Here is a 72089-nt window from a genome sequence, read left to right as displayed (position 1 = left end):
CGGAGACGTAACTTTCCTGTCAAAGCATTACGGCACACAGCGAACTCTGCAGATGAGCTTTCAGGCACGTACACCAACACATACCTAAGGCTCTAACTCACTAAATAATATTTGCTTCATGTGCCTCCACTTTTTGTGATAAAACCTGAATCACTATTCAACAAACTGATATGCAGCGAAGTCATCAATCTGATTATTAAAGAGGAAATATCTGGAGAAAGAAGGGAGTTAGTAAAACAAACGTGTGATAGGTGCAAAGGATTCACGCTAAATAATTTGAAAATATTTTGTTCTTCAGTCAAAACTTTAAGTGATTCGCCAGAGGCAGCGTGGGTTGTGCAATAATTTTAATGTTTTATTGGCTTTTATGATGATGTCACACATTAAGCGCCGTGCTTCAGGAGTTGCCTCAAAATGTATCCACAGGTTTAAAATCTTAAAATCTTACGACTTAGCCAATCAGAAACTTGGAAAAGTCATGACATCATCATATGGGTTGTTATAAAATATTGAAAAACATAAACCACATTCACAAAAGAGGCGACTGCGACTTATTTATCGCAGGCTGAACGGCCCAATTTAAAACTTTTCACCCCCAGAAAATAAGATTTGAGCCACTTCTGTTTGTTTTACTAAATGAGATATCTACTTGTTTTAAATCGTCTGCAGTCTGAATGGTCATGATGCATTTAGTTAGACTTTTATGTAACTGAGGTGAGACGTGCGTCATAATTCTGCACCAGAAGAATCCAGATGCTGTAAATCCAGATGTAAAATAATGGCTGAAAACTATAATTATGAATAAACTTTAAAATCGATCTATGGACGGAGGCGTCCATTATTACTTCCACGAATGTTGCGCTGGTCGCCTTTTGTCAGCCCTGCATCTTTCTGAGGCGGTGAGGAGACTCTGCCTCCGCTGGGGAAGCATCAACGGCTTCATGTTTCCACCTCTGATCACCTCTCCAGCTGCTTTAAATGAGAGCAGCCGAAACGTCCCGATGTCACATGCGCAGCCGGGCCCTTGCTCGTTATCTGGACACTCAGCCTGCGTTGCGCTGTGGGAGGCTCTTCAGCCCAGATAAGCCTGGTAAGCTCCATTTGAGGTGTCACTTTAAAGCAAACGATGCTGCTGTTGCCTAAAAGCCTTTTAGTAAAACTAACCATGAAGAATCAACAGTCTGAAGATAAATGGTTTTCAACCAGTTCAGATTGTAGATTTTTAAAGGAGCAGCATTTTGTTTCTTTTAAAGGCATTTAGTGTCATTTTAAAGCACAGTAAAGTAATTACATAACTTCAGTGTTTTATGCATATATATATATTAAATAAATAAGCAGCTCTGTAAAAAAAAAAATTAAGAGCCCACTGCACTGAACCCCATTGAAATCCTCCCGGTTATTCCACCAAATACTAATTTCTGAGTTAAAACATTAGTATTGTTGTTTCTAAATGAATATGAACTTGTTTTCTTTGCATTATTTGAGGTCTGAAAGCACTGCATCTGTTTCATTATTTTAGACCATTTCTCATTTTCTGCAGATAAAGACTAAATTTTTGCTTGAAATTTCAGACATGCTGTCAGTAATTCATAGAATAAAGTAACATTGTTCATTTTACTCAAACATATACCTATAAAGAGTAAAATAAGAGAAACTGATCATTTTTAGTGGTCTCTTAATTTTTCCAGAACTGTATATACAAAATATGACTAAAAGAATGTAAGTTAGTGCCTTGAAATTGGGCCTCTGCCTCTTTAAGAAGCCCCTGCTCTTCTGAAACTCCGCCTTCAGGACGTCATCACAACATGGCTCCTCTATTAACCCTTTAAAATGTTTTTACCAGAGTTTCACTGAGGAAGTAGCTTGTAAATTAAGCTCAAATTCAAAAGTCAAACATACTTTATTGATCCCAAAGGAAAATTAAATGTTGTAACTAGAGATGGGAATTGATAGGAATTTATCAATACCATTTCCATTATTGATCTCACTTATCCATTCAATTCCTTATTAGTTTTCATTGAGTTAAAAAACAAACTGTAATCCAAAATATTCACCATGTTGAGTTTGATTCAAACAAAATTTGAAACTTGCTTAAAAATAAAAATCCTTGTCAAATGAACAAGTGCAACTTTCTGCACATCAGCAGCTTTTCCTTCCATCCATCCATTTTCTATCACCCTTGTCCCTAGTGGGGTCGGGAGATGCTGGTGTCTGTCTCCAGCTACGTTCCGGGCGAGAGGCGGGGGTCACCCTGGACAGGTCGCCAGGCTGTCGCAGGGCAACACAGAGACCGGCAGGACAAACAAGCATGCACACACACATTCACACCTAGGGAGAATTTAGAGAGACCAATTAACCTAACAGTCATGTTGTTGGACTGTGGGAGGAAGCCGGAGTTCCCGGAGAGAACCCAGCATGCACAGGGAGAACATGCAAACTCCGGGCAGAAAGACCCCAGGCTAGTTTCTGAGATCATCTTGGTCAGATGTGTGAAAAAGCCAGTGTTTTCTGGTTTTGTGAAGCGTTTTCAGGCTGTATAAAGTCCTTTTCACGCTCCGTGTCCTGAGGCCGCAGTCAGTGCGGCTCTGTGGGCCGCTGGAATGGCTTGTTTGTTGCGCTTGAGAGAAAAATTGGTCTGAGATGTTTCTGCAGTTGTTTATTCTTCCTGGCACTGCTTCAGAAAGTTTGCCTCCCCTGCGGTTGGCAGTGTGTAAATTAATTGATTTATTTGGTTTGTGAAGATTGCATGCATCACATATTTGGAGCAACCAAATCTGCAATTATGTGGTTTCAAATTTCATGTTTGGGTCCGGCTTTGACAGCCTCAGCTATCATCAGTCGAGTCTGGATTTAATGTCTGTTTTAAATAGCATCACCATTAAATATGGCAGAAATCATTCATGAAACGGAGAGCTCAGTTTCTTCCAAAGATTCAGACTTTTTATACATTTTCAAAGTGTTCCTAATCATTGCCTAATTAAAAACCATTTTTAAAGCTGCTTTTACTCTTTTTTTTTTTCTATCAATTGATAACACATTAGGCACAATCTTGTTTGCCCCAAAAACCAGAGGTGGGCAGAGTATCCAAAATTATACTCAAGTAGGAGTAGTAATATTTAAACATATTTTTACTCAATTTAAAGTAAAAGGTAGAAATGAGTCAAATAAAGAAGTATTTAGTAAAAAATCTACTCAAGTAGTGAGTAACTGATCAAATATATTTATTTATTTACATAACTTTATATTTGGGTCCATTTGATTAAGTGGAAATTTTGGTATATTAAAGACAGAAGTGACAATTCAGATAAATAATGAAAAATAAAATCGGGGAATATATATATTTTTTCTAAATCAGTTTCTTTAAATAAAATACGTATAAACCTTTAACAAAAGCTGCAGGTGTGTGTCTGTGTCTGGTGAATTTCTGGTTAAAACATGTTTGTTTTTCATTCAGTGGGTAGAAAATCCAGAAGTTTCACTCAAGTAAGAGCAGAGATACTTCATAATAACATTACTCAGGTAAAATTAAAAAGTACAGCATAGTAACAACACTGCTAAAAGTACATTGTATTCAAAAAAGTTACTCAAGTAAATGTAATTGAGTAGATGCAACTAGTTCCTACCCAACTCTACCAGAAACTAACCAGTAAAACCCAAACATCTAAACTTTTCAAAAGACATGACCAAAGTTTCTACAACGCACAGGAAGACATTTTATTGCTCAAAACGCTTTTTAGAATATAACACTAACGCTTTATTTTCTGAATGTTACCAAACACACCAAAGTGAATCCCTAAAAGAAGGGAAACCTGCACCACAGATGTACAGGTTTTATTTCTCGTGGCTTCGTTGCTCTCAGGTGAGAGCAGCGGCTGATTTTAAGGTCCTGCAGGCTGATGTTGACTTTAGGATGATTTGCTTAATCTTTGTGTCTTACTTTCGATCCCTCTGCAAACACTGACAGTCGTGATCTGAAGCGATTGTCTATCTCAATGAAAAATGTCCCCCTGAGCAGGTCTGTCACAATAATAAATTAATCAATTAATTAATGGGATGATGAATTAAAACAAGATCAATAATTTCCATTTGCTTGATTTATAGTTTATCGGTTTTCTTTCTACCAAAAACTGGATGATAAAAACCTTCAGTCTGGTGTTTTGGTCTCAAGTAGTTCTTTTTTGTAGGATTATTTACACTTAGACGTCATAATTCATTTATTTGTTGTTTTGTTTGTTTACTTTGGATATTTAAAATGTCTTCCAGTTCCAGTGTCAAATGTTCACAAGATTTTAAAGTTTATTGATCTTTGGGAATATATTCTTGCATTATTACACCATTACTATTAAATTACTTGAAAATGGTCTTAAAAGAATAATATCAATCAATCAACCAATCGGGTTTATTTGTGTAGCACATTCCAGCAGTAAGGTGTAATTTTCTGTTTTTACATAATAAAAACTGAAAATTACAAAGTTACAAAATCACAATATTATCATTTATTGCGATAACTTCTGGACTATTTATTGTCCAGATAAATTTATCGTGACAGATCAGAAAGTACTTTTGTGAGCTGAGGCTCATGTTTGTTGTTGGTGTTTTACAGCATCAACATGTTTTTACACTTTGTTATTCTCAAAAATAGGTCTGTCATGATAACAAATTATACTGGACGATAAATTGTCTCAGGTTATTGCGATAAATGATAATATTGTTATTTTGACACGATTGTCAGGTAAGATAATGGAGATAAGGGCACATTCTCAAATATCAACAAACTTTTTTATTGAACATTTAATACTGGAACTGGAAGATGTTTTAAAAATGTAAAACAAACAAAACAACTAATAAAAATAATTATAAACTCTGTAAAGAGCTAGTTGAGACTGAAGCACAAGGCTGAAGACTTTCATCATCCAGTTTTGGTAGAAAGAAAAAACAATAAATCGTGCAAATGGGAATGATTGAGTTTTAATTTATCGTGTGATTAATTGATTTATTGCTCATTGTGACGGGTCTGCTGATGATTCAGTTTTTAAGCTGATCATACGTCGATCCTTGTGCCCAAACCTGAGCAGCTGTCCTGCTGTCTAAACCTTTTGCTGCTTTAATGGTCAAGCTGGTCTGGAAACACAAGCAGCAGCCCAAGGGCAGCCAATGACGGGGAGACGGGCTGAACTTTGTGTGGGCCATCTGTGTGCTATTTGGTCCAGGCCCGGCAGTCACGGCTGCTTAATTCAAAAACTGTCAGCCGGTGTCATTAGGTTCAGCCATTTAAAAGCTTCAGATTTCATTAGCTACAGGAAGAACCACATTACCCACAGGATTAATGTCAGGGTTCGCGGTTCAGAGCCATGCCGCTGGACTGCGTCAGTGCGACTGGGTTGACCATCTCCATTAGGTCCAAACATCATTTTTCAGAGCCAAAACAGCTTATAATCCACATGTGTCAAACTCAAGGTCCAGGGGCCAAATCTGGCCCGCCGTAGCTTTTTATGTGGCCACTAGACTCCAAATTACATCGATAGGTCCCTCCAGTTTTTCATAAATCTGCTAAATTCACACAAAATCAACAAATCTCCTCATTTTTTTCTGATGTTCTCAAAATTGGTCAAAAACATCGAGTTTAAGTGACTGCTGCTTCGGCCTTACTTGATGTGAAGTTATAGTCTGTGATCCATGCAGCGATTAATAAAAAGTAGCATCATCAGACTTTAGCACAAATATCAAAAAATTCTACATTTTTAAATTGACACCACAAAATCTGCAATTTTGATTTAAAAGAAACCCCACAAAAACAATCACAAAACCCTGGAGGAACAGCTATTTATTGATATTTTAATAGTTTAATTGGTTTTATCAATATTTTCTGGCACAACTGGCTCTTTAAGAACATTCAGATTTGATATGCCCTGTTATAATCCCAATCTGCCTTCCTGTTTTTCGGTATTTTAACCCTTTCATGCATAGCGGTCACTGCAGTGGACAACTGTCTAAAGGTCATTTTTTTGTGTTTCTTGTGGATTTTCATGTTACAAATGCACACAGACCACTGAAGTGGACACTAGTGCATCATACAATATACTGCCAACTACTGGCCATCCACTGTAAGTGCAGGAACATTTTCATTAAATCCAATATGGCTGACAGACGAAGAAGCAACTCAGGACTACCCAGTCCCTCCTGGAGGACTCTTACAGGTAAAATATATACATATTGTTACTAATAATACTGCTGATGTATTTCCAAATTACAACTTTGTATTTGGAAAAAATTACAACTGATCACCTAGAAAAAAGTTTTTTATTGAAAGAAACTGATTTAGAAATTTTTTTTTGCCTGATTTTATTTTTTGTTATATGAATTATTGTCATTTTTGTTCTTAAAATACCAAAATTTCCACTTAACTTTATATTTTGGTCCGTCGTCTGATTATAGGATTTTAAAATATTAAATGATTGATAATTTGCTAAGTTACTCAGAACTTGAGTAGACTTTCTAAGTACTTTTTTACTCTTACTTGAGTAAGTTATTTGACGAATACTTTTTATTTTTACCTAAGTAAAAATATGTTGCAGTATTACTACTTTTACTTGAGTATAATTTTTGGTTCTTTATTTGGGGCCAATTTGAGTTTATGATGTCATGATTTTGTTTCGTGCTCCAATTATAACATCATCCCTTTTCTAGACCCTTCTACTATATTCTCTTTTCTTTTATACATGTTTTGTGATTTTAGACAAACCTATCCTGAGCTACAAACCCAAACAGTTTTAAAGTTAAAGCTGGATAAATTATGATATAAATATGTCCTTTAAGCTCCGTCCTGAAATGTTGAGTGAATTACAGCCAGCAGCATTCTTTTTACGCCTCAGAAATCCTAAAAGTCACCCACTGCTTCCTGCAGAAATCACTAAATCATCTTCTGAAGGACTCATGCCATCCACTACTCCACAGCCAAATGTTTTGTTTACACTCTGGAGGTTCACAGTGTTGCATCATCGTGAGTGTTTCATAACAAGCTGCGCTTCGTGGCGTCCTGACGGTGATGTGCGGTGGGCGGCGAGTGTCGTAGAGGTGACGCCGCAGCGAACACGCCAGGATCTGTCGTTTCAGGAAGCCTCGGTCCCACTATCTGGAGGGAAAAGCGCTGAGTCACTTGGTGGAGGAACATTCAGAAAATGATAAGTCAGTGAGGATGAGCCGAGTCATCGCTCTTCCTGCCGCAGGCCTTTCGGAGGCATCGCTTCAGGGAGGGAAAAGTGTCCCGGCTTGCTTCAGCTCAGCAGAGTTTTCCTGCACATGGTTTCAATGTTGTACCAAAAATCTTAGTAAAGGTGATTTATAATGCTTCCTTGAACAGGTGAAGATAGATATGTGGCCTAAACAAATCATGTTCGTTACATTTCTTAATAAAATCATTCTTGGATAATGAGATTTTAGTCTGGTCAGTTATGACTGTTTTGAGCTCCTCTTGTCACTTTAACGCCTGCAGCTAATATAAGTTTAATGCGTTTATATTACCTAATGCAGATTTATCACATTACCTGCTTTGATCGAAGAGCCTCTCTTCCAGAGAAGCTCACTCTATTCAAAGCAACACCTTGTGCGGTCCTGTACTGCGGTCAACAAAGCAGAGTCGCAAAAGTGACTGAAAAGATGAGCGAGGAGAGTAAAAGTGTTGTGATCATCGGTGAGTTTCACTCGTCATGATGTGCCATTATTAATTTGAATAAAACAAAAGTATTGTGTGGCCAAATTACTGCACAGGTTAATTATCCTTCCAATAAACCACAACCAGTTTATAGTTTCTAAACTGACACAAAATGACTTCTGCAAAACCTTTCTGAATATGAAAACCTGATAAACTGAGATTTTGAAACAATAAAACACTTTCTTAAACATTTCTTTAAAATGTGCAATTCTAACATTTCAAGCTTACAAAGTTAAGAATAGGGATTAACAAGAGTGTGGTTAGTCTGATCAAATGTTTTAATTGATTGACAGCACTACGTTAAATTCACCAACTCGCAAGTGAAAATGGCTGCAAACCATACACCTTTGAAAAGCAAAAGTGGAGCCTCCTGCCCAACCAACAAGAATGCAGCAAGTCAACAAAAGACTTGTATTTTCCAGCAGCCATTGTGCACAGTAAAACCAATAAAACCAACTGACCAAAGTGGGTCAACAATCTGAAGGTTTTTGAAACAACTCATTTTCCAAACACCAAAAAATATTAACTTATTGCTGATAAACAGTTGGGTGGTTCTCATTTTAAGAACTTTTTAGGAGCAAATGAAAGTATAAAAATGTGCAAAATGTGAATTTTTCATACTAGATCCTATAAAAACCTGAAACTGTGAGCAGTAGAATGGAGAAGACCTTTGGAGAATGAGCAGCGCTGCGGTTGACATGTTTCCAAGGCCAAAGGCTGTGAATATTATGTTCTCTGCTCTCCTGAGAGGGCAGCGGCTCCAGGCCTGCGAGTTCACAGAGCTTCTGGGTTTCATCACTTTCACATTTATCTTGGTGTCGCTTAAGTGCCTGCATGTCCAGACCCTCGGCGAGCTTTATCAGGTGTGAGAGCGGTCCGAATGTTGGAGACTCTTAATCAGGAAATGATCGCATCCAGCAGTGACTCACGGCGCGGCCTGGCTGTCATACCGTCCGTGTTTTACTGCAGAACCAACCATCTGAAGGCTGAAGTTCATATTCCCACTCCTGGGACTGGAACCTGCTCCGCTGGGATCAGCGGCCCCAGCAGAACCGAGACCGGACCTCATTTTCCAGAGCTTTGACAGATCCAGAGAGACAGAGCAATTTAGATGTTTGAAAGGCTCGCTTTCATCTTCTTACCTTCTCACAAAACCTGCAGACGGTTTCCAGCGTCAGAGGGGTCAGAGGAGCAGCAGCCCGCCGTGTTACTGCTGACTCTGCACTTAATTCAGTTCATGCAATTAGCAGTTTGTCTGTGCTCTCACTTTGGGCTCTGAGATAAGCGCATAATCCCTAAAGTGGGAAGGAGCATTGCTGTTTAAAGCCCTTTATTACTCAAGTGCAGCTCAGCCGATATTCCTGTCACAGCCGAGGATTTCTGACAAACATGCAGCGGATGGAGGACAAAACAGGGCATAGATCACTGAAACATCCTCTAAAACTAACAGAATAAATGACATGTTTCCTTTAATGCAGTGCATATTTAATAGGTCTATTTCAAAAGAAAAGAAGCACATGTTCATATATTGTACAGATTAACAGTTATTTGAGATAATTGGCAGATATTTAAACAATGTAAGTTATTTTTCATGGCAGTGTGACCGGCTTGATTTGAATCTATTCACTCTAAACATATCAGACGAGCCACTTCCATTTCAATCAATCAATCAATCAATCAATCGGTCAGTCAGTCAAGTTTATTTGTTTTACACATTTCATCAACAAGGCAGTGCAGAGTACTTTATTCATAACACAAAAAACTAAGTCAAAGACAACAGTTGAGAAAACCAGTAAATATTACATATGTGGGAATAAAACCAAAACGTATCTTGATTGTTTTCAAAGTTTCTGCGGTCTGAACAGCCATGTCTCATTTTATCCAACTTTTACGTCATAAACCAGAAGGAGACAGACGATGGAAATCTGGACGTAAACGATGGTTGAAGCAAACAGAGCCGACATTCATAAACTTTTTTTTTTTTATTGGCTTCCTTCATCTTGTTAGGATTTTGTGACAATAAAAGCTAATCCATAAACGGCTTTATTACTTCTGTAAACAAAGCGCTGCTGTGTGACGTTCTTCTTCTGCACACGTTGATCAGTTTGTGGTTGTGCGTCGCTCACACAGGTCAAAAAAGTAAAGACAGTATAATTTTAATTTACATTGAGATGCTCCGTTCACTTCCTGAAAAGTAAACTTTTTGGCAACACAAAGTTTCGGTTGGACAGCTGGAATATGCTGTAATATTCAAACATTTAAAGTCTGTTTTCAAAGTAACAATGGCCGACAGGCTTCACATGGGAATGAAACTCAAAAGAGATTCTTTGGGAGATTCTTTGTCTTAAGTTGCACAGTAAAACACTGGTTTAATGCTTTTTTTAATCTACTTAAACATTTAAGACTCCTGATGGACTGGAAACAAGCCGTATTGTTGACAAAAAGAACCTTGACCTTAAAACAACAAAGCTCTGCTCAGCGGGGAAATGATAAATCATTTAAAATAGAAACTGGATGAAGGAAATACACCTTAGAAGAAACAATGCTTGTATTTGTTCTGCTGCCAACAAGTTGAGCTCAGTTCAGTAAAGTGGAAAATTCCTGAGGATGACTCCGCTTGAGGGTGAAGATCTTATTTGGTTTCCCTGAGTGAATCGTTTGGATCTGAACCGAGTCCCAGCAGGTCGGTTTCTACTGCGACCAGCAGAGAGTAAAACGGGAATCCCATTTTAAAAGGCGAAAAGTAAAAGTTTATGGATCCGACTTCCATAAACAGATACTTGTGAAAATGTGCCTGTTCCATTGGCAGATTATTTCACTGAAAACATGGAAAAAAATTGTGTCATAAGTGAAATAATCTGCCAGAAATAATTCGCAAGAGCTTTTTCATCAATATTTAGAAATTATTGACTAAAAACAAGATTGTATTTATTGCTGAAAAGTTCCATATAAGTTAGTTTGGTCTTGATTCAAGTGAACTAAGATATTTGCACCAGAAAACTATTTGGCAACATTTTGTGTTTTGCAGTGATGTTTTGTTTGGTGTCAGTCCTGTTTCATGGATTACCGTTTTCACAGTAATCCATGAAACAGGACGTCATGGATTACCAATTAACATTTTATAAATTCAACTTTAAAAAGTAAGATGGAGTAAAAATGCAAGTTTTATACAGTAATTCTTATGAATATATTTTTTAACATGGTTTTCCCTCCCTATTTATAAATGTACACAATTTAAATGTTGGCTGTTTTTAAAATTGAACTGCTTTACTGCAACAAAAGATTAAATTATTTTTTATCAGTGTTGCCAGTAATTGCATTTGATTTCTCCAAATAAATTAAGAAAATTCACGTCATTAATTTTGTAAGTTATTTGTGCTGAGCTGTTTGTTCATTTCTACAGAGAAAGCTCTCACTAGAGTTTCTCAAAAAGCTAATTTCTTAGATGTATTTATATTAAATTAAGTACAAACAGAAAACAATGGTGCTTCTTCTACGTGCAAAAAGTTAATAATGGTTTGGATTTTTCAGTTTGCAGCAACTGGATCAGAGAAACAACAGCTGAGAAAAGTTTCAGGATTGACTTGTTTGTGATTTTAATAATCTGTAATTTGGAGTAAACTTAAACAAGACAACAGAAAATAGTTCATTTAGCAGAAGTAGGCTTATAGAGTGGATCCTATCTTTAAAGGCAGTTGATGTTAACCTTCTTACTTCAGCTCCCGCTGCAGTTTCAGTGTTGGTTTTCCATTTGTCCTGCTGACAAAAAGGACTAAAAATATACCTGCAGATAGAATATATAAATGCTAAGCAGGCTGAGCTAATCCCCAGAGACCAGATGAGTTTTAAGAAACCTGAAAACTGGACTTAGCTTTATTATTAGGTTGTCTCATGTTCTCAATCAATAAAAAAATCAGTCTGACGACCCCAAAATAGTTTTCCATTTGACATGATGCTGTAAGTCCTGGGTGGAGGGAAGGTCAGCCTGTTTTGCGGCTGAACAAACCATAAAATTCTGTATAACTGGAGATCGGAGGATAAAATTTTGCTTAATAGAAAAGTGGCAATTCTGAAAAAAAACTCACATTTTTAGATTTAAAAAAAGTTTTTGTGCTAAGATGAGGCAGATTTTTGGCAAAACTGCAATAGAAAAACAGTCTTTACATCACACAAGTCATATGATTAACATCCAGATGTTTACTGCTTTTTATTCAGTAGAAACACTGCAATTACAAAACAGTTTGTTTTTTTTTAATTAGTGGGATATCGATTTTTAGCTCACTTTACTCACTCTGTATGTTTGTCTAGAAAGACCGGTTCATTTGGAGAGGTTTGAATTGAACTCTGATGCGGACCAAATGAGCGAACGATGAAAACCTTGGCCTTGGTTTGGTTAAAGTGAACTCTGGTGCTTTTTGAATACAAATACGAACGCCAAGTGAAAGAGAAACCGCTCCAAAAGCAGGAAGTGGACTACAGCACAGGGGTTTCTGGGTAAAAACAACCAAAATAGACCTGTGGGCTACAGGAAGAAATGGTTTGTTTTCTTTCACCAAAAGCAAAAGAGAAATTCTACAACTGCTAAAGTTTGACATTTGTAAAGAAGAATCTTGTGCTTGTGTCTTTTTCACAGATTTTTCTGTTTTTTCATTCAGTAGTTCTGGTGCAACGCCACCACAGGTGAGAACATGAACAAGTTTCTCAATTAGTTTGGATCGTTTTACACAGTGCAATGTGAAACCGAACCACAGCAGCTGAAAAAGTAAGAAATGTTGCAATTTTGGGCCCGAATCAAATCGAGTCCACCAGACTGGTGAAAACAGCCGAAGTGTGCGTTCACACCAGCCCTGTTTAGTCCGATTTAATCAAACTCTAGTTCATTTGTCTAGAAAGTTCGGTTTGGTTGAGGAGGTGTGAAAGCTCAATCGAACTCTGATGCAGATAAAAAAAAAGCAAACTCTGGTCCACCTAAAAACCTCGGTGTCGATGAAAGTGAACTCTGGTGCTATTCGAATGCAAATGTGGATGCAAGTGGACCAGAAACGGCTCCAAAAGCAGGAAGTGGACTACAGTGCTGGGCATTCTGGGTAAATACAACCAAAACAAAGCTGTGTGGTTAGCACCAGTGGGGAAAGTGGCTTGTTGGTTTTTACCAAAGACAGAAGAGAAATCCTACAACTGCAAAGATCTGATGTTACTACTTACTCCATTTTTGTTTATATTTTGTGAAGAAGAAAGTTCCGCCTATGTCTTCTCCTTAGGTTTTGTGTAATTTCCTTCAGTGGTTTTTGATGCAGCGCCCCCACATGCGAGGAGGGGAACAGGTTTTTCACTTAGTTTGGTTCATTTGACACAGCAAACTGCACCAGCTGAAAATGTAACAAATGTTGCAATTTTGGCCTCCAGTTGAACCTAGAAGAAAAGGTGGATTCTGAAACAAATGCATGCCGCACGTTTCAGTATTATTTCCCATTTCCCTAATCTTTATGCAGAAATTTGTGTTGATTTGTCAACTAAAATCTCCTAATGTAAAGTTTAGGTTTTAGTTGTACTGCAAAGTATGAATACTTCTGTAAGTCACAGTATGTAAAGTTGTTGACAGATGAGCCAAAGCTGTTTTTCTTTTCCACAGAAATGAGTCAAATGTTAGTTTTCATCAGGTTGTTTTAACAACTACAGGAAGTAAGTTTAACATTTCACTCATTGGCTACGTGCAGATCTGTTGTTGACGCGCTGCCGGGCCAAGAGTGAGGAGACTCAGATAATACTTCCAGTCTGGTGAAAGTCCTCATCTGTTTGCAACATGCAGCCCAGGAGTCAACATGTCGAGGTGAAGTATTAAACCCCAGCTGTGAAAAAGAAATATTTACCGCCTCTTCAAACAACGAGCTGCTCGCTGTAAACAAAGATCGGGAAACTGGCATCGTTTTGCCACTGAGCACATTGAAGAAGTCCCACATAGTTATTCACTTATTTTTGTACGTGTGTTGTTTTATTGTGTGACTTTGGGTTTCCCTGGACGGGCAACGTCTGACGCCGTTGTCTCTGAGCAGATGGACGTTAAACACGGAGGGATCAGAGAGGCAGCGCTGTGCGCTTTACAAGACGGAAACTGCAGCTGGTTGAATCATCTGTTCTTTCTGCGTCCTCAAACATTAAAACCTCCAGAGACGGATTGTTTCTGAAGTTAATGCAACATCAGGCTAAAACTGAGGAAATGTATCAAACTGTTACAACATCATAGCTTAAAAATGGAAATCTTTAAATCGTTTCTCCAGGATTTAAATTGTTCATTTTTATTCGATAACCCTCACTTAATTTTGAAACAGTGTCACTTTTACTTTATATATAAGAAAATCGGAATAAAATTAGTTTCCTGTCTGCATTTATCTTGTAAAGAAAACAAAAGTTACACAAAAATGATTTAAATAGATTTTATAAATATTGGAAATCAATTTACTTTTGCAATATTATCCATACATACATACATACATAATTTTTTTTGTTAATTTTTAAGTTGAAAGGTCATTTTAGGTTGTTTTTTTTTTAGATTTTTTAAAGTGGGGTTCACTTGAAAGGTTCTGAACGCTCACTATCTTACCTGCAGTCTCTGTTTTACATAGAGAGCTTATGATTCTTAGCAATGGTTCATATACTGAATCTGTAATGCATTTATTACAAGGTTAAACTTTAATTTAAATTTGTCTACATGCATGTATTTAACTGTCTATGCATTTATGTTCATTATGTTGATCCGTTTGCGTTGCAAAGTGCCTTGTACCTTCATAAATGAAGTGAATTGAATGGAACAGAAATACAGAAAATTATTGAACATTTGGTTACACTGATTACAAAGGTTTGGTTGATGTTTCAGGTGATATTTGTAGGAAAAAATAAACAGAATGTTATCAAAAAGTTCAAAAAGGGGGCTTGGATTTTGGGTTTGGTCCCAGCTTCCTTTCACAATAATGCAAAAATACAAAATCTTACCAAGTATTTTTGGCCAAGTTTCTAGTGCAAATATCGTAGCACACTTGAAATAAAAATAAAAACTTACAAGAAACTTTTCAGAAAGATATAGGAGCTTGCTTTAAGTAAGCAATTAATTGATGTTGCTAAAAAATTTATTAGTCCCACTGGCAGATTTACAACAAAACATTTTCCCATCAATCTGCTAGAGGAACTAAAACTTTTAATCAACATTAATATATAATTTAATTAAAACAAGATCCTATATCTTGCTAAAAAGTAAAAGTTACCTGTATGTTATTTATGTATTATTTTAAGTATATAAAGATTTTTGAACAGAAACTAGAACAAAAGAGGTTGATAAGATTTTGTATTTTTGCATTGACGATATTTAATCTCAAGCAGTTTTCTCATCTGAGTCTCTCTGTAAATGAATGCGACTTTAATGTACAAAATACTATAAATTCTATTTTCCATTTAATTTAGTATTTTTCTTACCTTATTGAAGATTGAGATCAAATTTAGTGGTGAATTCAGATATTTACCTGTAAATCTTGAATTAAAACTTCAGTGTTGGATGTTCAGCCACTGATTTGAGGTTCAGGTTAACCGACCAGCTGATAGTCGCTCTCCGTCTGTTATCAGCGCTCCTCTCTCAGGGATGAAAACCTCCTTTCGGCTCGTCACGCATGGCCAACTCCATCACAACAAGACCATCTCTGCAGACATTATTCTCCACCTCTGTGTGTGTGAAAGTAACGTGGCTGACAAGGAAGTGATGGACTAGAAGTGACACATGACCCCTGAAGCAGCGCAGGATTAATTGCCTCAATAGGCCGACCCTCTCTGGGAGGATGTGGACGGGTAATGAGGACTTCCACCAGCCAGCGCGTCCATCTATTTGGCCGTGCAGATCTCCAGATGTGAGGGAAAATGGGACTTTGGTTTCCCGCTGCAGATGCAGATATGATCCCTTCTGAAAATTAGCTCTTGACTTGGTGCTCCCCTGATGATTTGTGTACAAGGAAAAACATCTTTTCTGGGGAAGGGCGCCTTTGGTGGTCTAAGTCGGCTGTGATTCTCAGGTGAGGGCGGCCTCGCTCGATGGCGTGATGGTTTACACAGCGGGGTCTCCGGTCGAGCTCCAGAGGAAGAGTGGAGCGTGGAGAATGTCACTGGGGTATTCTGACATTTTGCCCCACAGGTGATTCTGAAAAGGTTCAAATGGCAACGGAGAAGTGAAAGCGGCAGCTGCGAAAGCGAGTGGAGACATGTCACCCTGCTTCTAACTGCTTAGAGGTGTTAATGTATACAGAGGCGAGTCCACAAACTGGAATGTTACTGAGGTGGTTTAACTTTCAGCAAATTCAAAGGATCTGCTGTTTGTTTAAACTTGTTAAGTGTCAATCACAAGGCTAGAAATGGATAGTTTACACTTAAAAAAACATTATTTTACAGTTTGAGGTCTGCACATGTTTGCATTATTTTCTATTTTGTTTTAAATGTGACCTATTATGCTTTCTTAAACAGGCTTGGATAATTGTATGAGTTATACAAAACATCTTCAATACATGTTTTTTTTTTTTACACAAAATCATTCTTAGATAATGAGATTTTAGTCTGCTCAGTTCTGTCTGGTTCGAGTTTTTTGCAGGTTGAGATGTTTTAGGGGCTCTGTCACTTTAAATCCAAATGAGATGCTGCTGTCCACAAACCCCAATTCAATGTTTACACTCTAATGTCAAACAGATGCGCAATTATACAAATTGAAAAGTAGAGCCTCCTCAACAAGAATGCATAAGTGGTTTCTGGATGGTAAGCCACCAACAAAACATTTATCTTTTCCAGCAGCCATTGCACAGCACATACAGCGGTAAAACCAGCTGACCCAACATTCTGGAGCTCAGCTTGGGTTTCTAGGTTACGGAAAGAGCTCTGCTGGATTTGCTTGGTAACGAGGAGTACCTGCTGATTTGTGACATAACAAAATGTGCTGGAACTCAGTTTGTGTTGCTACGTGATGAGCTGTGCTCCACTGTGGTTGCTAGGTAACAGTGGAGCGTGACTCAACAATTGGGAGACTTTAGAAACGGCTCATTTTCTACACTGTAAAAAAAGTCAGTAAATTTACGGTAAAAAACTGTAAAAAACCAACAGTTTTTGACCGTCGTATCCAAAAACATTGCATTACCGTAGAAATTACATGGAACTACCGTAAGTCGAAACTGCAAAGAAAGTCAGTAAATTTACGGTAAGAAATGGTAAAAGACCAACAGTTTTTGACCGTCGTACCCAAAAACATTGCATTACCGTAGAAATTACATGGAACTACCGTAAGTCGAAACTGCAAAGAAAGGCAGTAAATTTATGGTAAGAAATGGTAAAAGACCAACAGTTTTTGACCGTCGTATCCAAAAACATTGCATTACCGTAGAAATTACATGGAACTACCGTAAGTCAATACACATATATATCATGAATTGTTGACAGTCATGAGCAATAAAAAAAAGGATTGTAAAAATAATAGAAATGGTAAAATCCATAGAAAAATTGTATTCTTTACCAGTAATTAATAATCAATGGTACTAATTTCCCAAATTACAAAGTTTGTTGAAGTTAATCAGCAAAATGTTGCATAGAACTACATTACAATAATTGATTTCTACAAATACATCTTAAAATATATTACTCTCTTCTATTGACTTGTAGTGCAGGGGTTCTCAAAATGTTCTGCTTATAAATCTATATATTGTATTTAGTAAATAGTTATAGGGTGACTCAATCATAAGCATTTTAAAACAATGCAACACAGTTGCTTAGCAAAATAATTGCTTTCATTATTTAATCATTTATTGGGAAATATTAATATATTTATTCATAGTTATTCATTCAAGCTTTCTCTTTTTACTCATAAGGTTCTCCATACCCAGTGGCGCAACTGCACATTATTCAGGTGGATGCTGCGCCCCTATGCGTTGCATACACTGCATACCCACTTTTTGCGCCACTGTCCATATCTTTCAGGGGTCACATCACAATGATTTTCATCTTTCGACTCCCTACCTCGGGAATCCTGTTCTAGTCAACATTTCTAAGATAAATAGAAGCTCTAGTGACCGTTCATTGAACGTGGTCTGATAGGACCAGTAAATGGTAATGAGGGAGGGTGAAGACATGCATCTTGGGTGGTGAGACCTAAACTCGAACCTGTGACTACAGCGTCAAGAACCTTCTCTGTTGTGTGTTACTTCTGAGCCACCGCAAGGGTACTGCATGTTTAGGCTAACAGAGAATCGTTTCTGAGTGACGTCACCCGTACAAGATCGCTCCTCCCCACTCATCTTCATGTGTCCCCATGACATGTTTTATAAACAGAGTAAGGACCATACGCAGTGTTTTGTTCATTCGCCGATTAAATAAAAAGAAATAGAATAATAGCAGCTACAGTGTGTGAAGAGCATTACACTCACTGAGACTTGAGTCCTAGTGTCCATGAAAATGTGTCGTTCAAAACAATCAAATCGTGCGTAAATATTACACCACTAACAGAATTTACATGTACCGTCAATCCTTACATAAACACAGAGTTCTCCATTTTCTGTTGAGTATTTAAGCACAAGCGGGACAGCGGTTGCAATCGATTACCCAAGTTGCTTGATATGTTAACTGCGGTTTAGTTATGATGCAGTCTGACGGTGGGAGGTCTCTTGTCTAAAAAGGTCCGGAATATAATTTACATAAGGACGTAGTTGTCTTTAATACCAAGAACATAGGACAAAAACAGAAGAGATTTAATCTTGACCACGTGCCGACGATCGAACCCAGGTATTCTGAAGGAGAAGTGCAGACAAGCACCAGTGTGCTATTTTCCTTCAACTCGAGTGAAAGATTCAGATCCAACTACTTGGCACATCTCCTGTACATTAGCACCTGACAGGATCCTGTTGGCATTAAAGTGAAGTGCAGCACAAATGTCCTTGTATTAATGACTGGTGTGAGGGCTGAAATTATAGATAAAACGGAAAAAAACTGGTGAAAAACAATAAGATTTGAAAATATAATAGCCCGAGAATTCCAAAACATCTAATTGTAACCCTCTTCATACAATGAGAACGTATCGTTGCCTCGGGGCTGGGGGGGTTGAGCGAGTGAGCATCGCTCCTTCACCCCGCCCCCCAAGACAGCGCTCCTTCCTCTGACGGGGGTGGGGCGCCGATTTATGTTTTCGCGTCCACCTGAAAAATGTGTGGTTGCGCAACTGTGTTTACCCTTATTAACTTCCTTAGAATTTCCACCCCTCCCACTTTCTTAAACGGGGTCTTTTGTGAAGTGCGCATGTTCCAAACGCAAGTTAACAGTGCTGAAAAAAATAATTAAAATATATTTCATTTTATTTTTATTACGAAATGAAATACATATTATTAAAAGTTAAAATAGCACAGCATATTGAAATAACCTATTAAATAAATAAATATATAAGAGATAAATCACGTTTCTGCCACTTCCGGAGCAGAAAACCGCTGCTCTCTGTCGTACTCAAAGGGAATAAGACACCTCTCAGGTTCTGCCCCGTGCCGTTTCCAGGTAAGGACCTGCTCCGATTAAACCCTAATTTACTAATCTACAAAGGAAATGTTTACTTGCAATTTCTGTGGCAATTTGGCTAAAACATTAAGACTTTATTTACTTCATTGTAAGCTACATCGAAATGAGCCGCGATGTTTATTTAAATGCGCTGCTGCTGGTTGCAAAGACACGTTCTTGCGTTATGAAGCGTTGAAGGCTCATTTTTATCGGAAACACAACACCTCTGGTCCTAGTAGCGTCGGAACGGTTGTTACCGACTTTAAATGCTCGTTGGCATTGTGTGACCACCAGTGTCAAACTACTAAGGCTCTAATAGCTCACTTGAAGCATCATATTGTGGAAGGGCGTGTTGTGAATTGTCCTTTCAGAGGATGCAAAAAAGTTTTTCATGTGAAGTCCTCGTTTACTGCCCACATTTCCCGGAAACACAGAGATCTTGCAGATAATATCCATGACTCATACAAATGTTCTGGTTCTCAGTCATTATCTGTTCACAATGATCCAGATAACATCGAGTCGCAAGGAAATGAGATTATTTTACAGACAGCTCCAAATGAAAGTGATAATGATATTACTGAGGATTTCAGTGATCTTTTTTTTAGAAATGTCTCTCTATTTTACTTGAAATTGCAAGGGCAGTTTCTATTACCAGCTTCAACCATCCAGAATATTGTTGAGGAGATACAAAATATACACGAGTTGGGCCAGACATACTGTTTGAGCAAACTTTGGTCACTGCTAAAAAATGAGACACCATTATCAGATGAAGACATCACCAACATTTGTGAGTCTGTCAAGGGATCTGATCTATTCTCTATATGCCATACTGGGCCGATGAGGACAGCACACTCAAGAGTGCAAACCTTCAAAAAAAACTTCAACTATGTTGAGCCTAAGAAAATATTTTTAGGAAGAGATGAAAACAGAACAGATAGGTTTGCCTACTATGTTCCTCTGAGGAAGACTTTGAAATGTTTGTTGGAGTCTGATCTGTGGAAGAAATCAAGGCAGCACACGTCTGAGTCTCCTTCAGACATTTTAAGTGACATTAATGATGGTCAGATATACAAATTCAACAACTTTTTTGTGGAGAATCCATCATGTCTCAAGCTAATACTGTACCAAGATGCATTTGAAGTGGTTAATCCTTTAGGCTCAGCAAAGACGAGACATAAGATATTAGCCGTGTATGTGTCTGTTGCCAACTTGCCACTTCATGTACGGTCTGACACAGACCACATGTCACTGGTTTTATTGTGCAAGGAAAAAGATTTCAAGGAATTTGGGCATTCTAAAGTTCTTTCTGAGTTACTAGAAGACCTGAGGCTGTTGGAGGAAAATGGGATTGTAATGGTTGATGAAACGGTAGTTAAAGGAACTGTATTTTGCATTGCTGGAGATAATCTAGGCTCACATTGCATTGGTGGGTTCTCTGAAAATTTCAGTCGCACACAGCATTTCTGCAGATACTGCTTAATAACCCGATCAGAATTTCAGGGTGAGGACCCAAATGTGTGTGGACCACTCCGCACTATTGAGAGGTACAACTCTGCTCTTGATGAACTCCAGACAGCTGAGGAACCGGACGTAGAAGGTGTAAAGTTCAGGTCAATATTTAATTCTTTGAAATACTTTCATGTCTGTCTTCCAGGTTTACCTCCTTGTCTAGGTCATGACCTCTTTGAGGGAATTGTATCTTATGACCTGGCATTGTACCTGAAATATTTAATTAAGAAAAAGGGATGGTTCACTTACTCCACTTTGAACAGGCGCATTAAACAGTTCAAATATTGTGACTCTGATGCCTCCTCGAAGCCGTGTGAAGTCACTTATAACGCAGCAAAGCTCTCAGGACAGGCTACGCAGAACTGGAACCTTCTAAGGCTGTTGCCCCTCATTATTGGCGACAAAGTACAAGATACAGCAGATGATGTGTGGCAGTTGACTCTCCAGCTGAAAGATACTGTAGAGTTGATATGTGCTCAGAAAATTTCTTTGGCTCAGATTGCATATCTTGACGTTGTTATTCAAGAGTATTTGGAGACAAGAAAAGCGCTTTTCCCACAATGTAATCTAAAACCAAAGCACCATTATTTACGCCACTATCCAGCTCTGATTATAAAATTTGGACCCTTGATTAGACTATGGACAATGCGTTTTGAAAGTAAGCACAGTTATTTCAAGAGGTGTGCTAGACATTTGAAGAATTTCAAAAATCTCTGCCTCACCCTCTCTGAAAGACATCAGATGTTGCAGGCTTATGTTTCAGCAGGCCAAAGCGGTCAGACTATCTTACAGATTAAGTCTGGTTCTCCTTTTTACTCAACATTATACAGTAAATCAATTCAAGATGCAGTTAGGCAGTTTGACTTCACTGAGACCAACACAAATGTCTCATTTGAAATACTCTACAAGGGAACGTCTTACAAAAAAGGCCAATTTCTTGTAACAGGGAGCATGGAGGCAGTGGAGTTTGGTGAACTACAGCTTATATTGATAAATAATGAAACTGTCCATGTTCTGGTCTCGGTGTATATAGCAGAATTCCTTCCCGAGTATCACATGTACTCTGTTAGGAAAGATGATGAAAAGATGCAGTGTCTAAACATCTGTGACTTGATAGATTTCTATCCATTACCATCTTACATAAAGAATGGAAACAAAATGGTTCCACTGAAACACAGTGTGCTGTCACATTAAACCGGGGTTTTGAAAAGTTAAGTCCAGGACCCATTTGCAGCCTTTTGACTGTTTTCCTTTCTTTTATCTTTTGCCAATGACGATAATCCCCTAATGAAACAGTTTTACTAATCCAGCATGACTGATGGAGTCTTTAGTTTTAATTAAGGCAAAATGAATGCAGAAAACATTAACTATTACCACAAAACATTGCCTACACATTTAAAAGTTTAAAGTATCAAAACTTTTTGCATTCTCTTGTGAGGACCACATGTATCCAGCAAGCCCTGCTGCACCCAGATTTACTTTGAATGAATTTATTCAATTTTGGAGACCTTTAAAATGTCCATAGTGGATCACTTTTTCTCAGTTGAGTAAGAAAAACTGATTAGTTTTTCTTTTTAGCCTCTTTTTTTCTATCACTTTTTTTCTTTGGCCCTTCACTTCTTTCAACTTCAATATTTTGCACCTTAGGACAGAAGGTTTGGACACCGCCATACTAATGATGTTTTGGAAGAAGTCTTAGGTTGTTATTTTTGTGTTAACTGGAGTTCTTTAACTGTTTTGTTCTCAGATATGGATGATGACTCCCGAAGCCTCACACGCAGGGTTATTTATGAGGGGTTGGCAGATCTCCCAGTCTCAACTCTACAGACTTTGGAGGACACACTAGAATCTTTGGGGGTGGAGACCAATGAAGATTTTCAGTATATTAATGAAAATGATCTGAGATCTGTACTAACACCAATTCAAGCAAGGAAGTTACTGAAAGCTTCGAAACAAACCAGTAGGTACATTATTACAGAGATATAGCAGCCTATCTTTACCTTTTGTTCATTACTATATACCTTTTATCATATAGCACAGACCAGTGGAATTTCCAGTGAGCCATCTCTGTCGTTGTCATCTCCTTCTACAACCAGCACATCGTCTGCCTCTTCATTTTCTATACATTCCACGCCAGTAGATTGGGTTGACACTTTTCAAATTCCTTGGAACAGGTTTCCAGAGAACTTGATTGAGTGTTTTGAGAATGAGGCAAGGCCGAAACCCCACCTTCGAAGAGAAATGATTCGGATTGTTGTTGCTTCAATGATGGAGGTGTGTGCTTCTCCTCGCAAGCAAGAAACCACAGAAGTGGCGAAAAAATTGATAGCAAAATATCCACTTTCACTCCAAGATATTATTGAAGGTGATATAGTGGGCCCAGGGTATTATTCACTCGTCAAGCAACTACAAAATCGTATAGAAAATTTGAGACGGGTTTCAAAACCAAAAATAAGGAAGCGTAAAAACATGTTAGATGAAGATGGCACAGTCCCACCAGAGCAAAATGCAGCTGTTCAGGACATTTACGGTTGTATAAAGTGGGACATGGAAGTCATGCCAATCCAGGAGACAGCAGAGACACAGAAAGAGAAAAAAGTCAAATTGAAAATGCTAAGTGAAGAAAATAACTTAAATTCGGACGAGATAAGAGATCTTATGCAGAGAACCTACTACACTCAAAGGAAAGAAATAAACCAGGGAAAAGACCTACAAATTATGGTGAAGGAGTGGCCCTTCCTGTTTCAGGAAATTGGTATGACGATCCACTTCCAGGAGCTTACTGGAGTAAATCTACTAGAGACTTTCCATAAAAATCTCGAAAAAAAGGGTAAAAGACTTCTGGACTACTTAAGGACTGTCTCGGCCCACAAAATTAAACGAGTTCTTCAAACTGTCCGAAACCTGGATATTCTGAGAGGACAGGTCCAGGGCTGCTCTAAAGAGTTGAAAGATCTTGTCCTCCTCCTTCTGTCTCATTTCAATGACAAAGAGGAAACCCTCTTCCACTATGTAGATGAGACATGCCTAGCAGGAGAAGTAAAAGTGGACAACTTGCCTGTCACACCATGCTTGATTGTATGTGGTAAGTAAATATGAATATTCACTGAGTAATTTTAAGAAAGAAATATTACACTGGTTAAAGTTTGTATAAGACTAATTGTTTTCTGGAATATTTTTTGTCAGGAACCTCCTGTTATACTTCCAAGAATTTTATGCTTGGCATTGACGGCAATGTTGTGAATGACCAAATACCAACCTTCACATCCGCTATATGTCTAATGTTAGCAAGTTACTTTTGCTTCAACATTCATTATCCGACTCATCTGGCCTCCACACTTGATTTCATTCAGAGGTAATATTCTTTTGTTTTCCTTCCCTCATTTAGATGAAGTCATATTTCATTACAGTGGTTGATTTTCATGTATTGAATAGGTGCTTCCTAAACATCAATCCAGACCGGGGGACAAAAGTTGAAACCAAGAAGAATAAGAAGAACGTGTCAGTGAACCCAAGGGTCCTTACCCTAATCTCTGAAATCGCAGATCATGAATGGAGAGGGACATATTAAAATGGACATAATAGTCCAGCAGAAATGTAAATTCTGATTTCTTACACACCACTTATAGAGCAGAATACAAATTTCACTGCAAGAATATGGTTTGCAATCTGGATGGATAGAATTTACATTTAGTTTTCATATTTCTTAGTTTTAGGATCTATTGAATTTATTTTAACAGGCTTGCTGTATGTTTTGCGGTAATTATAAATGCCTGAATATGTAGACAAGTTCAAGACAACAGCTACTTTTGTTTCCATCATTGTGAGAGGCTGTTCCTTTAGTTCAGTAAAATGAGAGAAGAGTGACTTGTATTATTTATTTTAAAATTGTAGATTCATTTAATTTAGATGCTCCATTAATATCTCAGCCAGGACTGCAACTAATGATTCTTTTGGCTATCAATAAATATGACAATCATTGAAACCCATACAAAATTGCACTGTAAGTCAGTAAATTTACGGTAAAAAATTGTAAAATGCCAGCAGTTACTGACCAGAATATTCACAGCATTATACTGCCGTAGAAAATACATGGCATTATCATAACTGAATAAACATATATCCTAAATAATTGTGACAGTCACGAATGTAGAAAATACAGAAATATAGTGTAAAAATATAAGTAATTGTAAAGTTCTTAAAAAATTGTAATATTGCCAGCAGTTAATTACCCTAAACTTAACAGTAGCAATCAGCCAAAATTACAAATTTTGCTGATGTTTAGATCTACAATGTAAAAGCGTAAACAAGACTGCAAAATAATTTTTTACAAAGAACAGAATGCTGGTGTGATATTTTGGTTTCTTTTTTAATAATGCCTTTAATACACCAAACTGAAATCTCAGCAGTAGACCAGGCATCGATCTGGCGATCCACCGATTGCAAAGCAAACTCCTACAGCCAACGCCACCATCATTTATGAGAGCATTTGATCATTAACATTAAGAGAACTGTATGTTAGCCCCTCTTGCTTGAATGAAGCTGAAGTTGGTTTCCAATTGCTGCTTCCAATTTGGGAAATGGCTAAAGGGCAATTCCACCTAATTTTTCACTGCAATCAGCATCTTTAATTTACTCTAGCTAAAAAACTACAACACCTAGACTCTTCAAATCTGGACTAGATTATTCTCAACTCATATCAGAATATTTAAAACCAAGTGTGGGATTTGTAAAACCTTTATCTGATTTGTGAAACTTCAATAAAGAACAATTCTAGTGTTATCCAAAATCATACAAGTTGTAAAGTCACCCATCATTGAAGTTTCACAAATCCCACACTTGGTTTTGAATATTGTGCTATTAGTAGAGAATAGTCTAGAGCAGGGGTCCCCAAACTTTTTCCTGCGAGGGCCACATAGCTGTTCCTTTCTCTGCTCGGGGGCCGGTCTTAGTTTTTGGAGAAAGATACCTTAGAAACTTATTGTCGGCGGGGGGGGGGGGGGGGGGGCTGTTCTGTCTTTGAAACTGTCGACGGGGGGGGGGGGGGGTTGCTGACTACGACACATTCGCGGTCGCTTTTAGATAGATTTTTACCCAGAATGGAAATGGAAAAAACCGTGAGTGAAACGGTGACTGGGACTGACTAGTATATATTTGAGGGAAAGTTAGTTTAACATCTGCTCAAGAGCCCCCTGGTGGTTGAAGAGAAATCCACAAACCAGAAAATACAATATATGAAAAAATACACTGAATGCTCTCTGGTATGAGGAGGCGGGCCAGATCCGGCATTGCCAGACCAAATGACGCAGGCCGTAGTTTGGGGACCCCTGGTCTAGAGAGTTTTTCATTTTGTAATTGTGATAAATAGTAGGGTTTACAGTAAATGGAGACTGTTATTTGTCATGTAAACAAATAATTATCTAGTTTGCATTGCTGCTTGATCCTTCAGCATCAGCAGCAAGATTCTTTTAACTCTGTTCCTGTAGTGGTGTCCTGAACTCAACACAGTAAAGTCACTGTGCTAACTAAGGTTGCTAACTAGGGTGCTGAGAGCCCAGTAGGCCTGGTCCTTGTCAAGATGCTGCTACTGTCTTTGAAATCAAATTTCTGCTATTTTTGCACGTTCAGGAGGAGAAGGGCAACACATCACAGGTGAGTCCCTTTCACGGTTTCAACTGAAGTTAGCTAACTTTAACCAACTGACAAAGAAATGTGTAGTTTCTGAGCCATGCTGTTTATGTACATGCACTGCAGCTAGATATTTTTACTATATGGAACATTTAATCTTCACAGATGCAACACTTCCATTAATGTTTCTGTAGGAACGGCTGCATAGATTATATTTCTGGTCTACTTCAGACTACATGTGCTTAAAGTTATTGTTAATGGCAGAAGCAACTTTTTCCAAGTTTGGTTCAATAATTAATTTGAATTACTTTGAGTGTGAAATGTTCATGCATGCAAGTTAAATCTCTGAAGAACATGTTAGCTTTTGTTTCAATACTTTGGTAATACTTAGAAGTATAAAGCTTGGCATCAGAGATATTATTTAATATTTTCCTTTGACCTCTTGACTCTCACACCCAAAATACTTGCACTAAAGTCACTGGGTCCATGACAGTTGAAGGATTTGAAGATAAGAGAATTTAAATATTAATATTTTACAGCTTTTCTCAGTTTGGGTGCATCTCTCAGAACAGAATTGAAATTCTTAAAACTACCTGTTCAATCTTCAAATTACTGTGTCACTTCTGCACATCAAAAAAATTAGTTTTGCAAGTTTTGCTTTTGTACATCATGTAGCTGGTTATGTACACTTCTATGCTTTTATAATTGTAATTTGCTTTTATCGTCTTGATCAAAATATGTTAACCCTCCTGTTGTCCTCGGGTCAAAATGACCCGCCACTGTGTTAAACCCCCCCCCCCCCAAACAATCCCCTAAATGTAATTTTTTTAACTTGAGATTTTAAGACTTTTCCTAGATTGGCCCAGACAATAGAAAAAGTTCAGTGTTGCTTTTATTCTCATTTCCATGTAAGCTGTACAAAAAAAGGTACAAAGATGGTCTTCAGGTCAAAATGACCCGTGAGGCAAATGGAGTTGAAATCAAGGTCACAGAGTTATTTACAAACCATAAAATGTTACAAAGTTTTAGTTGTGTCTCAGATCAATCAGTAGCAGAAGTGAGCAGAGAGTGGAAGGCCAATTTTCCGAGCCACAATGCCAGTCAAACTCTTTCACACCTACTCAAGACTGATGCGATTTGATGACCGTGAATCAAGACCAGCAAGACGTATGACAGACAAACTTGCAGCCATAAGAGAGGTATGGGACAAGTGGGTGGAGCGGTTGCCCTACCTCTACAATCCAGAGCCTGATGTAACAGTGGATGAGCAACTGGTTCCATTTAGAGGTAATCTGTTTTCATATTTGTAATAAAAGTGATTTTCACTATTGATTTCTTTGACTGTTTTCTGTGACACTGATACTAATCACTGATGCTAATGTCTTTTGTCCAAAGGTTGTTGTCCTTTCCGGCAGTATATGCCCAGCAAGCCAGCAAAATATGGGATCAAGTCATGGGTGGCTTCTGAATCAAGCTATGCTTGGAAAATGCAAGTCTATACTGGGAAGTCAACCAGTGGATGCCCAGAGAAGAACCAGGGGTTGCGAGTTGTGCTTGATGTGACAGAGGGACTGAGGGGTCACAATGTGACATGTGACAATTTCTTCAACTCTTATGAACTCGGACAGCAGCTCCTGAAGAGGAAGATCACCATGGTTGGTACAGTTCAAAAGAACAAGCCTGAGCTCCCACCTGCACTGCTTGGGTCAAAGGAGAGAGAGGTCTTCTCCTCAAAGTTTGCCTTCACACCCACCACCACTCTAGTTTCCTACCTCCCAAAGAAAAACAAGAATGTAGTTCTTCTGAGCACACTGCACAAAGACGGCGACATTAGTGACCGTGAGGACAGGAAGCCAATCATCATCCTGGAATAAAACCGAAACAAAGGAGGTGTGGACAACCTAGATAAGGTGATTGGAGCATATAGCTGCAGAAGAATGACTGCCCGCTGGCCCCTGGTCATCTTCCACAACATCATTGATGTGTCCTCCTACAATGCCTTTGTGATTTGGAGAGAGATCAACCCAACCTGGATGTCTCATAAGCACAACAAGAAGAGGGTGTTCCTGGAGCAGCTAGGAAAGGCACTTGTAACTCCACTCATTGAAAGAAGGAAGCATGTCCCCCACACAGAAGCCTCAGCAGCAGTTGTGAAAGCTATTCAGAGTGCAGCAGCTCCTGATCAACCTGAGGATCCATCTACCACAGCCACTTCCTCAGCTAAGCCAAGTAAGAGGAAGAGATGTCAGTTCTGCCCTCAGACTGTAAAACACATACTGTGTGCTGCAGGTGTAAGAAATATATCTGCAAAGGCTGTGCACTTGCATACTGCCCTACATGTGCCAATTAGTTGAATGGGTTATGTTATTTTTCATATTTTTGTATTGTACATCCTCTTGTTCACTGGAGAAAAGTAAAAGAAAATTAGTCACTGTGATGAATAAAAATGCATTCGAAACTCATTTTGCACATTTTTTTTCTTAAGCTATAGAAATTCAAGTGGAGAGGGAAAAGTCAAGTATTCACACATTTTGTGGTGAGTGACAATATACAAGATAGAATTTGGTGTTTAAAATTCAATTAAGCTGCTTATATTGGGGGTTTATTGAAGACGGGTCATTTTGACCCGGAGGATAAAGGGTGTATACAGAAAATGAGGACAACAGGACAACAACGTGTCTGTGTTGAATTCTCAACTTCCAAAATAGCATCAGTTCATTGTGTAAGTCTTAACATGCATAAGTCTTAAAGTTGTCATAATGTGAATCATATATTAATTAATTTATATTCTATTATTTTCTAAATCTGTCCTGAATTGGTAAATTGCTCCCAAGTGAGTCCTGAGTTTCTCTAACAGGTCAGTGTATGAACCATTAGCTCAACCAACGATCAACCAGTTTTCTGAAACAGATTGGAGGTGCATCTTGTGAACCATCAGTTGGCAACATTATGCTCTATATAGTCAGAACACAACACAATGTTACATGTCTGAGAACTGATGAACAAGTATCTGGGCAGAGTGAACAGCCAGAGAGAAGAAGAGGAGTGAGGCTGAGGAGGAAATAGTTGGGAGGAAAGCAGAAGAAGAGTCAGAAGAGGCTGAGGACATCTGCCAGTTTCCATCAGTCCAACATCAGGACATGGCTGAGACCCACAACATGATGCTGATGGAGGTCCTCCCACCCTACTGTTCATTCCTTAACCCCACTGAGGAAAAAAGATTCCTCAGTGGAGTTAAGGAACAAAGTGACTATGGAAATTAAAATGTAATGTAATTTCTACAGCACTGTACAGTTTTCCTTGAGGAGATTGTCCTGTGGCTCCTTTTCTACTTTTTTTGTTCTCTGCATTTCTGTCTTTTTCTTTCTGAATCACCATGGCATGGTCCATGAATAAATTATAGCAAAAGCGTAAATCAGTGTTTCTCAATCCTGGTCTTCAGCGTCACCCTGTCCTGCAGGTTTAGGTATTTCCCTTCTGCCACACACCTGAATTGTATCTCTGGATGATTAACAAGCTTCTGCAGTACTTGATTGTCATCCAATCATTTGAATCAGCTGTTCTGGAGTAGAGGCACATCTAAAACATGCAGAGCAGGGGGGCGTTGAGGACCAGGGTTGAGAAACACTGGCGTAAATGATCCTTTTGTAGTCTCTTCTCATGACTAATCGATTTGACTGTCTTATCTGTACATAGAGAGACTATAACTTATTATTTTGAGTCACTGATATGTTAACAGACAGGATTTTAAGAGCTGAACTAAGGATTTTGAAAGCAAACAAATGCTATTTTTCCTGTTTCTACAAATTGTTTTGAGAAATGCGCTTACTGTTTTGTAAATGCCAACAATGACTCGAGAAATGCACCAAAAGTGACTGAGAAAAACTAACCTAGCATAAATTGTCTCAGCTGTATCAATTTGTTTGCCTGTATGAAAAGTGTTCACATTTACAGCTTTGTTTCTGCTAGCTTGCAGGAAATGTAACTTACATAAATGGTTGAAGACAACCTATTGGCCTTCATGAGACTCAGATAAATGGTGAGTATCTATTTCATAAATTGCCTAAAACAGTTATATTTGTTTTTATTTGTTTTTTGTTTGTGTATTTTGTCTGGTTGCAGACCAGAGGATCACACCTGTTGACAACAAACAAAGGTTTAACTACTGAATTTTCAGTCAGAAATGATCACACCACCTGGTTGAAGTACCTGTGTCCATATGCAAGTCAACAAAGGTGAAACAAACATTTAAGCGAATAAGATGTTCATGTAGTGCATCTTTCTAACTTTTTCTTTTTGTTTTCCAGCAGAGAGGAAACACCCGATTGACAACATGCGAGTCTCAATTTCAACCTGTGACTGGGAAGACTACAACCATCCTGAGCAACGTCTGATCTCAGCGACTTGTGACTCTCAACCCAGAACAAGAATCCTTTTATCACCATTTTGTCTTCTACAATATGTTATCTCTTATGTGGACACATACTGTTTGTTTTGTTTTTGTTTTCCAGATCTCAGTAATACCGTGAGGAAACTGGACATAAAATAGAATCAGTTCTTTTTTTAACTTGACTTTTTAAATAGAAATTGTTTCTTTAAGTGGATTACTCGTAATCTGTATTTTTGTTTAATTAGAAATTATTTTCTTTATAACTTTCTGTATAGAAATGCTTGACAAGTTACACTTCCTTGGTTGTTGTACTATAATTTGTATGGTAAAATTCTGGTAGGAACAGAGACCAGTAATTTACCATAAGTTTTTTTTGGGGGGGAGGGTTTACAATAAAATGTCAATATATCATACAGTCTGGATGTGTTTTTCACTCATGTAGATATTATGCCTCAGTCAGCATGACCGTATTTACTACGGCAAAACCACATTTTATTTTTTTTAAAATATTTTAGGAAGTACGGTATTTTACCGTATATTAAAAATACGGTAAAATCCTGCATGTACAAAATACGGTGAAAAACTGGCAGCTGTGGTTGCCAGAATTTTACCGTATATTAAAATTACGGTAAAATCCTGCATTTACAAAATACGGTGACAAACTGGCAGCTGTGGTTGCCAGAATTTTACCGTATATTAAAATTACGGTAAAATCCTGCATTTACAAAATACGGTGACAAACTGGCAGCTGTGGTTGCCAGAATTTTACCGTATATTAAAAATACGGTAAAATCCTGCATTTACAAAATACGGTGACAAACTGGCAGCTGTGGTTGCCAGAATTTTACCGTATTTTAAAAATACGGTAAAATCCTGCATTTAGCAAATACGGTAAAGAACTGGCAGCTGTGGTTGCCAGAATTTTACCGTATTTCAAAAATACGGTAAAATCCTGCATTTAGCAAATACGGTAAAAAACTGGCAGCTGTGGTTGCCAGTTTTTTACCGTATTTTAGAAATACGGTAAAAAACTGGCAGCTTTGGTTGCCAGAATTTTACCGTATTTTAGAAATACGGTAAAAAACTGGCAGTTTTGGTTGCCAGACTTTTACCGTATAAAGACGGTAAACTTCTGGCAACTCAGCTGCCAGTTTTTTACCGTAAAATGAGGCCGTTTTTTTTTACAGTGTAGATACCAAACGACATTAACTTATTCCCAAAAAAACATCTGAGTGTTTTTTTTAAGCACTTTATTACGTTATTTCTAGAAAAAGTTGAGACTCAAATGAACTTATAAAAACACAAATCGTGAATTTTCTCAAGATAATTTGTTTGCTGTGACAGTTTTCTGTATATTTTTGATGGTTGGCGGTTTGGCAGTGGGAAGTCAAAGATCTCATGTAACACATGCTGTCAAGACAGTCAGATTTTAAATAAACTCAACACAAATGGGAGAACCAAAGACAGATTAAAATCAACCAGACCTATCAATAGTAGAGGCTGCAACTGTAATGCTTTAAATATAATTTACAAAAGATTTGGTCAGAGTCGAACATAGAAAAGTAGCTGTCACAGTAAAACCACCCTGAAAACAGAAGACAATCTGATGAGACGGATTTAAGATTCTAGTTAAAGTTTTCTGTCTCTTGTTTGTTTGACTGCTAACTTTGTGTGTCAGTCAAATCCTCCTGTTGGATAAAAAGTAATATATATACTGTCTCTTTGAATTTGAGTTAAAGTTTCAAGGATACAGCAAGAGAAACATTAGAAAAATAATTTCAAAGTAAACTTGAAAATGAGGTAACAGTTCAGCACAGTGAAACTTGAACTCTTCCATATCAGAGTCCTGTACTATGAAAATATAAATAAAAACATAAATCTGTGCTCAATAAGAGATGTGTTTTTATTTGTCTCTCTTTTGTGCTTAAAATGCTCTAAAGTCAAGGCAAAACTTTTCTTTTGCCTATCACTACACTTACGACAGACAAATTATACAAATTAAAGTTCCAAGCAGGGCAATAAATCAATAATAATTAACATGTGATCAATATCAGTAGATAATATGTCAGTTTGTTGAATAATTTCTCTGAAAGAGGAAAGACTTTAGCTGCTCAACCTCTCAAGCAAAGCAGGGTTGGCATAATAAACTAACTCTCTCACTCTTTGGTTGCATGGCAACAAGTTAGTAAATAAAAACCAAGAAGTAAGAAAATAGGCACCCCAACATTATTTTTCAGTTTGTATCTTTTGGTTTCTCGTTGTAATGAGTTCTTTGGTGTTTTCTGTTGGTCCGTGCAATTCCACGCACGACCGCTGGAGGCGCTGTCGCGTTGGTGGTATAAGAAAAACTGACGGAAGCTCAACGTGTGTGTCTCATATTTTCTGTATCACAGGTCAGTAAAAATTTATTTTTATGCATACATATTGATGACCTTTGGGAGTTAAAGAGCTGACTAGAGAGTCATGTTGTCCGGTTTGTGATGAGTATTGTGTAGAAAACGGGACATAGTTCTGGAGGCTGGTTTATGCTAATGCTAGCGGACTTTGTTCCTGTGTATTGAGCTAGCTGAGAAACAGCTGAAGGACTGTTGAATTCATATTGAACTGGTTGGATTTTGTACATTTCAAAACGATTTACAGATAAATTACGCTATTTTAATTGTTTTATCTGCAAAATGGCGTTTCCTTCTCAAAAACCAGCAAAACCATATTGTACGACATTCGTAACTAATGGCTCTCTTTAACAACCACACCAAGAAAAAAAACCTGTGAAAATTTTTTTCTTTGCATTTTTTTTTACCCTAGGGTGACTCATATACACAATCAATTTTTTTTTTTCAACAGACCTTGTGGTTTTTAAAATATTGATCTCTACCAAACAGTTGAGATGTCACTTAATGGTTTAAGTACATGACGTAATAACAATAACAAGTACAGTAGATAAATTAAAATAAAATGCTAATTTATAAAGAAATAAACAACAAAAAATGTTTGGGGCATTGGATACAGTTTATTTCTGTCAAAATGCCACAAAACACTGGTTTTAATTTCAACCAAGGAAAACATTGCGTCAAACAAGGAAATATTGCATTTTTAATCTTCCCATCTTGACTGTATCTGTATTAAAGTGCAACAGCACAAAATTCTCACATTCAATCCACTTCTGATTATAGGTAACAGTGCAAAACATTCATTTTTACATTCAAAAAGGAAAAGAAAATACTGCAGAACAATAGAAACATTTTTTTCTTTTATATCTCAGCACACCTTTTCTGTTTTGGTGCAACAGCATGTATTTTGGGACACAAGTGTCACGTGTCTGGAGGATTGATTGAACTAGTGTTACTTGTTTTCATTTAAACTTTGAAAAAACATGGCAAACACAGAAAAACATTACCAGACATATTAAAACATCACATTTCCAACCTTATCTATGTGTTTGCAAAACAGCGTTCTTTTTGTGCATTAGGTGCACTTTACCTCTGGTGATATAACTTAAAGCATTCCTGGTTTGCATTCAAACAGAGGAAGACATTACATTTCACACTCCCTTTGGACACAGATTGCATCTCCCTCATAAATGAATGTATCGCCGTAACAGCTGGAATCTCCTCCTTGGCATGATGTCAGTGATCAGGTCGAAGCGTGATTCACGGTGCCAGTAGTCCTCCAGTGACGGGAAATTGAAAACACCCATACAAAGAAGGATCGCTAGGAAATGCTCTATCTCTTCAGGACTAGTCTTGATTGGATCCCCCAACTCTTGAGCAGAGTACAAATTGGTGTGATGTGCGATATGTTCAATCATCTCATCAGTGAAGAGCATTTTGAAATACTGGAAGGGTGCGGGCACAGCTTCAGGGGGTTCAAGTCTTGAATTAAGAACCTGGAACTCATCAATGTCTTCCTGCTTCCAGATTCTTCTTGTGCTTTTCTTGGGGCTTGGGGTGTAACTTGGGTCGGCGTTGTCATTTGGCTGCTCCAAGGGAACAGTTTTTAGTGTGTGTTTCCCTTTCCGGCTCCTTTTACGAGGTAGCTGTGTAGAAGATCTGCTTTTTGTGGGAGCCTCCTCTTCATCCAGGGATTCAGAAGAGCTGTCTCCAGTATCATCTGCTTGTGTGGGCTGATAATCAGGATCGTCTACTTGGTCATCATCACTCAGATCACCATCAGATTCTTGAGGATTTTCTGGTACAAGGGTGAGAAGAGTGCGTGGCTTTGCACCATAGAAGGATTTAGTGTCCCTCTAGTGGTGGTTGAAAAGTTAAAATTAGTTAGTAGTTGTAAAAATTATGATTTCCCCACATTTATTCTAAAATTTTACCATATTTGCTAATATCAACTCAGAAAGTCACAAAAATTATTTTGTAAGATAATGATGTTATAATTATTCTTAGTGTATAACACTGTAATAACACTTATTGTTTCATATTTACACCAATAGATGAAAATGACTTTTGATTTTATATCAAAAAAATTAAATGTTAACTACATTAGCTTAATTTGCTACATTTACAATAAAGTGACAAATGAACCGTTTGGTCAAGCGTCTTTTAAAAAAATGATTAGACCTTTAATTTAGCTTTTTAGGTGGTATCAAGTAACATAATTCTGTTTAGTAAGGTCTATAACGCTATCATATGCCAGAAAACTATTCCTACCTTTCAAAGTTTTACCACAACCAGTCGATATTTGTGACAGATCTTTGTGTTTCTGACTTCCTGGTTGGAGGGGGGAAGAAGAAGAATACTATTTAAAGAAATAGTGCCCTCTAGTGGATTTCTTTAGCATATCGTACCTCAACCAAGCGGCAGAGATGGCTCAATCAGGTTAAGCTAAGTTAGGCACTCCTCATATTGAGATATAGAGACCCAAAATGTGCTAAACCATATGGTTGAGTGGGTAGTTAAAGGTTAGTAAAGAGACGCAGCATTAAAGGACCATTACACCTTTTTCAGTTCTGTATTTCTTTGTGTAGCAGATAAAGTATTCTTGCTCTGTAGAACAATACAGTTGTAAGCTAAGATGGTTAAATATTAAAGTATATTTTATCTGTGCAGAACAGAGGTCATGAAGGCTATTAAAATGGCTCAAAGCAAATTCATGTATTTTTATTTGGATTGTTAAAAATACAAAAGATTTGAAAATATGGAGTTTGTTCATTGTACACAAGAAGAATAAATCTTCCTGTTAGATGCTGATGGAAGCTCAACGTGTGTGTCTCATCCTTTCTGTATCACAGCATCACACGTTGAGAGAAGATCATTTTTCTACATTACCCTCAGCCACTCAAGGTTGCAGGGTGACACTGGCACAGCAGCAGTTTAAGTTTCTCCACTGTGCCTCTTCACCGCTTAAAAATAAAAACAACGGCGTGGAGTGAAAAAACAAAATGAGTAGATTCAGAAGAAACTGCGGGTAAAACAGGAAAAGTCACATCACCAGTCTGGCAGTATTTCAGATATTTAAAACAAAAAAAAATTAGTTATAATGATCAATATCGACTAGTGTGAAATCTTTATATCGTTCAGCCCTATAGTTCCAAGCACTTCATTTAAATCTGTATTACTATTGACAAAATATGTATATGATTGAATTAATTTCTAAAATTGATCAATTTTTGAGTTACTTCTGACTTACCATTCAGAAGTAATGGTAAGGAGGATGTGTTTTTTTGTTTCAAGTGTTTGGTGTGCTGTTTACATAAAAAGAAAATGTACTATAGATTGTGAAACAGTGGTAGCCTCTCTTATTCCAGCTCATGCCTATTTATATTCAGTTAAATAAAACTTTTATTTGTCCTTAAGGAGCAGTTTATGCGTACAGCTCAAACACCAACACTAAAAACATCATATTTAAGGGATTCTGCAGGATTTATGTTGTAAACCTTCCCATCCCATATTGTCTAAAGTTTGTCTAACAGCTTGATTTTAATCTTCATTTACAAATGTGATTCTCATGTTGGTATAAGAAGGCTTATTTAATTTCCTGAGTGGGTTCCCTTTAATAATCTCTAATCTACAGAAATTCAGTGCTCTCTAATCCTTGGACCTCTTAACCAGTTAATTGTCTAATTGTTTGAGTCCAGATCCGATGCCCGTCTTCCTCTAAAGCGCTCACATGAGGGCTGGCTCACTGGTCATTAGCCCCATTGTCCTGAACCCAAAACATGCCCAGCAAACAGAACCGCCCGCACTGCTATGACAGCCTCCAGCAGACACACTTATTGTAAAATGGGAGCTTACGTTTGGCTAATGAGGTTCAGCTGTCCAGTCAGTTTCACTCATGTGCATCTCCTAATCTGGAGACGGGTCTGCGAGGATGAGGGGGATTTCAGATAGCAGAGGACTAGCCCAGGATGTCAGCGTTCAGGATGGGTGACAGTGTTATTCTCTGCCATCTGTTTCCCAAGCGGCGGTCCAGGAGGGCTGTGTTGAACACACAGCGCTCCAGGCTACATGACTGGCATTGCAGCATCACATTTACATAACTAAGGGTCAGCCGCAGAGGTCTGGATATGCATATACAAAAACGACTTTCTTACTGAAGGAACGGGCAAAAATCTGGTTCTCATTGTTCATCTAAATGATTAAAATATCTTCCAGAACAAAAGCTGAAATCTTATCTTCCTGCATCAGTACAAGGATTTATTTTCTTTGATATTAAAGGTGACCTGTTATGCAAAATTCACATTTTGCATGTTTCTGTTCTTCCATTTGTGCCTCAGCTGCCTAAAGACAACCCAAGCACTAAAAAAACGTTCAGCTTTTTTTTAGCAATACGTTAATGATTTTTGGTGTCCGGAAAATGAGCCGTTTCAAAAACCTCCCGATTGGTAAGTCACATTACTGTTACCTAGCAACCCCAGCAGAACATAAGCACTAGCAAAACATGTTAAATGTCTTATTTAGCTCAATAAACTTTTATAAAACTTTTAAGGGGCCCTATTATGCAAAAGTCATATTTTGCTAATTTTTATGCTACCATTTAAGTCTGAACTGCTTCTAGTAACAGTTAAGTGTTTTGTTAATATTTTTTGGTGTGTGGATATTAAACCGTTTCAACACCTCCAATTGTTGAATCACTCTTAAGAACCCAACTTAGCAACCCAAGCGGAGCGCCAGGACGTTTAGTCAGCTAAACGGTTTTACAGTTGTATGCACTGTACAATGGCTGCTGGAAAGGCCTAGTGATTTGTTGTTGACTTACCATTCAGAAACTATTTGCTGTATTGTTAAATGTGCAGGAGGCTCTACTTCTGCTTTTCAAGAATGTACAATTGTATAATTGTGGATCTGTTTGTAGCGATTTTCATGTGTAAATGTTGAATTAGGGGAGCGTGGCCAGAAGCAGATTATTTGGATTTATAGTGACATGACGCCCTAAAACATTTCATTCTGAACTGATCAGACTAAAATCTCATTATCTAAGGATGATTTTGTGAAAAAAATATAAAAACATGTTTTGTTTAGCCAATAGACCTATTCTAATCTTTTCAAGAAAGCAATAGGTCATCTTTAAGCTCAAAGTTGAATAACCATCTCAATGCTTGGTGTGGGTGTTTGGTGACGCTGCAGTGGCGTGCATGCTGTATCATTTTCTGTTTTAGTTTTTTACCCAAACAGCAGAGGAATGTTATGAGAGCAGCCGGGGTCTCATCGCTCAGGTCTTCCATGTGAAGACCCCACAAAAGCTCGAATCCGTCTTCCTTGCTGTCTCTGCCGCTGCCCTCAGGAAAAGTGAGGTTGCCGTAAATCACGCTGGCAGCTCCATGTTTCAGAGCGCCACCGCAGTGTCATTTTATAGCTTGTTGTTTCACCCTGAGCTGAGGAGGGAAGAAAGAAAACGTCTTCTGAAATCATTCAGCTTTAAGTGTTGGCATTTACTCAAAGTGGTTGGCCAAAGCGAGGATGAACGTCGACACAGCGCGGTTCAGAGTTCACTGAGGAACCTCAAACCAACCTTTGTCAAACATCTTAACTTTAAGGAATTCAGTTCAGTCTTTTAGATAGATAGATAGCATTTATTGTCATTGAACAGAATTCAACGAAATTTCCATTGCAGCTCCCGTGCAAAAGGTCAAATATATACAGTATAAATAAGCAAACACACAATAATAATAATAACAATATATACAACTAAATTAACTAAAGGCACTCAACCACACCAAAGAAGAAGCAGCAGGTCCAATTATGGCAAAGTACAGATAATGTGACAGTGCAAAGTGCAGAACAATATGGCTGTGTGGGGGTGGGGGATATGTATGTGTGACTGCGAGGTTATGATATGTGTGGGAGGGGGGGACGGCAGGGAGTAATGGCTCTGACTGCTGTGGGGAAGAAACTGTTTCTCAGTCTATTTGTTGTAGTCCGTATATTCCTGTACCGCTTGCCTGATGGCAGCGGCACAAACAGTCTGTGGCCCGGGTGGCTGGGATCCATGGCTAGGGAGTTTACTCTAGAGTTGAGGCTTTGCTGCTTTGCTTAGGGACCTGAACCTGACAAGTTCACATCAGCTGAATGGACAGTGAACTGGTTTGTGTGGCGGCTGAGAGGTTTTAATGAGTTTTGATTAAAACTAGAGAGAAATTTCTAATGTTCAATGAAAGCATCTTGGTTGCCTTATTTATTTATTTATTTTATTTATTTATTTCAATTTTATTTGATCAAATGTTGATTTAATTTCAATGAAGAGGGAAGTAGACTAGACCAGGATGTGAGACCAGTTTTAACAAATATGTAAAAATATAACATATTTCTTAATAAAAGTTACATTTGGCAGCTTTAATAAAATAAATAATTTGAAAGCTGGATTTTGCATTCACTCAACTTAATTTGCTTGGTTATCTTAAACATTTAAATGTAACAACAGCAGAAAAACTGAACAAATTTGTGAAGAGTTTGTGAGGTGACAAAACATGAAAACATTTCACGGCGTATGAATACTTTTGCAAGGCGCTGTATACGCATGACAAATCCCAAAACAGTCAGCTGGTGAACTCTGGGGGGAGAGCGCTGGATTATTTCTCCATGATGCTCTTTGTTTGAAGAGAAGGTGTTGACTGACAGCCGAGCTGCGAGGCCCTGCTCAGCCAGGGTTCAGCGTGGATGCCTGGCTAATGAGGTCGACTACAAGGATTATAATCAGGCTGGGAATATTAGAGTTCTCATGTGTCAGTCAAGATGTGAGCGACGCTGCGGTGCCAGAGCGGGATTTTCAGCTTCATATTTATCATGCATGGATTGTGATAGGATGAACAGAGGAAGGATTTACTCTAAAATGTGCAATTTATCTGCTGGTGGCCATTTTAATCACACAGTAATGATTCTGCAGAAAGTAGATCCAAATGCTTCAGCTGGCAGCTCGCTTTTAGATGAAATGTGTTAATTAGCATCGCGTTTGACCTCATCAAACCACTACGACAGACTATCACTAAGACAATATAAAAAGAATTACAAGAATAAAGTTGTAAGAGAATAAAGTAGTAATATTATAAAAATAAAATAATATTATGAGAGTAATGTCTTAATATTTTAAGAATAAAGTGTAATTTTACAAAGATAAAGTCAGAATATTACGAGAATAAAGTAATAATAAAGCTGTAATGTTACGAGAATAAAGCCGTGATGTTATGATTATTTTTCACGATTATTCATGTTTTCAAACGTAAAAATCAGAATATTTCGCCTTTAGAACATCCTCCTCTTTTGAACTCTCCACCTTCAACACACCATTACAACAATGTTCATTCATTCATTATGCCATTTACAGCATTGTACTGAGAAGTAGTTTGCATGATAAGTTTAGCAGACGTGCAGGTCCACCATGGCTGCTGCCACTAGTCTGGAGGAGCTGTGATGGGGATGGAATCTCCGGTTGAGGCAATTAGCCGCTCTACTGCGCACGTCGCCTTCAAAATCACATTATTTTAACAATTTAAACTACTTATAATTAGACTAGTAAAATAATTTACAACCTGGATCACCTCTTGCCGGTGTAACTCCCACACAAAGCTTTGCGGCATCTGCAGCCATCAGAGGTTTTATTTTTAGCACTTCGTCTCGCATTTTCTCCCGTTCAATCCACTGCATTTATGTTTTAAGGCTTAATTTATCACCTGCCTTGATGGATGCAGCTTCATCTTCATTTTCCCTCTAATCGTCACCAAACTATTAAGAAATGATTGTATTTTATTTGTTCTTTCCACGTTAAATGTAAATTCTGAATTTTGTTTTCTTTTTTAAATAAAAATGTTAGGAAAAACCCTATTCTGGTGTCCTTATTGTTTGTCTTATTTAGAGGGACTCGACATATCTGTTGATCTTACCGTGAGCGTTTGAAGGCCGGCTTGCTTTTTCTGCACATCCTCTGTTTACAAACAAATGATCCTCTATAAAAATAATGGACTCTTTTTACTAACTGATTACTGAAGGCAAATATTTGTACTGGATTTTATTTATGGGTGACATTGAAAAGTGGGTTAGATATTCTTCAAAAAGCAAAATGTTTTCTTCGACCTCAAAATTATGCACTAGTTTTTATTGCCTTTCACATACGATCAATGGTTTATTGATACAAGTTATTACAGTCTTGCATCAGGCTCCTTCCTTCACTGTGAGGCTGAAACAGTTTGTGGTCAGAAGCAGATGTTTGCTTCCTCTCCTCGCCGCAGAGGAACAGCTCTGTGGATTGATTCCTTCGTGATTCCTGTTTGAATTAGAGCGACACTTTTTTGGCAAACTGTAGAAACACCAAACGAGGGGCATAATTGGAAAAGGAAATTGGTCTCTCATCCTAATTTACATGTTTGCGTTGTTGGCGTGGCCTAAAGGAACGAGTTTAAAGTGTGTTATTGTAAGCCTGGGCGCTGAATGGAGAGGTAATTTGGAAACCTCCTGACCACATTCTTTCAGGCTTCATATCCTGGTTCACTGGCAATGCAATTAGCAAACTGAATGATGTTTGCTCCCCTAAGTCATGTTCTATTTTTCTTCTTCTTCACCAAATGGCAACACATACACGCAGTCAATCAAGGAGTGATAAGAATTCACACATGACTGGAAAGATTTTGGCAGGTAATATTTAAAGGGGACTTTTTATGAGCTACTTCTAAAAACAACCCGACTTTAAAAAGAAAACACCCAGCAGGTTTTTTTGGGCAACATGTTAATGTTCTTTTGGTGACTGAAAAACGAGCCGTTTCAAAAACCTCCCAATAGCTGAGTCACGATCAACAGGTATGCGTCATTACCATAGCCTGTCCATTACCTTCTTGTGCAATTTTTGCTCAATACGAATCTCTCCATTTGTGCTTTTTCCCATTGAAGTGGATTTCTCTGCAAAAATTTCAACCAATCAGCGAACAGAAAAAACGTAAATTTTCTGCACTGTTTTAGAATTGTAGTCATAGAACAAGTGGCTGGATTTTACCAGGCTACTGTTACCTAGCAACCACAGCTGAATCCACCCTCTTTGGTCATCTAGCAACCAAAGCGGAGCTCCAGCATGTTTGGTCAGCTGGTTTTACCGCTGTATGAGCTGTACAACGGCTGCTGAAAAAGACAAGTGTTTTGTTGACTTTCCATTCAGAAACCACTTTGCTGCATTCTTGTTGGTTGTGCAGGAGGCTCTACTTCTGCTTTTCAAAGATGTTCTGTTGTAACTGTGCATCAATTTGCAGCCACTTACAAGTCAGAGCGTAAACCTTGAGTTGAGAGGCCATGGCAGGCAGCAGCTTATTTGGATTTAAAGTGATAAGTAGCTCTAAAACAGGAGCTCAAAGTAGCCGAACTGATCAGATTTAATTTTAATTATTTTAGATTGATTTATGTATCCCTGATACCTAAACTAACCTGTTCAAGGAAGCACAACCAGACACCTTTAACAAAGCGTCACCATTTTGACATTTTCAGATGTCAACTAGCCCATCCTCCTCTTTCCTACACCTCACTCTCTGGCTCAGTAGAAGTTTCTTCATTGGTGAAACATTTATTGTAAGCCTTAAATGTTTTATCAGCCCATTTCAGAGGACCCCTGCTGGTTGGAGGAGTAGCTGTATCAATCTGAGTCCGAGCCCCCCACAGCATCTTCCTGGCTAACGCACTGAATTCAGTCATCTATAAGGAGCAGCAGTCTGTATCAAGATTAAACGGATGTTGAAGAAAACGAAGTAAATGCAGAATATGATGGTGTGTGGCAGCGCAGTCGGGTCTCTGGGGTCGGCTGCGCGGCGCAGATCAGCTCTGCCCCGAGGCCACAGAGGGCACGACCCTTCAGGTTTAACACCCCACAGACACCTGGGATTTATTAGGACGCTGCAGCCAGTGGGTTTCACAGGCTGATGCTCATCCGTCTTCAGGGAGAAACGACAGAGTAGTTAGAATCTTGATGTATTTCAGATAGAGTGTGATGGTTCTGTTTGGACCCGTCCAGATCTGATAAATTCACAAAAAATAGATAAACTTCATGGAGCATTTTTCCACCAATAGACAGCTTAGGTGTAGCGCAAACAGAGACGCCACTCTTTGTTTTCTGAAGATACTGATTTGTTTTACTTGAAAATATTTATTTTTACCTGTTGGTATCACTTTAATTTAATCAGTTTACTCTATTTCTACTTGACAACTATTTTCCAACTTTTTTACTTGAAGTGTAAGCCTTCCTTCCACATATGGAAGTGGCAGAGAACAGATTTTTTTTCTGGGGAGGAAAGATCAGAGCTGGACTGTCTAGACAGCCCTGAAAAAGTTGAATATGGGTCACATTTTGCCAAAAGAAGTCTGATATGGTTAGAGAAATAACCATAACTGGATATCGGTCACATTTTTGCAGAAAAAGTCAGATGTGGTTATAAAAAGTTGAATATGGGTCAGATTTTGGTAGAAAATGTCAGATATGGTTAGAGAAATAACCATAACAGGACATGGGTCACTTTCTGGCAGAAAAGGTCGGATATGGGTCACATTTTCCTGGTGTGTGAACGTAGCCTGGGTCGTACCTCAATGGTTCAGTCCAGTTGAAACAGCCTGGCTGCTGTGGTCTGGTTCCTGAAGATGGAGCGTCGGGCCGTCTCTCTCCGTCAGAGGATGTTGGACTGTTATCGCTGTCGCCAACATGGCTTCCCTTATCTGCTGGACACTCGCTCTAATCAAGCTCGTTCCCTGCTTACAGGAAGTTTTTCTCCTAGAGATATGTTTTGTTTAGTTCTTTTTTCCCGTCATATTTGTCTCCGTGAGTCCGTGTGGTGAAACAACATCCTCTGATAGGGAGGAGAGTCTGCTGGAGGTGACGCAGCAAGCTGTGGTACAGTAATGGAGTCATCCATCAACAGGCCCCATTAAAGCATCATGACAAGCCAGCTGGGGCCACTCCACAGTTTAAAGCCTGATGTTTGTTCCTACGGTGCAGCTATTAAAGAAATCTGCTACTTTGTTTACTCTCTTTACTGTTTCACATTATTTTTAGACAGGTAATACTGATTAGAGAATTAATGTTGTTTTTTGGGGGATTTTTTTTATCTTTTTGCTGAAACTGTCATGCAAAAGTTGTTTTTAGTGACTTATTCGGATTAAATTTGATTTGATAGACCAAACAAAAGAAAATCTATCTGGTAAATAAATAGAGTCCACCTGTATTTCATTTAATTTCAGTGTAAATCCAGCCATTGTTTTGAGGTTTTTTATGTATTTGTTTAAACTGTCGTCATGTTGTGACAGTTTCTTATGAGACAGATAATCTGTGAAAAGATCGATGTCCTCCACCTCCTCCCTGAGCTTCTACTGGTACATCTGAAGAAATGTACCGCTCCTGATTAAAAACAACCAATCAGAGCCAGGAGGCGGGTCATAGCGCTGTCAATCAACTTCCTGAATGTCCTGGTATATGTATATATATATATATATATATATATACATATATATATATATATATATATATACATATATATATATATATATATATATATATATATATATATATATATATTGTCAAGAAAATCCGAGCTCATCCCACTTCCCCATGCTGGAGATTTTAGTTTAACAGTAATAATAAATAAAGTTATCTTTAAAATGAATCACTCAAGTGACATCAGGGCCCAGCAGTAGACTTAAGTGTCAATAAAGTTAGTTTAACAGTAATAATAAATAAAGTTATCTTTAAAATGAATCACTCAAGTGACATCTAGGCCCAACAGTAGACTTAAGTGTCAATAAAATAAATCTAGTTGTGTGTGTTGTTTTTGTCTCATGCAAACTTTGCTTTAATTCTACTTTTTTCTATCTAATCATAAGAAATCATAGTCAGTCAGAAAGAGTCATTAAACAGGAAAAGCAGGTTTCCTGGAAAAAGAGGAAGTAAGTTCCAGCCTGCAGATTTATAAAAAATAGCTGAGACTATTCCTTATTTTAAATCATGAAAGTTTAAAGAATGAAATCTAAACATTTTGGTAATTTGATAAGATTCAAAGTAAAATACTTATATTAATATTGGTTTACTTGTAATAATATTTACACGAACATTTGTGGGAACAGTTACAAGAAAAACAAGTAACTGTAACTTTGGCATCAAATAATTAGAATCATGTATTATTCTTGGTTTCTTTTCAGAAAAACATCTGTAATAACTCACATTAAGATTATAATAAGTATAATTAATAAGTTATGGTTATAAAATCATAAATGAATGATAAATCAGAGAAGCTGAAGAAAATAAATGTGATATAAGTTATGGTTATAAAATTATAAATGAATGCTAAAATCAGAGAAGCTAAAGAAAATAAAAGTGATATAAATGTGATTTTGACATTGAACTTGAAATGGTGTAAAAGGTGTAACTGCAATTAAACATCACTGATATGTTGGAGGTAGAGAGTAGGTGAAAGGTGAAAGGCAAGGAACTAACAGGAGAGCAGAGATGATCAACGCCTTATTTAGAGAGTAGGTGAAAGGTTGTGCAGGCAATGGACATAGGAGGTTGAGCAACTCTGAGACATTAGCACAGACATCAGGACATAATGTCTGTAAGACAGTGATGGATATGAAATCATCTGAGCAGTCAGCCAATGAAACAAGCCCAGCAACAGTGCTAGCCAAAGAAACCCTATAAAAGGTGAGTGCAAAAGAGGAACCGTTCGTTGGATCCTCCGGGCAGCTTCGAGCCAAGAGATGGACAAAGAACTCTGCAGCTGAAGAAGAGCCGGGGCCACGGAGCCGAAGACTGTCCGGCCATGGGGACCAACCCGTCAGCCCCACAACCTGTGGCTTCAAATCGCACTTCTCTCATCGGCTGGGTTCAGACCCCAAAGACAAAGATGAAGACAAAGGCAAAGACAAAGAAGAAGAACTGGTGCCTTCCTTCCTGCCAGCACCAAGTCCTGTGTGACCTCACCATCCATGCGGAGAGGAGGCTCATCAGACCTACAGAGATTCCTGCCTTCGCTGATCAACATCTTCCTCCTGCTGCAACACCTTCTTCATCATCAGACCTGCGGAGATCCTGGCCTTCATCGATCGGCGTCTTCCTCCTGCTGCAACACCTTCTTCATCATCAGACCTGCGGAGATCCTGGCCTTCATCGATCGGCGTCTTCCTCCTGCTGCAACACCTTCTTCATCATCAGACCTGCGGAGATCCTGGCCTTCATCGATCGGCGTCTTCCTCCTGCTGCAGCACCTTCTTCGTCGTCGTGCCAGGTCTGGGGTTCGAGGCGCCAGGCTCCGTCCGTCTCTCTCAAAGGTTCCTTTTTTAGTTTTCAGTGTCAGCAGTAGGGAAAGATAGACTAGATGATTGATTTTACTTATTTGATTATTTCTGCTACTGAATTAAGCTGTACTGACCCTTGCAAAAATGCCTTACTAATAAAATATTTAGCATAAAGAAAATCTAAAAGATGTTGTGGACATTCAGTTAATGAGTCACCTTAAAGTTCTTTGATGGTTGTAAAATAGCTGTGATGTTTGATTCTGGAGAGGAAGAGGGGGAAAATGTTTTATAGGTTGCTGGTAGCCCAAATTTAAAACAACATCCTTGGGACTCGCCCGAGTCACTAAAACCTACCTGGTTCAATAACAAATGCAAGTTGTAAAATAAGAGAACGAGCGACCGTTAACAGGTGTGCTCTGTGAAACTAGTTGGCTGTAGGCTGCTCAGTCTGGCTAATTCACAGAGGGAAGAAGGGTGAGACACCTGGATGTAGGCCGTTAAAAATCAGGTGAATCGTTTCTCGAAACCAGCTTAAACAGAGTTTACTTCAGTTCTGGACAGGGTAAATCCCGGCAGATTTAGGAAACTCAATTAACCCGTTAGAAGGAGAGCTGGTAGCACATCTCCCCTCTCAGAAGAGGAAGTAGAGAGTGAGACAGTAGAGACAGAAAGGAGGGGGGGGGTGTTGCGCAACAACAATATGTATATATATATATATATATATAAAGAGAGAGAGAAACAACTTACTGTTACAGGAAAATTGTTTATCCACCATCATCGGTGGATAAACAATGATGACTTCATGACTGGCTATGCTAGCTGCAGCAATGAGAGGAGGGAGAGGATGAGCAGCATCACACAGAGGATGATTGCCAGTGCTAAGACCCACCTCCTGGCTCTGACTGGTTATTTCTAGTTAGCATTAGAAGAAAGCAGAAGAGTTACTTTTTTTTCACAGATTTTCTGTCTCAAAACAAACTGTCACCACATAGTTACAGTTTTAACAAGTATGTAAAAAATGAAACGCGTCATGAACACTACATGAGCAGCTCTAAACATTTGGGTTTTTAGCTCAGTGTTCCTTTAAATCAAGACTGAGGACTGTGAATGGTTTTATAACAAACTGTATAAAACAGATTCTGGTTGCAATAATTTCAAACAAATGTGCACATTTTCTGTGTAATTTACCATAAAAAATGGATCACCTTTTCTGGATTATTTAGTAGTGCATAGTAACCATCAGCAGCACAACACATAGATTAAAATATGGTTTTCAGTCACTGTTTATAACAGCGCGCATTTGAATAGGAAAGGAAATCACATGGATCTTCAGGCATGACAGATAGAGGGTAATTTGGTATGTCTGTGTGTTTATTCTATGTATTTTCTGCATTAATAATAAGACAAACTGCTGTTAATATGAGAGACAATTAACAGGTTCAATGTTAAGCAGGTGTTGTGTCATTTCCCCCCATAACATCCCTTAACAATCTTTTGAAAAGGGAGAATAGTTTCCTCTGTTTACCAAAAGCACCACTTCCTGGTTAGCGACGGTTGAGGTTAAAATAATATTGAGGTTAAAGAACGAGGCTGTAAGTCACACATGGAGTCAAACAGAGCTGTAAAATCACTTAAGGAAGACATAAATTTACAGTAGTCAGCTGCAGGGCTCGTATCGTTTAGCACCGTTGTTTTGTTTCCAGGACAGAGTCAGTCGCCCAAGTGGAGCTTCTGAGGTTAAAAAGAAAGGATTGTATTAGGAAGGGAATCAGTCCCAGTTTTTCCACTGTAGCAGTTCCAGTAGGAAGCCAGGGTTGGTAATGGAGCCACTGGTTTTATGAAAGTCTGGTCCTAGACCTCCATGTTGTTTCATCTCTATATACGTCTCTTCCGATAAATAGTGGATCTTCTGTTGCTTTTATTTTTGTAGAAGTTTGCTTCACATTTTAACAACAAAATCATGTTTTTCGTTGTTTTTAATTTTTATTGTTTATAATGATAAAAGTTGGAGGCGTTGTTAGAACAACTCTATGAGTCAATAGAGCATTTTTATGAAGATTGTAAATGTTTAAAGGGGCAGTATTATCTTCCATTTTTTCACACAATGAAGTAACTATGTTAACTTCAGTTGTTATAAAGATGCTATGGCTATATAAAACATGACTTAAAGAAGTAGCTCATGTAATGAGCTCAGTTGATGCACAGTTTCACCAGGTGTTTGCTAATTGCTGCTGGCTAGTCTGAAGGAGCTGAATAGAAGAGTGATCGGGGAGGACTGCTCTGTGAGGCGGAGGCTCTGAGGAGGAGCTTCGTCTTGAAGGCGGAGCTAGGTCCAGCCAGCCGTTTTCCACAGCTGAATGGTTGCCATGGAGATTAAAGGATTCTCAAACATGCATGAAAGAATCAAAGAAACACTCCGGTTTGTTTTTAATGAAGGAAGAACATTATAACATGAAAGTTAAGCTCCAAAAAGTTGATTTTACATAATGCCGCCCCTTTAAAGTTTTCTTAGGTTTGTTGTGCATTGATTTAATATTTTACCTCTTTGTTTGAAAACTGCTCAGTATTCATGTTCTTTTCAGCATGACTTTATTTACGTCCAGCAAAGCAAAATTCAGTTCGACAAATAATTATCCATTCTCATTAAAGCTTACTTTTTAAAATACAGTTTTATTGATAATATTTTCTTCTGAATTTGATCACATTAGTCGCCTCGTTCAGTGCATGTCAGCAGACAGTCCTGTGTTGAGGCAGAGAAACAAAACCAGCAGTCTGACGCTGAAACGTGCTGCTGGCAGAAGCTGCCTCTTCATGTCCTTGTTGCCGTTGAAAAGGATTGTCGTTTGTTCGCTGCACTTTCAGTCCTCCAAAGATTCACTCATGCTGAGACGGTGCAATTATGTGCAATTTCAGCTCTCAAGCCCATCTCCAGCAATCACCATGACGATATTTAAAATGTATTTGTGTCAGGCAACACAGAAGCCGTAGGTGGTATTATGTTTCTTTCCTGCTGGCTACTTTTTGTTCTGTTGTTGTTTAACCACATTTCAAACAAATTCCTCCCTTCTCAAAAATCCATTTGATTTGTTTGAATTATTCCTTTCTATTGACTTCACCGAAGAATTGCTGAGAATTGGATTGTTTTCTGTTTGAGACAAACATGGAAACCCTGTAATGAGGGGCGCAAGTTATCAATTAATGAAATAACATCAGTTGATCGATCGTATCAATTGACCGGCCATTTTCTTAACAATCTGACTTCTCTTTTATCAAAAGGGTCAAACGTCTCTCCATAAGATAAGGGACACATTTTTTCATATGCAAAATGTTTAAAAAATCATTAAATTTAAATGTTATTTTGCGTCAGCTGTATTACATACTAACAGATTGTGGTTTTCTCACTATTAGTATTTATTATAATAAAACAGTAAGCTGAATAGAAATATAAAATATGAAAAGGATGAAATATGTGAAACTTTAATGTTAACACAGATGTAGTCTTTGTTTCTCTTAAAGGAATATTAAAACTGCAGTGCATTAACTTCACCCTCAAAAGGCATCGACTTTTGTCCATCATGTTACAATTTTTCACCAGCATTCCTCCACTTTTCTGTCGTCACATCCTCGGTTGGTAAAGTTGACATTGCTTTATTGTTGCAAACAAAATGATAATATTTTGTTAATCAGCTTTGTTTTCCTAAAAAAAAGGAGAAAAAAATTAAAATCTGAATGCCTTTTCTTTCTGAAATCACATTCAGAATGAGAATTGTCTCCACAATATTGACATTTTCCCTATTAGCTAATGTAATCAAACTAATTTTAATCTCATAAACCATCATAAATCGATTAATTGTTTACATCTCTATCTTTAACCCTTTGACGGCCGTTACTCCTCCAGTCTGGAGTTTTGATTTTTATTAAGACCAGCTGAAAAAGCCCCATTTGGCCTCCGGTGTATGAATCACTGAACCAGTGATCAGATCCTGCAGATTGTATCGCCTCCATCTGCGGCATGTCGGCAGGCATCCTCCTGCATTCCAGTCCTTTTGTTTGCTGAGACGGGGGAAGGACATGAATGAGTCCTCCGTTGACTAAACATCCTTGGAAAGTCCGCCTCGGCCTCACACCTGCTGGGATCTCAGCCCCATCTCTGCCAAGGATGTGCGGCTCGGAAAAAGCCTCTAGCCGCTCATCGGCTGCGTCGAGGAAACGCTGAGGAATGTCGATGGGAGCATCACCTCTACATCCACATCGACGGCCAAGAATGCAGCTATTGTTTACTGAAAGTGGCTCTTCATCTCTGATATTGAGCACCTGTAGACTTAATATACTTTCAAATTCCATTGTGTTGTTGTTGTTGTCCTCGTTTGGACGAGGATGTGGAGCCAAAGGTCAGACGGCTCTTGTATGAGAGCAGGTAAATGATTAATGATTTATTATTGTTGATTAGAACAATGAGAAAGAATGTGTTTTAAGAGTTTGCCAAGCTAAACATTGAAGCAACATCTGATACAAGTAATATCTGGAAAAATGATTATAAATTTAAACTAACAGAAGGAAAAACAACCTGTAAACGAGAATAACCTCAACCCAACTAAACCTAAGGCCTAAAGTTTTAAATATTTAAAGTTTATGCTTAAAACAATTCATAAAATTTATAAAATGTATGGAGTCAAATAACAAACTAAGAAAAATTTCATATATACCATAAGCAGGTCATGTTTATGCACTCATTGTAAGTGTCATTATTTTGTTGTTTGTTTGAACCATTTTTTGCATTAAATATGCAACTTTTTCAATGCTGTGGAAATTTTATTTGATTTAGTTTATTTTTTTGTCATACGTAATTTTTTTAGATCATAAAACTACTTTTAATTTTAGGGAATGACAACACAAATCAATAAAAAAACGTTTGATTACATTTATCAAAGGAAAAGAAAGTAAACCAAACAAGCCCGGCTCCGTGTGAAAAGTAACTGAGTCTCAATCTAATCCAGGTTATACCGTCCTAGATGGAGGAATTTTGGTTTCACTAGTTTTTGCGAGATGAACATGCCGTATCATGTTAACAACGCTGAATTTCATGTTTTGACTCCTAAACCCTAATTTCAGTTTAAATATGCACTTTGCCTATGAGCATGCGCCTTGGAAATTTAACATGAATTAAATTTTTCACTGACCTTAGCTGGCCTGCCGCCAACATGGTGGTTTCACTGCAGGGTCAACACCAAATTAGCTGAAAGGTGAGATGTACGACCAGGAAGTTCTTCATGATGGTTCACAGAGAGTCTGCAGGGATTCAGAAGTTAATGTGTGTCATTTTTTCTTTTCTTTTTTCTCCATGACCCCAGAACCAAAATGGACCCTGCTGCAGTACATGACCTGTATGAACTCAGGCATCTGACTGATTGATTAGTGCCAAACCTTTGTTTACTCAAGGTGTCCTGCTTATTTTTTCCTCTTTTTTTGAGACTGGATGGTTTACATATTGTCACATCAGAGTTGTATATGAACAGAGTATTGCTTCTAATTCACATTTAACACATTTTTATACTTCCATTTGGGTCTCTGCTGTTTCTAAAAACAGCTTAAAAACACCAAGCCATTTTTGGCAAAAATGTTATGATTTTTGGTGTCTGAAAAATTTACGTTTTCTAAAATCTCCTGATTGTTAAGTCACATTCCAAAGGCACTGTGCTGTTACCTAGCGACCCCAGCTGAGCCCAGCCGATCACCTAGCAACCAAAACTGAGCACCAGCACATTTGATCAGCTGGTTTTACTGTTGGCTACGCTGTACAATGGCGTCTGGAAAAGTTAATTATGCAGGAGGATCCACTTATGCTTTTCAAAGATGCAAGGTTGTGTAATTGCACATCTTTTCGGAGCCATTTTCATGAGCAAGTGGAGACATTGAGTTGGGGGGGCGTGGCCAGCAGCAGATTGTTTGGATTTAAAGTGACAGAGCCATAAAACAGCTCATTCTGAAAGAAGCTCAAAAATAGACAGAACTGACCAAACTAAAATCTCATTATCTACGAATCATTTTGTGCAGAAAAATTTTATAAATGTGCTTTGCGTCGCCCATAGATATATTCTAACCTGTTCCAGGAAACATTATAGGTCTAATACCTTTAAAATTTTGTTCACTTGCTAGTTTGATTTTGTGACTTTAACTAATGATTATGGGAATAATCACAGTTTAAAAGTCTGGAAATAAAATTTTGACCATAAAAACCTGTTGATCTTTATCAGATGTTAGCGATGCTTGTTTAGTGCTTGTGTTTTTGCTTTTGGTATTAAACTATACTGTAGGACCCTTTGGTACCATTATGATCTTGTTTCCATATCTTGAGTCTGTTTTGCTTTTAGTCGGCCTAATTTCAAATTAAAATAAACAATAAAGCTAATAAGAGTCACCATTAATAAAAAAGCTGAATTCAGTTTTGGGCTGTGTTTATAAACACTCTTTATATCACCCACTGTTGTTTATAGGTCCTTTCAGAAACAGTGGGTGTACCTTCTGTTTAAAGCAACGTCTATAAATACAGTTACTATTCGGAAATGCATGTGGGCACTGTAAAAAGCATTCCCAGGCACCAACTGCTGTCTAAAATTAGACTGGTGACATTAAGCAGGCCTGCAACGAAACATTATTTACAGTTTTTACACTTGTCTCAGTCATTAGTCGGCCTGAAGCCAAAAAAACAGCAGAGAGTTCATCGTTTTTCTGTGTTCACTTCCTGCTCTCAAGCTGTATTTTATAAAAACTGATTGTGGAAATATCTCATTCAGTTTTGATCAGTCTATAGTGCAGCTCCATTTTATTACATAGCAAGTAATTGAAGTAAGTTTATCCAACATAATTTATTTATGGTTATGTTTAATTTGAAAAATAATAGACTTAATAAATTAACTTGAATAAACCTAATTCAAGTAAATGTATTTAATTTGCATAATGTATTCTTTTTTTCTCAATGTATTTTTGATTTTGAGATGATCAAATGTTGTCCAGATTTATTAAATGAAAAGCAAAACTGCTATTCGAAAAGTTCAATAAAGAAATAATTACGTTAGATTAAAAAATCCTGAGTAATTATTAAAATAAACAACAGTTCCAGTTGCAGCCCAGGTATAGGAATTCACAGTGATAAACATAATTCAGAAATAACCTTAATAAGACGACCTGAAGTAAGATTAAAGATCAAATAAAGTCAATTTATGACTTTGTTCTCAAATTAATTCAACTTTATTCTCATAATATTACGACTTTATTATTTATTATGTTATGACTTTATTCTCATATTGTTACAACTTCATTCTCAAAATATAAGGATTTTATTCTCATGATTTAATTTTTGTATTATTGCAACTTTATCCTCGTGCGACTTTTTTGTAATGACTTTTCTCATAATGCTATGACTTTATTCTCAAAATATTAAGACTTTACTGTCATATTACTATGACTTTATTCTTGTATTATTTCAACTTTTTCTTAGTATGGCCCTATTACTCCATCATACTTTTAGACTTTCAGTCACCATGTTTCTTTCACCCTGAGACGTCCAGGTTGTGCATCATCAATAAAACAATGTATTGCAGATATTCGGAGCAATGCTACCTTATCAGACCCTCGGGGTTTGACATTTCTAAAGGCTAGTATAACATTTCCTCATGGTGAGAGAGAGCTCTGAAATGTGGGCCAGCTTATTAACTTTAAAATATTGGATAAGGCTGCAGTGTAAGGTAATACCACAGATATAAATAGCATTTGCCATTAGCTGGGTGAAGAAGGTGTTTGAGCAAACAGGCGTTCTGGATGATATGTGGACCGAGGTCAGACAGTGCATGCCGACAACAGCAGCTCCATTTTTCCACTGGACGCTGCTCATCCTGTGAAAGAGCTTATACTCAAGTAAGAGCAGCAACATATTTTTACTCAAGTAAAAGTAAAAAGCATGGCTTTTTTTTAGCCAAATATTTGGTGAAAAGGCCACAAAACATTTTAAATTTAGCAGATTTTGTATTTCCATTTGGGTCTCAACGGTTTCTAAAAACAGCTCAAGTACTTAAAAAAATACACCCAGCTGGTTTTTGGCATTAAGTTAATGTTTTTCTCTGTAAAATGAGCCGTTTCGAAAACTTCCCAATAGTTAAGTCACATTCCACAGGCACTGCGCCGTTTCCTAGCAACCACGGCTCAGCTAGCCCGTTACCTAGCAACCCAATCAGAGTTCCAGTACTTAACCTCCTGAGACCCTGCATCCTCATATGAGGACATTACATTTTTGTAAACACAGATGTAAATAATAACATTGATTGAATGGTCTTATCGTCACACAGATAGACCCAATGTCCTCGTCTGAGGACATTGGGTTTTGAGAAAACCACTTATTGTAGAAAGCTGAAATTTCATTTTTAGGCCAATTGGGTCCTTATGATCCCAAATGACAAGGAGAAATGTATATGCAAAAACAGACCCATTGTCCTCATATGAGGGCATTGGTTTTGACATAGTTCAAGAGCACATAGAAAGCTAAAATTTAATTTCAACTAAAATTAGGTCATACTAATCCCAAATAGTAAGGAGACATAAAAAATGCACATCAAACAAAAGCCCGGGTCTCAGGAGGTTAAGTCAGTTGGTTTTACCGCTATATGCGCTTTACAAAGGAGGGTAAAGGAGCCAAAAGTTGTACTCAAGTAGGAGCAGCACTACTTCAACATGTTTTTACTCAAGTAAAAGTAAGAAGTTCCTTTCCAAAGAATTACTAAAGTAAGAGTAAAAAAGTATTTGGTAAAAAAGACTCAAGAACTGAGCAACTGATCTTAAAATCTGATTTAATGTTTTAGAATGATGTGATCAAAAACACAAAATATAAAGTCAAGCAAATTCTGGTATTTTTAAGACTAAAATAAAATAGAAAAAATACAAATACTTAAAACGTAACACGCCCAGTGGCAGAAGAAACATGGTTCAAAGTAATTTTATATTTTTCTATATTAGACTTCACCAAAAATGAATACTTACAGTGGATAATGTGTACATTTTTAACAGGGTAATGCACAAAGACAATAAGTAGTGCCCACTGTATGCTATTGATCTCCAACTGGCTCAACAAAATAACATTTGAACAACAAAGCTGGTGTAAAAGTTAGAAGTCTCACTTTGACATAAAAACTGTAAGTGCTTCTGTGTCTCATTCAGTTGTGGTTAAAAGGTGTTTGCTCTTCATTTAAATTACTTATACTGGATAAAGTATCCAGGTACTTAACTCAAGTAAGAGTTGTAATTGTTCATAATAATATTACTCAAGTGAAAGTTAAAAGTACAGTGCAGTAAAACTATTCCTAGAAGTATATTTTTTTCCAAAAAGTTACTCAGGTAACTAGCTATGATCCACCTCTGGTCCCATAAAACACTTGCTTTTTATTTTCCCTCCTAGAGAGACTTTAAACAATATGCATTCAGTTTTACATGAACTTTATATAACATGTCAGACTGACAAGTGAAGCTAAATAAATGCTCAACCTGAGTAAAGTTTCTGTGTATGTCAAGGCTTCATACCAGATTCATGGTTTAGGGCTTTATAGGTATATAAAATATCAAATATACACATTATTGGCTGCTTTTGGTTATTCTGAAATAAATAAACAGTTTCCAAGAAAAGTGATTCATGAGTTAGATTTTATTCATACTTTTTGGCACGTTTTCAAACTCCCATTGGTGCACATTATATTTTTAAAACAGCAGCCTGCAGTGTCGTAATGACATTTTTGCATTTTATCGCACAAGCAAAAAATGTGATTATTCTATTCTTTGCTATTATCCTTTTTAATGAATGTGGAATATGTGAATAAAAAACAGCTAATAGGCTTAAATCCTCTTGTGACTGCAGTTTTCTTTCAAAGTTTGCCAGAACCAAACCGCCTAACCAGTCCAAATAATGGTCCAGTTTGACTGGCTGACATGCAGACGTAGTTTTGTTCTGGGTTTCAGAGTCGGCCATGGAGCGAAGGTTTACAAGAGTCACAGGGAAATTTGTGAAGACGAGGAAAAAACTGAGAGGTGCGTACCTTTTCCCAGTTGCTGCCCAGATCCAAGAAGGTTTTAATAGTTTTGAGTGTTTCATTATGGTTTAGTTTTGTTTCTCTATAGCTTTTTGTTTGTCTAATTTAGTTAGTTTCAATTAGTTTTTAGTGTGTTTGCTAGTTTTTATTAGTTAATTCTAGTGAAATATTGTATAGTTGTTGGTTCTAGTTTTTTTTCATACTTTTTAGGTACAGAATTCAAAAAGGTCAAAGTAGTGTATTACGATGTTTACATTGGTTGGGTAATGATCAACAGAAGATACAATTATTCAAAAAATGTTTTCAATTATTTGAACAACCAACTAACTCTGGCGTTTTCTCTCATCTTTTGCTGTCGCCATTTTGCGAACCAGCGTAAGTGCTGCCATAATTTGCTGCCAGCTGACATAAACTGCTTGTGTGTGGAAACAAAATGTTTCACATCAATTCAAAAGATTCATAAAAGCAAAAACAAAGAATATTATATCTAATATTTCAGTATATTTTAGTTAGTTTCATAAACGCATGATAGAGTTCTAATTAGTTATAGTTATTCCCCATTAATTACCATTTTTACTTATTTAAGTTCATGAAAATGTTTGCTCAATTTCAGTTTTTGTTATTTCATTTTTTAGTTAGCTGTAATAACTTTGGTTCCAGGTGGTGGAAAAGCCTTAATATGATGGGTCTACTGGTCAACTTAGGCACCACATTAATCCTTTCAGAAGTCATTGATAAGCTCCTGGATGTGTGAACAAGAGCTGGGCAATACTTCACCTCATTGCCCCTGTTTAATCTATTGCAGACACCTCGTAAGCTTAATGTGCATTTAGGTCTCAGTTTTCTCAATTTTTTGGTTCAGGATGTCAACATAGACATTTGTGATCCTCAGAAAAGGATTTTTGCAGTATGGGTTTTCCTTTTGGAGAAATTTACTCCAAAAATATGTCAAGATTTCTGAAGCTCCTGCTTTTTTTTTTACAGCACCTGACGTGGTTCTTTATTTTTATAATTACACAACATGAATAAATGTAGAGGAAATCAGCTGCAGATGGTTTTGTTCTCCTCAGATTGACTTGCTACAGCTCAGACCAATCTTTGGGAAAATAAGCTGTCATTTTTCTCATTCTTTACTAACCAGAAACACTTGAAATGCAAGTGAAAACATCTGCTCTCTGTAAACTTTGAAATTTAAAGAACAGCATCAGCATGTATTATTTCTAAAAAGAGGGGCATTACTTCACTCCAACACTGAGTAGCGGGAGAAATGGCTCAAAGTCTTTTACAAAAGAGAAATCCTACAACCACTAAAATCGGATCCATTTTTGTTTACATTTTGCAGAGAATGACGTCTTGCTCAGTGTCTTCTGAGGTTTTTCTGTTGTTTCCTTCAGTACTTCATGATCTAGCGCCACCTCAGGCTAGGAGGGGAACAGGTTTTTCAAAATGTTTGGTTAGTTTTACTGGGAACCAAAATTTTAACATTTGTTACATTTTCAGCTGCTGTAGTTCACTTTCACACTCCACTGTGTCAAACAAACCAAACACTTTGAAAAACTTGTTTCCCTCCTCACCTGTGGTGGCGCTGCACCAAGAACCACTGAAGGAAACGACCGAAGGAAACCTCCATAGAAGACACTGAGTGAAACCTCTTTCTTTACAAAATGTAAACAAAAATGGAGTAGTGTCAGATTTTAGCAGTTGTAGGATTTCTCTTTGGTCATAGACCATGAGCCATTTCTCCCGCTAGCGCTAGATTCGTGCATTTGTTCTGGTTGTATTTACACAGAATGCCCTGCGCTATAGTCCACTTCCTGCTTTTGAAATGGTCTCCGGTACGCTTTGCATTCACAAATGCTTTCGAACCACATTAGAGTTCACCCCAACCAAATAGAGACCAAGGTTTTTAGGCAGATCAGAGTTTGCTTTTTCAGTTCGATTGTGCGTTCACACCTCTCCTAAAGAACCGGACTTTCTAGACAAACAAACTAGAGATCGATTAAAGCGGACCAAACAGGCTGGAGTCACATTCAGGTGGACTTTAATTATGTGATTTTCCAAAAGAAACTCTTTACACAAGACTTTATTCAGAGATATCAGACAACATGGTAATGCTCTAGGGTAGATTTAATGGGTTGGTATTCATGCAATGATAATACTTCCCTGCTATAAGAGATTAAATTTGCCAGTGAGAGCTATAAAAATTAACAAAGCCTGAAAGTAAAAAGAAATAAAAAATCAACACAGATTTATTGAAACAAGTTAACCTACACATTAAGCTGTGCAATTTCATCCTCTATTATTACAAAAATACTGATTAGTCCAGACTTTTGCTAATTAGGCTGGACACCGAATGCTTCCTCTGGTTTCTTATTATTCTTTTCCTTCTCTTCTTCCAGCCTGATTTCTTTCATTCACTTGAAACTTTTACATGACTGTCTGTATGGAAAGCATCCAGCTCTAATCAAGCTGCAACATTTGAGCTGCGTGGTGTCTGTTTGGGTGTTTCAGCGTGATCACTCAACCGTCTGTACCGATTATAACAATAGCATTCTTGCACACACAGTAACAGCCTATGCAATCAGTAAAGAACGCATTCCAGAGGGAAATTAATGACACCCGCGATATGAATTGCTAAACAAACAAAGTGACACAATGACAGACTCACAAACATACACGCACACACACAGGACGTCCTAATGTAAAGATGCTGTGTGTCAATAGGAAACAACAGAGCACGAGCTGGAGTGTGTCGTCGTCCCTCAAGGCTCTGCACTCAAACCAGGTGCCTTCCTCTGAGGATTTTCCTGTTTACCGACTTGGACGCCTGCTTGTTTGGGTGCTTTTTTCTGGTCCCTGAAGTCAATATCTTCCTGTGGACCGGGTACCTCCCGCCTGACTTCACCAGTCTTTTCTGGCTCTCCGGACGTCATTAAAAACGCCCAAAATATCAGCCGAGGGAAGTCCGATTGAGTCGGTGCAGCAATGCATTGTTTGGAAACAACGCTGGTTTGAGATTCTGCTATTTCTAGAGCGCCGGAGCGGCCATTAGCAGTGCTCAGCCGTTAGAAGTCCTTATGGTCTGCTAATGCCTTCAATGCCAAACATAACAATGACTTTTCCAAGGACTTCCTTTAAGAATGTTCATTTCCTCCCAGTGGGGTGACAAGTTTATTTTTTCATCCAAACTATGGAGTTTTGACTTTGTGTGGCCCTGTGTGACTAGAATTTCATGAAAGTATAATTTTGATGCAGAATAACTACTTATTATTTATGCACAAATAATTATTTAATTCATAAATAACAAAAAACTATTTCCTTAAAGAGGAAATACACTTTAAATCATTAGTTTTTAGTCCTGAAAATGTTCTTCATGTGATAGAAGGCTAACTTTGTAACTGTCTCTATATGAACTCTGTAGGTTCAGGTCTGAGTCCATCACTACTTCCAGATTTCAGGCCTGATCTCTGGTTTCTAGCTGTAGGAACTGAAGCTGCATGCTGCCCTTTTCTGACTCTTTCCGTATCATCTGTTCTCTTCAGACTCCATCAGACCTTCATCTTGTGAAACCTGCCACTGCAGCTCATCTACTGAACGCTCCCCGGCGTGTTTTCCCTCTCGCCTGCATCTAGTCGGGTTATTCCCTCAGGGCTTTGGAATCTGACACTCGACCAGACAAACGGAGGCGTAACAAGTCTCCCTGCTGAGTGACCAGTAATGCAGCGAGAAGCTGTCGCCTCGCACCAACTGCAGGCTTTTATCATTCTGCAGCTCTTCACCAACACACCTCCACAGCCGCACTGATGATAACAGCAGTCTGAAAACAACAGCTACCTCTGCAAAATATTCAAGACAGGGAAACTTCCTGGAGTAGAACAGCTAGAGGATTTTATTATTTTTATTTATTTATTTGTCTAGTAAAAGTGCTCGATTCGGTTTATCACATTTTTTAATGCTATAATAAAAACTGTAGTGCATTGTGGGGGATTTATTTGTAATAGACCAACAGAAATTACCATATGATTGGTTTGTGAATGGGAAAATTGCATTTAATGAGCAGAAAAATCTTTTCGGATCTTTATCTGTTCACTTTAAACATCTAGAGATTAACTTTTTTTCTTTCAAAATAGCTCAAACTCAGATATTTTATCTTCCATGATTGCCTTTTATACTTCCATTTGTGTCTTGCTTCTAAAAACAGCCCAAGTGCTTGAAAAATCCACCCAGAGGATTTGATTTTGGGAACAAGTATATAAGCCATTTCAAAAACTTCCTGATTCTCAAGTCACATTTGAAGGGCACTGCACCGTTACCTAGCAACCCAAGCAAAGCTCCTAGTACATTTGGTCAGCTGGTTTTACTGCTGTATGCGCTGTACAATGGCTGCTGGAAAAGACAAGTGTTTTGTTGTTGACTTACCATCCAGAAACCACCTCCTGCATGCTTGTTGGTTGTGCAGGAGGCTCTACTTCTGCTTTTCAAAGATCTCCGGTTGTGTAATTGTGCATCTGTTTGCAGCCATTTTTACTTGTGAGTGTAAATGTTGAGTTGGGGGCATGGCCAGCAGCAGATTACTTGGATTTAAAGTGACAGAGACCTAAAACAGCTCATCCTGAGCTGATCAGGCTAAAATCTCATTATTCAAGATTGATTTTGTGTAAAAAATTGAATGAACATGTTTTGTATAGGCCACATAAATATGCTAACCTGTTCAAGGAAGCACAATAGGTCACCTTTAAAATATCTTGAAAGAGTCATTCTTCAGATGCTTTATGAAGCCACTGCGCCTGATCTAGGCAGAGCGTTATTCACACATAAGGTATTCATGAAGCTCCATGTAAAGAAGCACTTTCCATGTGGAAAAACTTGTTATGCACATAAGTCAACCGTGCAACAAAGTTCTGCAAGCTGCCTTTACCATACCCCAAACTTAAAAGTCGATTACATTATTGGAGACAGACTTGATGAATTGCAGCCTCTCACCATTTATCCCCCAGAGCGCCACATGCTGCTGTACTGTAAAATCTGATACCTCTTCATTAATCCGGCTGATTGGAGCACAGCCCAGTAGGACGTGTGCAGTTTGCAAGCTGACTGCACCACTGAACCGTGTGTGGATCTATGCATGTGTACATCTGTTTGGTCACGAGTACATGTGTGCGTTTGCATCTAAACCCGTGTGTGCCTGTGGATGGTGAGTGAAACATTTGCGCCATGGGACTCGAACTCCTCCACCTCCGACTGTGGCGGTGTGTGATCTGAGCCGGCAGCGGAGAAGTCTTGCATCCATCTCACCTGACAGCTGCCGACCTTCCAGTAATCCCAGCATTGCTCGCTATCTCACTCCCTGCTGGCTCACACATGGACAGAAAGCATGCCACCCTCTGCAGCATCAAAGTTAGCCTTGATCATGCAGCCACACTCAGGACTCCTGACATCAGCTACTGGCCGGGGTCTGCAGTCATTCATGCTGCATTCCTGCTTTAATCTGCGGAGTTGCGTCGAATCTTCTCATGATTCAGAGGAGTTGTCGTTTGTCTTGAGTCGGCGGTGAAAGGAGCGACTCCACCGTGATTGTTGTGGGGTCAGATTTCTGCAGGGATTTCCTTTCCCTGAGCGAAAGGCTGCGGCTCTCCTCTGGAGATTTTTCTCTCTTACTGTCAGCAGGTTCATCACCTTGTTACAAATGGACTAACAGGTGAAACCAGATGTTTACAAAAAAAGATCAGAAACTTTTATTCCCACTTAAATCAAACTATGCTTTATTTTTTTGGTTTTGTTTGGATTAATATAATTATTTCTAGTCCCAAATATTCAGAGGCATTTCCAGAGAATGTTTTTATTACATTTTAGAAGTCAATTGCACATACAGTACATTTCCCTAATATTTACATAAACACAGGTTGAGATCAGCGAAACCTGGATTTGTGGAAAGTTCATTCTATGCAGTTGATATTTAGTTTCCCCAAAAATACTACAAAATTTGTGTATCATCTCATATTTGTAATAAAGTTCTGCTGAAGCCTGGTAATGAGACAGAGAACTACTCGATTTAAAATTGATTTTCAATTCAAAATGATTAATCGTAATGATTTTTCCTTCAATCTATAAGTGTGAGAAGATTCTCACAATCTTCTCAAGTCTATTAGCAGAATAACAAATGGAGACAAAGTGTCATTTTTATATTTATTAGGTTTTAAACATTAATTCATCACATTTTGGTGTCAATTTGGTCGTTTTGTTGAAGACATTCGGATAGATTCGGTTTGATTGGAGACCAAAATTGCAACATTTGTTACATTTTCATTTGGTACGATTCACTTTCAAACTGCAGTGTGTCTGATGTTCCAAACTCATTGAAAACCTGTTCCCCTCCTCTCCTGCGGTGGCGCTGCACTAAGAACGACTGAAGGAAACGACACAAAAATCTCAGAAGACACTGAGCACAACTTCCTCCTTCAAGAAATGTAAACAAAAATGAAGTAACGTCAGATTTTAGCGGTTGTAGGATTTCTCTTTTGACCAAAAGACCAGTAGCCATTTCTCTCTCTAGTGATAAACTCTGGCATTAGTTTTAGTTGTATTTACCCAGAATGCCCTGCACTATTGCCTACTTCCTGCTTTGGAGCGGTCTCTGGTCCGGTTGACATCCACATATGCATTCAAACTGTACCAGAATTCACTTCCACTGAACTGAGGCCCGGTTTGTAGTTGGACCAGAGTTCGATTAGCATTCGCATCCTGGTGACTTCTCAGAAACCTAAATCTAACAAAGGACAGTAATAATTTGGGGTCTAGGCGTCATTTTGTGTTAATTAAAGCATGACACTGTTGAATATGATTTGTGGGTCTCTCTGTCTGCTGGTTCAGCTCTGCGGTGTCTGCCAGTGGGCAGCAGGTCGAAGGTCGGCTCTCTAATCATGCTTTTGGCTCTATTTGCCTGATGTTGGTCCGTTTTTCTTTCAGGTTTGGGGAAAAGAAAAATCAGCACCCTGATCTCAATAAGGCCTTTCAGTTTGCTGCTCGGCATCGCCTGGAGTGACTTACAAAAGTTTCACATTTTCTCCCATATTATATCCACACTCCATGTTTACAAGGGAGAGTAGCGTTGTGAGATTGATTCTTCTAAAATATCTTATTATCTCCTTTGTTTTTGTTATTTTCAGTCATTGAATATTTACTAAAAGCCATTGTGACAGTCTTTGTTCCTTTAGTCTTTGTTCCTTTTCCCTGCATGCTTACTCATCCTCATCCAAGATCAGCCCAGAGATGATTGTGTCTTCTCAAATTTAATGATGGTGTTATGCGAATGAGTTGGTGAGCAGGCGTAGGTGTGCAGACCGCAACGTGGGAAGCTGGAGCTGAGAGTAAGAAAGAAGAGATGAGGGGCTGAGGTTTAACTCTCTGTGTGCCGGGATGATTTACTGGAACCAGTGGCAAACATCTGGTTTAGATCCAGAACTTTTTTCACTTTAAAATAACTGGAATAATTACAAAAAATGTGAATGAAGAAGAACCTCATGCAGCTTTTTTGATTTTCATTGGCTCTGCTGATAATAGGACTGAAACAATTCATCAAATCAATTATGAATAATCAAATTTAGTAATCAGTTAATCATTAATATAAAACATGCTATTTGCTTAGAAATCAACACACTCAAGCGCAAAGAAAAGATAAATATATCAAAATAATCATGAATTTGTCCTTCAAGTTCATCTCTACCTTTCACAGCAGAACTGTATTTTCCTTTAAGGAAGTTTTTTGGTCTCTCATAAGGAAACTTGCAGACATGCATGATGATGATGACATTTTCATGCTGAGAATTTGCTGTAAGATCCTCCACATTTTTCTGATTAGACTTAATCAATTCAGTGCTTTCAGATTGTTAATTACAACCTGCTTTGACAGACGTGTTTCCATATTTCAGACAAGCTTCCAAACGTTGGAACCAGACACTTCAGGGATAGAAACCGCCTAGAATAACAATTGCCTGAGTTAGCATGAAATTTAATCCAGGCATCCATGTCAGTTTTAGGACAAATTGTTATGATTTCAATGATCTGTTGTTATTTCATCCTCTATTAGTAAAAATATAATTTTATTCAAAGCCAGTTTCCTGCCAAACATTAAGAAAGCAAATAAAACTTAAATTATCCCTTTTATTTAGACTTCATGAGTAACACAGTAACATCTCAGCCTCTAAGCCCGACGGCTATTGATTTAAATGACCGCCTAAAACAACCCTTAAATTCAGCCGGTAGCAGCTGCTTCACTGTGAGACCCAAAATGAACAAACAGCACTGAGCTGCGCAGATAAGAGTCACTCTGGAGAGTTTTAAAGTAAAACAAGTCATCTTATGTTTGGCTGCAGGCCAGAGTGAGGTATTAAAATCTCCCCAAAATGTGACGTTTTTATTTTTTGCCTAATAAAAACCACAGATCAAGCGATAAATAACTGAATTTCAGCATGAGTCACAGCCAATCGCGTATATTTAATGAAACAGAAATGATGCGCAACAAAATCCTTCATGATGTCAGCCGGTGGAGGAAAGCTGTGTTTTTTCACCAGCTTTGGCCGTGTCACAGCGAAGAACCTCCAGAGAGGAAAAAGGTTGAGAAATAGTTTATAACAGAGATGGAGAACTTAAAACGCTGTTTATCGAAGAAGATTGGGTTTAAAATGAAGACTGTGTGTTTAATTCTGATTAATAAAACTAACATGGTCTGTGACAATTAATCAATTAATCGCATGATAAATTAAAACAATGTCAATCATTTTTATTTGCATGATTTATTGTTTTTCTCTCTTTCTACCAAATATTGGATGACAAAAGTTTTCTTTTGTTATTTTGTTTACAAAGACTTCATAATTCATTTTATTTGTTGTTTCTGTTGTTTTCTTTACTTATTTTGGATATTTAAAATGTCTTCTAGTTCCAGTCTTAAAATTAATTATAAGTTAAAGTTTATTATTATTTGAGAATATTTTCTTGCATTATTATGCCATTTCCAAACTTGAAAATGGTCCAAAACAACAATATCATCGTTCGTTGCAATAACTTGTGGTGCAATTTATCATCCAGCAAAATTTGTTATCATGATATGCCTAGTAAGGACAAATAAAAACTATTTGTTTGCTACTTAAAAATAAATTAAAATGAATCAGAAAAAGTCTGATAGCCTTTAAATTGATGATCTTGTTTTCATTTGAATTTAGAAGCTGAATTGACCCACTTCCGCTCTTTTTGTCAAATCTGATTCTTATTATTTTTTATTTTATTATTTTTTTTGTGGCGTTCACATTTCCAAATATAAGGTGTATGTGATCAAACCGCCTGAAAGTGTCCCGCATGCGCAGTAGAGGGCGCAGAAACGTCACACGTAGAGATCGTGCTCGGTGTTAAAGGAAGTGAACATGGATGCTACCGGTGGAGCGTAGTTTACGGTTTTGAAGTTGTTATCCGACCAGAGCCAGCACTTTAACAACTTAATCCTCATTATCGTCCCCCATCATTGCTGTTTTTCTTCCTGCTTGCTCGTAAGATTAGTGACGTTTGTCGAGTATCAGTGACGTTCAGGTTCGATAAATTCGACCTGGCCGTTCAGGTTCAGGTCGCATTTGAAACTATCCGTCCTGTATTATCCAGACTGTCATGAAAAGATCCGAAACAGGTCGCATTTAGGCTAAAAATAAGAATCAGATTTGGGTCACTTAATAGCTTACAATGTGTGAACGCAGCCTTAGAGTCCTGCTGTGTTTTTAAAATGCAGAAATTTGTCTCTGAAGCATCTGATTTGACGCCCTTTCACCTCTATCTCTCTGGGCAATCTGGTTTCGCTTGGACTCCAGACTGTTGCTTCGTCAACACAATGAGAAGAGATTTTCTTCCTGGCCAAACAAACTGAAATTATGCATTGTGTTGTGAAGAAACGACGGCAGAGACATTATGCACGGCTGGTGCTGAAACGTCCTCATGTCTTCAAGATGTTGGGATGTTTATGATGCAGATGAAAAGAAGTTACAGTTTTCCAACTGTAGCTCTCTGTTTGCAATTATTGCTCATCTCCAATAAAACATGTTTTTGTTGGACAGCTTTGGAACTCACTATAGAATTATTATTATTATTATTATTATGGAAACAGATTTACAGGAACTATACCTAAGAAATGTGATACATGTTTGACTTAATGTTTCTGCAATGGAAACATTAATATGTGTTTGCCTCCATTACAGAGCTCTGCTTTTTGTTTCAAATATTAGTTTCACATCATCAGATAAAGAAGACAACCTGAGTAACATAAAGCAAGAAATGCATAAATAAGGTAAAAAAATAATAAAAGGAATAAAAATTGAGCCAAATGAATTAAACACATAAGAAATAAATATGAAATATTTATTTATTGCATAAATGAATAATATAAATGATAACATAATAATGATGACCTTGCTGCAAGGTGTTTATTTTTTAAACACTTTATTTAATAATAAACTATTATTATAAAATTTTATTTATTTATTTTGATTATTTCACTTAAAACATGAGAAAATGTCTTGTTGTAAGTGAATTAATCTGCCAGTGGAACTAGAGCTGAAACAAAAAATATAAAATTAATATTTTATATAAAAACAAGCTCCTATTTCTTACTGATAAGTTACTTGAAAGTTAGTTTTGTCTTATTTCAAGTGTCCTAATGTATTTGAAATAGAAACTAGACCAAAATTACTTGATAATACTTTATGGTTTTGCACAGCAGAAGTGTAAATAAGCTACAAAGCTGCTGAAGTTCACAGAAAAACTGTTGAAAACCTTCAACAAGGCTTGAAGAATAACAAGCTAAACCACTTTAAAACATGAATGATATCAATTAAACCGTGGGAGTGTTTAAAACTGTTCTGTATGTTTGTCTTCTTCGCTTAACAAATTACGGTTTTAAATTATGAATGTAAATAAAACCACTAAATGGAGTTCACATTTTAAAAGCCCTGGTTTGTAATTGTAACCAGCCTTCATGCAAAGCTGAAAACGTTTTGCTGTTATGAACGTGCCATCATGGGGAAGTGCAGCAGTTTGGAATCAGCTTCCTGGGGTTCGCTGACTTTGTTTGCAGCGGGACAGCAAACAAAGGCCACTCAAAGATTGGAAGTGAGTGACCCCAACTTGGTGGGTTGATGTTTACTTTTTACTGGGACCAACAGCGGCATACAGGACTGCGCCGTGTAAACGTGATCGAAGTCAGAAACCCTTCATGCAACTGCATAACAGGGCAGAACAGCTGCTTATTATTGTAATTTACCATACATTTTTATTGCAAAATCATCTATGGATGCAAGTTACCGATTAAAAGCTGTTTATTGATTAATAATTAATTGAAAAGCAGCCATTTTCTTAAAAACAAGAGTTTTCTCATGAGGATGGCCAACCAGCTTTTGGTTTTTAATTTTAAAAAATCTGTACATTTTAACACTGTTTCCTGTCATGTGTATTAAATACTGACTGAATAAACACAAAATTGTGTTTTTTGCACATTATTATACTTGGACATGTTTTTAAAATACAAAATCGAAACCTAAGTTTCTGAAAATAAAATTAAAAGATGAAAAGAAATAAAATAGGTGAAATATTTTATTCCCCATAAACATACTGAAGTACAGTCTGTGGTCACCCCATCAAGTACATAAAACCCACACAGACCTCTGTGTTGTTATTGGCATCATGTTTTTGTTCTTTGTTATGATCACTTCCGTCTTCGTAGCACATCAGTAATTTTTGGTTGATGAAGTTGACGTTGCTCCATCATTATCGCTCGGTGAAACTTAAGGAGGTTGTCGAGTGTTTATATTTCAAAACACAACTGCAAAAAGAGCATTTTTTTTCCATCCCATAACACCGTTACGGATCCCAACGTTATCATAATGTAATGATAACAGACCGTTTCCGTTGGGATCCCGCCGCCATCTTTGATTCTGTCTCAACGGCTCCGTTCAAGCGGCGCCCTCTGCTGGATGGCGACCTCGGAACTGTCGGAGCAATTTACGCTTTATTTTCATTACTTTTAAATTTGTTAAAATGTATTCTTAGTTTACTTTATATTTTTGGTTGTTTAAACGTTTACTTGTATGCTAATAATTGTTTATTTTATGTATTTTTGTTTCTGTGTTTTTTTAAATTTTCTTTTCTTTTCTTTTCTTAGTTTACGGAGCCCTCTAGGGGACATGGGGATTTTTTTTTCTTTTGCGTTCCCTCGCAAAACTTTTGCGTTCCCTCGCAAAACTTTTGCGTTACCTCGCAACACTGTACTGGTCAGTTATGCAGCATAATTGAATACTGTAAGCCTTTCCTACGGTGGGCGCCGTACTTTATGCTTTAATATAAGGTTATGTGAGGTATTTCCATGAATTTTAGTATCTTTTTGTGAAATATCTGAAGTTTTATATCTTTCCTTAGGATAGAAAGGCACCACAAATACGGTGGCCGACAGGTGCAAATGCGCAGCAAAAGAGAAAACATGCAAACAAAAAAGAAGACACCCCCGAATGAAATGCAGCAAATAAAAAGAGAGACGCAAACACCCCCGAATGAAATGCAGCAAATAAAAAGAGAGACGCAAACACCCCCGAATGAAATGCAGCAAACAAAAAGAGAGACGCAAACACCCCCGAATGAAATGCAGCAAATAAAAAGTGTTGAAAACGGAAGTGCTCCAGACCACTAGGGGGAGTCAAAGAAAATAGTATTCATTTCTATGGGACCAGATGCAAGATTCAGAGAAAGAAATTTGAAAGAAAGTAAAGGTATCTCTCTGAATCTTGCATCTGGAAAGTGTGATTATTGTGAGAAGTCTGAAACAATAGAGCATGTTATTTTAGAGTGTTGTAAGTATGAAGAAGAGAGAAGATGCATGCTGAGAGAGTGTGTAGGTATTAAAGAAAGGTTTAATTTAATAGAATTTTTGAGGAGAGATTTCGGGAGTAGACATATTCAAATAATTATTCGGTATCTTAAAAAAACAAAGCTATTTCATAGGATATGAGTAGAGCAAGTTGGGTGTGAGTGTGTAAAGAATATCAAAGAGGGGTATATAAAGCTATAAGCAAGTTGGATAATATAAGCAGGTGTGTATGTGTGGGGGTATGTTTAATCAGGAGTTAATGGAGGGAAAAGGTAGAAAGTGAAAGTTTATAGACCATCTCGAACCACACTCCATACTGGTAAGTGGCGGTAATGCTACTGTAAGTTTGTTGCCAACCGCCAATAAATACCAAGAAGAAGAAGAAGAAGAATCTTGCATCTGGTCCCATAGAAATGAATACTATTTTCTTTGACTCCCCCTAGTGGTCTGGAGCACTTCCGTTTTCAACACTTTTTATTTGCTGCATTTCATTCGGGGGTGTTTGCGTCTCTCTTTTTGTTTGCTGCATTTCATTCGGGGGTGTTTGCGTCTCTCTTTTTATTTGCTGCATTTCATTCGGGGGTGTTTGCGTCTCTCTTTTTATTTGCTGCATTTCATTCGGGGGTGTCTTCTTTTTTGTTTGCATGTTTTCTCTTTTGCTGCGCATTTGCACCTGTCGGCCACCGTACACAAACCTACGATATAAACAGAAACTTTCCGTAAGTAGGAAAGAAATAAAAACACATTATAATTTGGACTATTTCTGAGTTATTATCGCGGTTAATAAATCATCTGACAGTTTTGATTGTGTTTCTGTTGTGTTCTAGTCTGAATGGTTTAAAGAGCTGCTTTCAGTGCCGCTCCATCTTAGCCTTAACAGACATAAACATGCAGTAATAAATCGATTTTCAATCAGTGTTTTGCACCAAGCAGTTAATAATAATAAACAAGTTTTCACTGAGGCTCTGTAAGAGCCATATGAATGAAATAAGTAATTATTGATATGACAGGAGCAGCGGCTTTGACACTTAGGTGTGTCGACGTGGGAGTGACGTCACCAGGTATGAATGGGAAGGATACTGGCTTTGTGTGTATTAGGAAGCGGTGAGCGGGGTGGTCAGTCCTTGCAAAGTTTGGAGCATAATCATCAAAATGGAATAAATCGATAATTGTGACAGAACAAAGAAAAGGTTTGGAGCTGATTGATACACAGACAGATGAGATTCCCCGAGTTAACCCAGTGCGGCCCTTTACCATCATTAGTTTGTCGTGTTTTTAATAATAAAAACTTGTTAACAGTAAAAACTGCTTGGTGCAAAACACTGATTGAAAATCGATTTATTACTGCATGTTTATGTCTGTTAAGGCTAAGATGGAGCGGCACTGAAAGCAGCTCTTTAAACCATTCAGACTAGAACACAACAGAAACACAATCAAAACTGTCAGATGATTTATTAACCGCGATAATAACTCAGAAATAGTCCAAATTATAATGTGTTTTTATTTCTTTCCTACTTACGGAAAGTTTCTGTTTATATCGTAGGTTTGTGGCGCCTTTCTATCCTAAGGAAAGATATAAAACTTCAGATATTTCACAAAAAGATACTAAAATTCATGGAAATACCTCACATAACCTTATATTAAAGCATAAAGTACGGCGCCCACCGTAGGAAAGGCTTACAGTATTAAATTATGCTGCATAACTGACCAGTACAGTATTGCAAGGTAACGCAAAACTTTTGCGAGGTAACGCAAAATTTTTGCGAGGGAACGCAAAAGTTTTGCGAGGTAACGCAAAAGGTTTTGCGAGGTAACGCAAAAGTTTTGCGAGGTAACGCAAAAGTATTGCGAGGTAACGCAAAAGTATTGCGAGGTAACGCAAAAGTTTTGCGAGGGAACGCAAAAGAAAAAAAATCCCCATGTCCCCTAGAGGGCTCCGTATTAGTTAGACAGGAAGATCTGTGGGTCAATTTTCTGAAGGGACTGGTATAGGACCTGGGGTGATGTTTGTTTGTTTTTTGTTTTTTTGCCAGGGCAGGAGAGGCAGCAGTAGACAATGTATAGTTTGGTCTTTGTTATTTGCTTGTCAAACTGGAAACATAAACTGTAAAAAGCAACCTTTACGGTTTTTGGACATTGGACTTCTTTTGTCTGCGTATGAAGCATCACCACAGTGCAGCAGTAACTTCTTGATTGGACTTTTAATTGGATGTTTTGTTTGACAAACAATCGCCATTACAGGAATATTAATCTATTAAACCATAAATCAATAATTAATTGCTCGTTTCCCTACTATTATCCATCTGCAGGTCATCAAGTCGCTCAGGGTTGGTGCTACAGTTAATCAGATTTATGTCCAGTTCGAAGCAAAAAGACGCCAGCAGCCATTGTGGAAGATTCAGAAATAACATCCACCCTTCAGAGATCTGGAAGAATCAAAACCACAGCAACAATCCCAGAGCTGCAGCAGCAGGAACACCCATGCTGTTCCTCCCTCTTTGTTTACTGCATTTTAATCCTTCGTGATGTTGAAACCATTCAAACAGTGCTGCACTTGTCATCTACTGGATCTGCTGTGGTTTACAGTGGAGCAAAAACAAAACAGACGTCTGGATGTGAGAAGGGTTCCTCCGCTGAT

At 37.8% G+C, this 72089-nt stretch overlaps 2 protein-coding genes and 2 long non-coding RNA genes across 4 annotated transcripts; all 4 read left to right on the top strand.

Annotated features, from left to right (window-relative positions):
• Positions 1–19193: 19193 nt before the first annotated feature.
• LOC111606876 lies at positions 19194–25107 on the top strand. The gene is made up of 5 exons (XM_023328257.1): positions 19194–19264; positions 22521–22733; positions 22809–23858; positions 23960–24128; positions 24209–25107. Exons 2-5 carry the CDS (start codon positions 22523–22525, stop codon positions 24342–24344), a joined length of 1566 nt encoding a protein of 521 aa, XP_023184025.1. The 5' UTR covers positions 19194–19264; positions 22521–22522; the 3' UTR covers positions 24345–25107.
• A 2246-nt stretch (positions 25108–27353) lies between these two features.
• On the top strand, positions 27354–28837 carry LOC111606882 (piggyBac transposable element-derived protein 3-like). The gene is made up of 2 exons (XM_023328273.1): positions 27354–27688; positions 27797–28837. The coding sequence occupies exons 1-2, from the start codon at positions 27496–27498 to the stop codon at positions 28273–28275; spliced, it is 672 nt and encodes a 223-aa protein (XP_023184041.1). The 5' UTR covers positions 27354–27495; the 3' UTR covers positions 28276–28837.
• Positions 28838–30292: 1455 nt separating this feature from the next.
• On the top strand, positions 30293–30891 carry LOC111607096. Its single transcript, XR_002752303.1, has 3 exons — positions 30293–30440; positions 30524–30636; positions 30709–30891. It is a non-coding gene; the product is annotated as an uncharacterized LOC111607096 (long non-coding RNA).
• Positions 30892–46489: 15598 nt separating this feature from the next.
• On the top strand, positions 46490–60755 carry LOC111606934. The gene is made up of 3 exons (XR_002752278.1): positions 46490–46522; positions 56489–56557; positions 60102–60755. It is a non-coding gene; the product is annotated as an uncharacterized LOC111606934 (long non-coding RNA).
• The last annotated feature ends 11334 nt before the right edge of the window (positions 60756–72089 follow it).

Source organism: Xiphophorus maculatus, chromosome 23, assembly GCF_002775205.1.
Source record: "Xiphophorus maculatus strain JP 163 A chromosome 23, X_maculatus-5.0-male, whole genome shotgun sequence".
In the NCBI taxonomy this organism is placed as follows: domain Eukaryota; kingdom Metazoa; phylum Chordata; class Actinopteri; order Cyprinodontiformes; family Poeciliidae; genus Xiphophorus; species Xiphophorus maculatus.
This window is presented reverse-complemented; position numbering and strand designations above follow the sequence as displayed.

Excerpts from the sequence above, each read along its gene's own strand:
- LOC111606876 (XM_023328257.1), top strand. The coding sequence starts at position 22,523 with ATGGATGATGACTCCCGAAGCCTCACACGCAGGGTTATTTATGAGGGG. Across the intron at positions 22,734-22,808 it reads GAAAGCTTCGAAACAAACCA|CACAGACCAGTGGAATTTCC; the intron begins GTAGGTACATTA and ends TTTATCATATAG. Across the intron at positions 24,129-24,208 it reads ACACTTGATTTCATTCAGAG|GTGCTTCCTAAACATCAATC; the intron begins GTAATATTCTTT and ends TGTATTGAATAG.
- LOC111606882 (XM_023328273.1), top strand. The coding sequence starts at position 27,496 with ATGCCAGTCAAACTCTTTCACACCTACTCAAGACTGATGCGATTTGAT. Across the intron at positions 27,689-27,796 it reads GCAACTGGTTCCATTTAGAG|GTTGTTGTCCTTTCCGGCAG; the intron begins GTAATCTGTTTT and ends TTTTGTCCAAAG.